We start from the raw sequence: 72,089 nt of genomic DNA, 5'->3' as shown, positions 1-72,089 counted from the left end.
CCTTCTTAGGTACGCATTGAACTGGGCTTACCCATGGACTATCAGAAATTGGATATATCAAACCTGCATCTAGCAGTTTAATAATCTCTTTCTTAACTACATCTTGCATATTAGGATTTAGTCTTCGTTGGCGTTGCACATACGTTTTATGACCTTCTTCCATAAGGATTTTATGTGTGCAATACGAAGGACTGATTCCTTTAATATCATGAATCTTCCATGCAATGGCTGGTTTATGAGCTTTCAACACAGAAATGAGTTGTGATTTCTCATTTTCAGTAAGAGAAGACGATATTATTACAGGTAATTCAGATTCACCATGTAAATAAGCGTATTCCAAATGGTTTGGAAGTGGCTTTAACTCTAATTTCGGAGGTTCTTCTATCGATGATTTATATCGATATCTGTCTTCTTCTTTTAGCATTTGAATTTCTTCTGTTGTTGGTTCATATCCATTAGCTATAAGTGTAGCTAACATGTCAGCTTCATCAATTGGTTCATTACCTTCTCCTAAAGAACATTCTCCTGTTCCTTGTAATTCTGGAAATTCTTCTAATAATTCTGCATGTGCATCTATAGTTTGAATATAATAACATGTATCATCTGCAGATTGTGGTTGTTGCATTGCTCTATCAACTGAAAAGGTAACACTCTCATCCTCTATACTTAGGGTCAGTTTCTTACCGAACACGTCTATCATTGCTTTAGCCGTGTTTAAGAATGGTCTTCCTAGTATGAGAGGAACTTGAGAATCTTCTTCCATGTCCAAAACAACAAAATCTACTGGAAATACTAAAGTACCAACTTTAACTAGCATGTTCTCCATTATCCCTCTAGGATATTTTATTGATCTATCGGCTAGTTGTATACTTATTCTGGTTGGTTTTAATTCTCCAAGGTCTAGTTTAGCGTATAGTGAATACGGCATTAGATTTATACTAGCACCTAAATCTGCTAATGCTTCTATTGAACTAAGACTACCCAGAAAACATGGAATTGTGAAACTTCCTGGATCAGATAGTTTTTCTGGTATCTTATTCAACAGCACTGCTGAACAATTGGCATTCATAGTAACAGCCGAGAGTTCTTCCATTTTCTTTCTATTCGTGATTAGATCTTTCAAGAATTTAGCATATCTTGGCATTCCTGAAATCACATCAATGAAAGGAAGATTTACATTTATCTGTTTAAACATATCCAAAAATTTGGATTGCTCGGCTTCAAGTTTCTCTTTCTTCATTTTACTCGGGTAAGGAAGTGGTGGTTGGTATGGTTTAACATAAGGTTTATCCTTAACTGTGTTATCTTCATTAACCTTTTCAACTACCGGTTCTTTTTCCTTTTCTTTATCAGGTTGTGGTTCTTGTGGAGTAGGAATAGTTTCATCAGAAGTTACAGGTATTTCAGGTGGTTTAAGTGTTGTACCACTTCTTGTGGTAATAGCTTTAGCTGTTTCATTCCGGGGGTTAGCATTTGTATCACTAGGTAAACTTCCCGGTTTTCTTTCACCTATTAACCTTGCTAGGTTACTTACTTCTTGTTCCAGATTTTGAATAGAAGCTTGTTGATTTCTAAATGCTTGAGCATTTTGTTCATTGGTTTGTTTCTGAGATGTGAAAAACTGCGTTTGAGTTTCAACTAGCTTCGTCATCATATCTTCTAAATTCGGCTTTTTATCATCGGTTTGTTGTGGTGGTTTGTTTTGAAAATTCGGTCTTTGCTGATTGTAAGTATTATTGGATACTTGTTGATTGCTAGGACCTTGTTGGTTGTTGTATGGAATATTTCGGTTATAATTCTGGTTTTGATTGTAAATCGGTCTTGGCGGTTGATAATTATTCTGATAATTATTTCCAGGCCTTTGGTTTATGTATGAAATATTCTCTCTTTGTTCCATTGTTAATTCAATACTTAGACAATCTTTTGTCAAATGTGGTCCTCCACACTGCTCACAACTAATTCGTATTGAGTGAATATCCTTAGTCATCTTTTCCATTCGTCTCTCGAAAGCATCTATCTTTGCGGAAATGGAATCTAAGTCATGGCTAGAATCAGCTCTAGCTGCTTTAGATGATCTAATGATATCTTTTTCTTGGTGCCACTCATGTGAGTGGGAAGCAGTATTATCAATAATTTTGTAAGCATCAGTTTCGGTCTTCTTCATAATAGAACCACCAGCTGCTATATCTATATCTTTCCTTGTAGTGATGTCGCATCCTTGGTAGAATATTTGTACTATTTGACAGGTGTCTAAACCATGTTGCGGACATCCTCTTAACAATTTTCCATATCTTGTCCACGCCTCATATAGAGTTTCATTTGGTTTCTGTGTGAACGTAACAATTTCTGCTTGAAGTCTTACGGCTTTAGATGCAGGAAAGAATTGTTTAAGAAATTTATCAATTAAAACGTCCCATGTATCAATCGCTCCTTCAGGTAACGATTCCAACCAATCTTTGGCTTCTCCCTTTAAAGTCCAGGGAAATAACATGAGATATATTTGTTCATCCTCCACTTCTCGGATTTTAAATAGTGTGCAGATCCTATTAAAGGTACGTAGATGTTCATTTGGATCTTCCTTCGGCGCACCACTAAATTGGCATTGATTAGTCACCATGTGTAAAATTTGTCCTTTGATTTCATAATCTGGCGCATTAATGTCTGGATGAGTAATTGCGTGACCTTGGCCAGTGCGTTTAGCTCTCATTCGGTCTTCCATACTTAAAGGTTCCAGATTCTCCATAATTGAATTTGTTGAATCGGTATCACTAGATGATTCTGATTTAATAGTTCGTTCCTCAACAATCTCTGTTTGAATGATTGGTGGTTCCGGAGGAAAGTTTAGTGGTTCAGGATCTACGAACCGTTCCTGAATATTTTCTGGATTCTCAATTGTGAGGTTTGTTTCAAAAACTGGATTATCGGAAATTTGAACTGAAGTACTTGGTTGACTGGATGACGATTCTAAAGAAAAATCAATGGCGGTTATATTTGTTAAACGATGTCTTGATCGTGTTACAGGTGGTGAACGTACAAAAGGTGATGAACGTCTTGCTCGGTGCATTCACAGAATATCCTATTAGTTTTTAAAAGGAAAGAAAAATTATAATAAGTTATCCAATCAATAGACTTTTCTGATTTTGCCCACGTTTCGAATAGCCAAAAGATGCAGCAGAGGGGCAGGATTCGTTTGGTCTCAATATAATTGAGGACTGTTTGGCTCCAATAACCCGGTCCACGTACAAATCCAACTATTACTACGAACCAGAAAATTTTGATGTCTATTAATTTAACCACTCAAAATAAATTTTCGTAATTTTAAGAAATTTAGATAAGAAGTAGAATAAAATTCTAAGTCCTAAAACTAGAATAGCGAGAAATAAGAAAGACAAAGAGTTCGTCGCAAAAGGTCGAAAAAGAAAAATGGTTGAAAAATAAAAGGTGACGGAAAAATAAAAGAAACTTATAAAAACTTAAAAATACTTAATTAATTTAACCTTATTACTACAACTAACTTAAAATTATAATCGCAAATTGAAATTACTAATTGGAATGATAATTGATACATAGTAAAAGGTCTAAAAATATTAAAGCTTACAAGGAAAAACTAAATCCCAAATGAAAATAACTTAAAAAGAAACTAAAACTTAAAAAGGCGTCGCAAAATTCTAAAGCACCTAAATCTTAGTCTAAAGAAAAAGCACTTAAGGAATTCTACGGCAAAGCCTAAAAATATAGGAGTAAAAATAACTATAGCAAAAACTAAGTTTAAAATTAATTATGAGCTAAAAATATAAATATTACGCTACAACGATTAAAAAGGGACAAAATATAAAAATATACAAAAAGTTGTAAAAAGTACAATTTTTATAAAAATATTATTTTTATATTATTATTTTATTAAACTACTAATTTTACAATTTTAATAAAAACTAATCAAAACTAAATACAACAAATTAAATAAAAAGTAAAATTAAAACTAAAACTAATAATAATAATAATAATAATTAAGTTTTAATAATAATAATAATAAATTAAAACCCGTAATCAATGCTTGATTATGGTTTTTGTCCGTGTGTCAGAAACCCTCCGCGAGTCGCGGCAAATAAAGAAGAAATCCCCGCGAGTCGCGGGGATCCAGAATTCAGTTGACAGGTTTTACTTTTTACGCGTTTTTCTTTATTTTTTTTTTTTTATTTTATGTTTTCTGTTTTTAATTTAAATAAACGATTTTAAAATAAAACTTATATTTTTATAAACTAAAATAGAAATAAAGAAACTTATAAAACTTAAATATTTATTAAATCTTAAAAATACATATATTTTTGTTTTTCTTTTTATATTATTGAATATTTAAAACGTATTTTTACAAAAACGACTTTTAATAAAAGTAACTAAAAATCTCTTTTTTTTTTATATATATTAGCGTTGCGCTTCCGGTTTTTAAGATAAATCCCCGGCAGCGGCGCCAAAAATACTTGATGTCGAACGAGGTGTATATAAAATAGTTTATATTTTACTAGAAAATACTATTAAATACGATACAATTTTACACAAGATATTTATTTATTTATAGAATGGATATACTTAAACCTTGCTACAACACTTATAGGCAGTGTACCTAATCGTACAGTAGTGTAGTTTTTAGTAAGTGTTGTTCGTTCCACAGGGAAATCTTTAAACAAAGCTCAACGCTATATTAGTTTAATTTTATAAAAATACAAATATATATATAAGTAATATTATTATTATAAAGGGGGGTTTTTACCGTTTAATGACCGGTTTGTCGATTTTAAAACTTTAGTCGCAGTTAAAACCTAATGTAAAATATAAAATAAATACAAGACTTTAAATTAAAGCGTAAAGTAAATAACGATAATGAAATTGCGAATAATAAAAATGCGATAAAATTAAATTGCGATAATTAAAAGTACGATAATTAAAAGTGCGATTAAATAACAATAAAAGTGCGATAATTAGAAGTGCAATTAAATATAAAATAAAAGAAATAAAATATGAAATAAAAGAATTATGCTTATTTAAACTTCCGTAATCATGATGTTTGACGTGTTGATTTTAGTTTTATGCCCATGGGTTAATTGTCCTTTGTCCTGGATTATTCAATATGTCCGTCTGGTTTTTGTCCATAACAGTCCATCAGTCATAAATATAAATTGCAAGTGTCCTTGTCAAATTATTATTATACCCGAAGATAAATATTCCAACTAATTGGGGATTCGAATTGTAACAAGGTTTTAATACTTTGTTTAATGAATACACCAGGTTATCGACTGCGTGTAAACCAAGGTTTTACTACTTTGTTAACAATTACACCAATTACCCTTGAATGTAATTTCACCCCTGTTTTAATTATTCTAGTGGCTATTAATCCATTCCCGTGTCCGGTTAAATGAACGATTATTCGTACATATAAATACCCCGCCCATCGTGTCCGATCGAGTGTATATGGTAATTTATAGGGACGCCCAATTGTAAATCTTTATATTAACATTAACAAACTTTCATTTAGTTAAACAAATATAAAGCCCATTAATAGCCCATAGTCTAGTTTCCACAAGTGTCGTTCTTTTGTCCAAACCCCAATTATGGTACAAAGCCCAATTACCCAATTTTAGTAATTAGCCCAACATCATGATTACTTCGTTTTAAATAAGCATAATAATAACTTAGCTACGAGACATTAATATAAAAAGGTTGAACATAACTTACAATGATTAAAAATAGCGTAGCGTTACACGGACAGAATTTCGACTTACACCCTTACAACATTCGCTAACATACCCTTATTATTAGAATTATAATTAAAATTAAAATATAAATTATAAATATAAATATATATTACTTATGAAGAGGAAGAAAAAAAAAGATGTGTGTTTTGATCAGAATTCGGTTTGCTTTATAGCCAGAAGTGAATTTTGGGGCTCCGCGACTCGCGGCAAAATGGCCTTAAAACTCCGCGAGTCGCGGAGAGATATTTACAGCTCACACCCTTGGAGTTTCTTGCTGCCGACGGTTTTTATTATATATATATAATATATATATAATTAATATAATTAATTATATATTATATTATATTTATATACATAGTTAACTTGTAATTTTTAGTCCGTTGCGTCGAGCGTTAAGAGTTGACTCTAGTCCCGGTTCCGGATTTTCGAACGTCCTCGCGTACAATTTAATATCTTGTACTTTGCGTTTTGAATCTTGTACTCTTGTGATTTCGAGACGTTTCTTATCAATAATTGGAACCTTTTTGATTGTCTTTTGTACTTTTGAGCTTTTTGGTCGTTTGCGTCTTCAATTCGTCGAATCTGTCTTTTGTCTTCACCTTTTATTATTTAAACGAATATCACTTGTAAATAGAACAATTGCAACTAAAAGCTTGTCTTTCTTGAGGAATAATGCTATGAAATATATGTTCGTTTTTAGCATTATCAGGTTTATAGTCAGAAATATAAGTTACAAGTCATTTTTGTAAGAGGTAGTCATTTCAGTCGAAAGAACGACGTCTTGATGACCATTTTGAAAAATATACATCCACTTTGAGTTTAACCATGATTTTTGGATATAGTTTCATGTTCATAAGAAAAATCATTTTCCCAGAGGAACAACTTTTAAATCAAAGTTTATCATAGTTTTTAATTATCAAACCCAAAACAGCCCGTGATGTTACTACGACGGCGCATGTCCGGTTTTACGGTGTTTTTCGTGTTTCCAGGTTTTAAATCATTAAGTTAGCATATCATATTGATATATAACATGTGTTTAGTTGATTTTAAAAGTCAAGTTAGAAGGATTAACTTTTGTTTGCGAACAAGTTTAGAATTAACTAAACTATGTTCTAGTGATTTCAAGTTTAAACCTTCGAATAAGGTAGTTTTATATATATGAATCGAATGATGTTATGAACATCATTACTACCTTAGGTTTTGTGGATAAACCTACTGTAAATGAGAAAAATAGATCTAGCTTCAAAGGATCCTTGGATGGCTTGAAAGTTCTTGAAGCAGAATCATGACACGAAAACAAGTTCAAGTAAGATTTCCACTCGAAATAAGATTGTTATAGTTATAGAAATTGATACAAAGTTTGAATATGAGTATTACCTTGTATTAGAAAGATATATTACTGTAAATAAGAAAGATTTCTTGAGATTGGATGATCACTTTACAAGATTGGAAGTAAGCTAGCAAGCTTGGAAGTATTCTTGATTTTATGAAACTAGAACTTATAGAATTTATGAAGAATACTTAGAACTTGAAGATAGAACTTGAGAGAGATTAATTAGATAAAGAAAATTAAAAAATGAAAGTGTTTGTAGGTGTTTTTGGTCGTTGGTATATGGATTAGATATAAAGTATGTGTAATTTTGTTTACATGTAAATAAGTCATGAATGATTACTAATATTTTTGTAATTTTATGAGATATTTCATGCTAGTTGCCAAATGATGGTTCCCACATGTGTTAGGTGACTCACATGGGCTGCTAATAGCTGATCATTAGAGTGTATATACAAATAGTACATACATCTAAAAGTTATGTATTGTACGAGTACGAGTACGGGTGCATACGAGTATAATTGTTGATGAAAATGAATGAGGATGTAATTGTAAGCATTTTTGTTAAGTAGAAGTACTTTTATAAGTATCTTGAAGTCTTTTAAAAGTGTATGAATACATATTAAAACACTACATGTAAATACATTTTAACGGAGTCGTTAAGTCATCGTTAGTCGTTACATGTAAATGTTGTTTTGAAACCTTTAGGTTAACGATCTTGTTAAATGTTGTTAACCCATTGTTTATTATATTTAAAGAGATGTTAAATTGTTACATTATCATGATATTATGATATATAATATATCTTAGTATGTTATATATGCAGTTAAATGTCGTTACAACGATAATCGTTACATATATGTCTCGATTCGAAATCATTAAGTTAGTAGTCTTGTTTTTACATATGTAGTTCAATGTTAATACACTTAATGTAATGTTTACTTATCATTTATCATGATTAAACATAGTGTATCAATATCTTAATATGATTCATATGTATTTAGTAAGACGTTGTTATAATGATAATCGTTATATATATCGTTTCGAGTTTCTTAATTCAATAAACTCAATTTTATGTATATAACTCATTGTTAAAATACCTAATGAGATACTTACTTATCATAATATCATGTTAACTATATATATAATCATATATATGTCATCATATAGTTTTTACAAGTTTTAACGTTCGTGAATCACCGGTCAACTTGGGTGGTCAAGTGTCTATATGAAACCTATTTCAATTAATCAAGTCTTAACAAGTTTGATTGGTTAACATGTTGGAAACACTTAATCATGTAAATAACAATTTCATTTAATATATATAAACATGGAAAAGTTTGGGTCACTACATATACCGATAGAAGACGTAATGATCTCGAGTTCCAAGTCGGTGATCGTATAATGTTAAAAGTCGCACCTTGGAAAGGTGTAATCTGTTTCGAAAAATGTGGGAAACTAAATCCGAGGTACATTGGTCCTTTTGAAATCTTGAAGCGTATTGGACCCGTTGCTTACCGATTAGATCTACCGACCCAATTGACCTCCGTTCATCCTACTTTCCATGTATCGAACTTGAAGAAGTGCCTCGCCAAACCCGAACTCGTCATCCCTCTCGAGGAGCTTACTATTGATGACAAACTTCATTTCGTGGAAGAACCTGTTGAATTTGTGGACCACTCCGTCAAGACGCTAAAACAAAGCAAAATCCCGATTGTCAAAGTCCGTTGGAATGCTAAAAGAGGACCCGAGTTTACTTGGGAGAGACAAGATCAAATGCAAAGAAAGTATCCTCACTTATTCGTTGAGTTGGAAACGCAAGATCCCGAGAATGAAGCTATGCCTACTACATCTACCTAAGTTTCGGGACGAAATTTCTTTTAAGGAGTAGGTAATGTAACATCCCGTCTTTTTCTGTTTAATTATTTTTAAAGTCCGTTATATAATTATAACATCTTCCGTTAATACGCGTTTTTAAAATATTTCGTTTAGGTAATTCACGCACCCACTTTTAAACTCGAAGGACTAATGTTGTCATTTGGGCAAAGTGGTAACTAGTGGAACTAGTCAACCTCCCCACCACCACCACTCATTCACTTCTCCTCTCATCTCATACTTTCACTTTATTCTCTCAAACACCAAATCAAAGAATCATCATCCATTTTGAATCTAGCAAGTGTTCATCAAAACAAATTGCATATTTGGAATCCTTGCATCTTCCTCTTCGAATTCATACCAACTTCATTACATTTGGGTAACTTTCTAAAAACACTAGATTTTATGTTCTTGATGTTTTTAAACTTAAAAGTGTGTTAATTAGTGTCTATGGCTCATGTCTAATATGAATATGTGATTTATATGCTTGTTCTTGTCATTTTGATGTAACTAGCTTAAACTTGAAAGATGACTTGCTTAATCTTGGGTTTTGGTTGATCATATGTTGTTAGATGTTAAAAGTGCATGTATTAAATGTGTTAATAGCATCACTAGCTTCATTTTGGTATGTAGGTTGACTTGGAAAAGCCTCATTAACATGATTAAGGATTTTATGATTTTTGGTTAGGGTTTGGTAGCTTTAAATGTGATTTTTGATGCATTAAAAGCCTTGCAATGTTGTTTGTAAGTGTTTAGTAGTATTGTATGCTGTAATTACCTACGAAACGGCGTATTATATGTGTGTATTAAGTTCCCGAATCATCGTATGCAATTTATGAACTTGAAACTTTGAAAATGAACCTTTAATGATCACTTGATGAGGATTCGATTATTGTAAATGATGTTTTTGTTTGATGAAATGTGTTTAGTTGTATTCCTCATTAAATTAACTTTCCAACGATATAAGATACGTGTCCTAATTGTTTACGGTTCATAAATTGTGATTGTTTGAAGTTAAATTCGTGCACTAGTCAAAATTCAGCAAACAGCATGGAAAACCAAAACCTCGCGATCGCATGATCTGGACTTCGCGATCGCGAGGTGCCCCTGACCAAAAATCACTTTGTTTTTCACAGTTTCGTTCCCGCTTAATCGCAACTCCGTTTAAAATGAAATTTTGCCAACATGCTTATATATGACTACATTTTTATGTGGAATGGTCGGAAACCCGACCCGACCCCGTTGACTTTGACTTCGACCAAGTTTGACTTTTAGTCAAACTTAACCAAACACTTATGCAATCGTTCTAACGTGCTTTTATACTTGAATCTTGCATGAAACTTGACAATGTGACTCACATGCTATATTAATCGAGTCGTAACGAGCCATAGGACTAATTGAACAACTTTGACCAATCGTGTTTACCGTTATTGATACGACCTACTTGTTTAGGTCAAGACTAGCATTCGTTCTTGCACACGTTTACTGTGAAGTACTTTTATACTCTTACACTCAAGGTGAGATCATAGTCTCACTTTTACTCTTTTATACTTATACTTGGGATGAGAAAACATAAATGTTTCGTTTTACAAAGTGAACACAAGTACCAAAACAAACATTTCACGTACGAGTTAGAACAAAAATCCTCAATTCAATTATCGTTAGTTACACTTGCAGGGTGTAAGCGAGTAATTATGTTGTGTGGCCATACGGGTTTGACGAACCCTCATTCGGACGGTTCGCTACCGTTAGCGAATGAAATATAATTTTATCGTGTATAGTGTAAGTTCTAACACTATAGATTCAGAGGTACTATTCAGTTAAGCTTTGATAATTGGGTGCTCATGATACAAATAACATCTTTTGGAATGTAAACGATTCGGATAATCAATTTATACTAAATCTTGTGGTTCAATGCAATATACTTACTAAACCTATGATTTCACCAACGTTTTCGTTGACAGATTTTCTATGTTTTTCTCAGGTCCTTGAATGCTAAATGATACATGCTTCCGCACTCTACTTTTTGATACTTGCTTGGATGTCGAGTATACATGCATACATGGAGCATCTTTTGACTTACTTTTAAATTGTGTCGCATAGGTTTCATTTGTACTTTAAACGTTGTAATGTAACTAGTCGTTGAACTACTTTTGTAAACTTTGAAACATCTTTACATTTGAAATGAATGCGACATATTTTGGTCAAACGTTGTTTTAAAGACTTATGACCACGTAACGGGACCTAAGTAGACGGCGCCGTCAATGACGATTTTGTCGGGTCGCTACACAAACCCCAACCCTTATATAAATTAAAGTAAGGAAATCAAAGTTAAGACATACCACTACAATCAAAACGTAGCTAGTGGATAGATGAACAACTTTAATACACGCACTTTGGCCCGAAATCAACTTCTTCTTCCTTGATTTAAGCTTTCTCTCTCTCAAATGGGTTTCTCACTCTAGAACATTAATTTAGGGGAGATGATGTGGTTGGTGATAAGGTTGAATGTGTTTCAACCACCACCCAACTGGCCATTACAGCCCCAAACTCGTCCTCATGTGAAAAGACAACAATGCCTTTCATTTAACTTTAATTTAAAAAACTAGAATCTGTGCACAGGGCCAGTGCGCGGCGCGCACACTTAACCCTGTGCGGCGCGCACAAGGTTCTGGGCAGGTTCTTGCTTCTGTTTAACTGCACAATGAAACCCACGCTCTATGTACCATATTTACACTGCTGTGCAATAATAATTTGGGTCTTACAACTCTCCCCCACTTGAATCGGAGCGCGTCCTCGCGATCCAAGCCGCATGACAAGATGGAAGATAAACTAGCACAAACTCTTCGGGCTCCCAAGTAAATTCGGAACCTTTACTACGACGCCATTGAACTTTAAAAGTTCTCACCTCTTTATTTCTCAACCTTTTGACCTTCTCATCGAGTATAGCAATCGGCTCCTCAATATACTCTAACTTATTGTTTAGCTCAATCTCGTCTAATGGCACCCATGAAGAATCATCCGCAAGACACTTACGGAGATGGGAAACATGAAATGTATTATGGATCCCCGCAATCTCTTCGGGTAATTCCAAACGATACGCAACTTCACCAATACGAGCTACAATTTTAAATGGACCAATAAACCGAGGAGCTAACTTTCCCCATTTTCAAAACCGAATAATCCCCTTCCATGGCGAAACCTTAAGCATCACCATGTCACCTTCTTGGAACTCAATCGGTCGCCTATGTTTGTCGGCATACGACTTTTGTCTATCTTGAGCCGCTTTCAAATGAGTCCGGATCATCTCAATCTTACTATTCGTCTCCAAAACTAAATCGGTACTCCCGGTTTCCCTTTATCCCACTTCACCACAACAAATCGGAGTTCGACACCTCCGCCCATAAAGCATCTTATAAGGTGGCATCCCGATACTAGTATGATAACTATTATTGTACGAAAATTCCACCAAAGGCAAGTGCTCATCCCAGCTTCCATCGAAATTGATAATACACACCCGTAACATATCCTCCAATGTTTGATTCGTACGTTCGGTTTGACCGTCCGTTTGAGGATGGTACGCCGTGCTCAATCTTAATTGTGTACCCATATCTTCATGAAACTTTTCCCAAAACCGAGATGTGAAACGAGTATCCCGATTCGAAACAATAGATATAGGAACCCCGTGTCTCGATATCACCCCCTTGATAAACAACCTCGACAAAGCCTCCGACGATATCGTTTCCCGAATGGTAAGAAACAAAGCACTTTTCGTCAACCGATCAACTATCACCCAAATCGTATCAAATTGGGTTCTCGCCGTCTTAGGTAACTTCGTAATGAAAGCCATGGTAATGTGCTCCTATTTCCATTTCAGAATTTTTAACGGTTGTAACATACCATACGATTTTTGATGCTCGGCCTTAACTTGCTCAACATACTTAACAACATCGCGTTTCATGCCCGGCCACCAATACACTTTCTTCAAATCAAGATACATTTTTGTCGCACCCGGATGAATGGAATACTTTGACTTATGTGCTTCATCAAGTAGCACTCATCGAAAATCTCCCATTCTAGGAACCTACACTCTTCCTTGAAAAGACAACAAACCATGCGGGCCTAAGGTAATGGACTCCGTTTGCCCCACGATTCGTTCTTCATGCTTGTTGTTAACAAAAGCTTCAATTTGAATCTCACCAAGCTTTACATGAAAATCGTTAGTAATAATCATGCGTAACGATCCTACTCGTATCGCCAGATGTTGACTCTTTCAACTCAACACATTCACGACCACATTCGCCTTACCCGGATGATAAAGTATTTCACAATCGTAATCCTTTACCACATCCATCCACCTACGTTGACGATAATTCAAATCTCGTTGGTTAAAGAGATGTTTCAAACTCTTATGATCCAAATAAATTGTACACTTGACATCATACAAGTAATGGCGCCAAATTTTCAGCGCATGTACCACTGCCGCCAATTCAAGATCATGAGTCGGATATCTCTTTTCGTGTTCCTTTAATTGTAGAGAGGCATAAGCGATGACTTTACCTCGTTGCATTAGAACACACCCGAGCCCATTTAAAGAAGCATCACAATAAACCATCATATCTTCTACATCCTCCGGTAACACCAAGACCGGAGCTTGACACAATTTCTCTTTTAACAATTGAAAAGCAATTTCTTGCTCGTTCTCCCAATTAAATCTCACATTCTTCCTCGTCAACTTCGTCAATGGAGAAGCGATTTTAGAAAAGTTTTGGATAAACCGACGATAATAACCGGCTAATCCGAGAAAACTTCGAATTTTCGTAGGCGTAGTCGGTCGTTCCCAAATCTTCACCGTCTCTATCTTCCCCGGATCCACTTGAATACCTTCTTTGTTTACAATATGGCCAAGGAATTGCACTTCCCTTAGCCAAAATTCACATTTGGAAAGTTTAGCATACAACTTCTCCTTCCGCAACGTCTTCAATACTTCACGCAAATGACGTTCATGTTCCTTCATACTTTTTGAATAGACAAGTATGTCGTCAAAGAACACAATTGCCGACTTGTCCAACATAGGTTGGCACACTCGATTCATAAGATCCATGAATGCCGCCGGTGCATTCGTAAGACCAAAAGGCATAACTACAAACTCAAAATGCCCGTAACGCGTTCGAAAAGTCATTTTCTCAATATCTTCCTCAAAGACCCGCATTTGGTGATAGCCGGACCGTAAGTCAATTTTAGAAAAATAAGTCGCGCCTTGGAGTTGATCAAACAAATCGTCAATCCGAGGAAATGGATAACGATTCTTGATCGTCACTTTATTCAACTCTCGATAATCGATGCACATCCGCATACTACCATCCTTCTTCTTCACGAATAAAACCGAAGCGCCCCATGGCGAAGCACTCGGTCGAATAAAATCCTTTTCAAGCAACTCTTGGGTTTGATTTAACAACTCTTGCATTTCCGTTGGCGCTAAACGATAAGGAGTTTTAGCAATGGGAGTAGCCCCCGGAACCAACTCAATGCGAAATTCAACTTGTCTTTCCACCGGAACACCCGGTAATTCATCCGGAAAAACGTCTTCGAATTCACTAACCACCGGAATTTCATGAATGGAAGGTGGCTCTTCACGAGTATCAACTACATGAGCAAGAAAAGCCATGCCACCACCACTAAGGAAACGACGTGCCCGTCCATAAGTGCATAATGGCACAAGTCTTCTACGTTGCTCGCCATGAATAATTAACTCTCCCCCACTTGGGGTCTTCACACGAATAGACTTTTCATGACATGCAATATCAACTCTATAACGATCGAGCCAATCCATGCCAACAACGATATCAAATTCACCCAAAGTCATCGGGATGAGATCAATTTTAAAAGTTTCAGAACCAAACACAACATTACAATCATTACACACATCAACCCCTAGCACCGTCTTACCATCCGCTATTTCGAATTCTACCGGACGACTTAACTTAGCTAGCGGTTTATTTAGTTTAGGCACAAATCTTGGAGACACAAACGACAAATTAGCACCGCTATCAAATAGTATCCTTGCCGGATTAGAGTTCACCATGAAAGTACCTGAGACAACTTCATTGGATTGCTTGGTTTCATTATTGGTCATCAAGTAGTTTCGTCCCCTAGCCGTACTCGCCGCTTTCTCTAACCTCTTCACTTGATCACCATACAAATCGGGACACTCCGTCTTTCGGTGCCCTTCTTTTTGACAATTGAAACACGTGATTTTGTTTGTAGGCGGCTTTGGGCATTCACGAGAGATGTGACCCTTTTGCCCACAATTATAGCAAGTAGGGAGAAAACTTCCAGAACCACCCTTCTTCACACTATTAACACTGATAATGCCAAAAATGAACACATATTTTATAGCATTATTCCCCAAGAAAGACAAGATTTTAGTTGGTATTGTTCGATTTACAAGCGATATTCGTTTAATTATTAAAAAGTGAAGATAAAAGGCAGATTCGACAAATTGAAGACGGAAAGGTCCAAAAAGCTAAAAAGTATAAGATTCAATCAAAAAGGTTCAAATTATTGATGAGGAACGTCTCAAAATAACAAGAGTACAAGTTACAAGATGCAAAGTACACGATATAAAATAGTACGCGAGGACGTCCGAAAATCCGGAACCGGGACCTGAGCCAAGAAGAAACGCCCGACGCAACGGACCAAAAATATCTAGTTTACTATGCACAAGAATATAATATAATATATATATAATTATATATAATTATATATTATATATTATTATTATATTACGTCGGCAAGAAGAAAACAAAGCAATTTGGCTGGATCCAGGGTGGCCATGCGACTCGCATGGCCAGAGGCACAAAATCCATGCGAGTCGCATGGAGTGAAAATGCTGGTCAGGTCCTATATAAAGCCAGTTTTCTGCCGAGTTTTAAACACAGAAAATATATCTCTCTCTCATATATACGATATATATATATATATATAATTTATATTTTAATTTTAATTTTAATTTTAATTCTAATAATAAGGGTATGTTAGCGAATGTTGTAAGGGTATAAGTCGAAATTCTGTCCGTGTAACGCTACGCTATTTTTAATCATTGTAAGTTATGTTCAACCTTTTTATATTAATGTCTCGTAGCTAAGTTATTATTATGCTTATTTAAAACGAAGTAATCATGATGTTGGGCTAATTACTAAAATTGGGTAATTGGGCTTTGTACCATAATTGGGGTTTGGACAAAAGAACGACACTTGTGGAAATTAGACTATGGGCTATTAATGGGCTTTATATTTGTTTAACTAAATGAAAGTTTGTTAATGTTGATATAAAGATTTACAATTGGGCGTCCCTATAAATTACCATATACACTCGATCGGACACGATGGGCGGGGTATTTATATGTACGAATAATTGTTCGTTTAACCGGACACGGGAATGGATTAATAGCCACTAGAATAATTAAAACAGGGGTGAAATTACATTCAAGGGTAATTGGTGTAATTGTTAACAAAGTAGTAAAACCTTGGTTTACACGCAGTCGATAACCTGGTGTATTCATTAAACAAAGTATTAAAACCTTGTTACAATTCGAATCCCTAATTAGTTGGAATATTTAACTTCGGGTATAAGAATAATTTGATGAGGACACTCGCACTTTATATTTATGACTGATGGACTGTTATGGACAAAAAACCAGACGGACATATTAAATAATCCAGGACAAAGGACAATTAACCCATGGGCATAAAACTAAAATCAACACGTCAAACATCATGATTATGGAAGTTTAAATAAGCATAATTCTTTTATTTCATATTTAATTTCCTTTATTTTATATTTAATTGCACTTCTAATTATCGCACTTTTATTTATTGTTGTTTAATCGCACTTTTAATTATCGTACTTTTTAATTATCGCAAGTTTATCGCACTTTTATTATTCGCAATTTCATTATTGTTATTTACTTTAAGTTTTAATTTAAGTCTTTTATTTATTTAATATTTTACATTAGGTTTTAACTGCGACTAAAGTTTTAAAATCGACAAACCGGTCATTAAACGGTAAAAACCCCCCTTTATAATAATAATATTACTTATATATATATTTGTATTTTTATAAAAGTAAACTAATATAGCGTTGAGCTTTGTTTAAAGATTTCCCTGTGGAACGAACCGGACTTACTAAAAACTACACTACTGTACGATTAGGTACACTGCCTATAAGTGTTGTAGCAAGGTTTAAGTATATCCATTCTATAAATAAATAAATATCTTGTGTAAAATTGTATCGTATTTAATAGTGTTTTCTGCTAAAATTAATAACTATTTTATATACACCTCGTACGACATCAAGTAATTTTGGCTCCGCTGCCGGGGAAAACGCCGAAGCAAAACGCCATATATTTTTTTTTTAGTTATAATTAGTTTTTGTAAAATTTATATTTTTGTTTAAAAATTAAAAATATAAAAAAAATATATATATATATATTTTAAAGTGTATTTTAAGTTTTTCTTTATTATTTACAAAATATTAAAGTATTTGTATTTTATTTTAGTATTTTATTAAGTTTTTATTTAAATTATATATTTATATCTTATATTATATATAAAACAGAAATTAAAAATAAATATTAAATAGTTACGTGACCTGTCATTTGAACCAGTCCAATTGAACCAGTTCAGAATGGCCATGCGACTCGCATGACCCACCCCCTTATTCCATGCGACTCGCATGAGGGGTTTGACCAGGCCACAAACAAACCCTAATTCCGCATTTATTACGGATATTATTTAATTATTATTATTTAAACCCTAAAACTATTATTATTATTATAATTAAGTTTTTAATTTATTTAGTTATTTTTACTTTTGTTTAGTTTTATTATTTATTTACTTAATACTATAATATAAAAATAATATTTTTATAAAATCTAATATTTTTATAACTTTTTATAACTTTTATATTTTTGTATCTTTTAATTGTTTTAGCGTAATTTTTATATTTTTATTATTCGTACTTAGTTTTTAGACATAGTATTTACCGTAGTAATCCTAGATTTTTAGGCTTTGCCGTAGAATTCCTTAAGTGATTTTTCTTTAAACTAAGATTTAGGTGCTTTAGAATTTTGCGACGCCTTTTTAAGTTTTAGTTTCTTTTTAAGTTATTTCCATTTGGGATTTAGTTTTTCCTGTAAGCTTTAATATTTTTAGACGATTTTTACTATGTACCAATTATCATTCCAATTAGTAATTTCAATTTGCGATTATAATTTTAAGTTAGTTGTAGTAATAAGGTTAGGTTAGTCAAGTATTTTTAAGTTTTTATAAGTTTCTTTTATTTTTCTGTCACCTTTTATTTTTCAACCATTTTTTCTTTTTCGACCTTTTGCGACGAACTCTTTTTCTCTCTTATTTCTCGCTATTCTAGTTTTTAGGACTTAGAATTTTTTCTACTTCTTATCTAAATTTCTTAAAATTACGAAAATTTATTTTTAGTGGTTAAATTAATAGACATCAAAATTTTCTGGTTCGTAGTAATAGTTGGATTTGTACGTGGACCGGGTTATTGGAGCCAAACAGTCCTCAATTATATTGAGACCAAACGAATCCTGCCCCTCTGCTGCATCTTTTGGCTATTCGAAACGTGGGCAAAATCAGAAAAGTCTATTGATTGGATAACTTATTATAATTTTTCTTTCCTTTTTAAAACTAATAGGATATTCAGTGAATGCACCGAGCAAGACGTTCATCACCTTTTGTACGTTCACCACCTGTAACTCGATCAAGACATCGTTTAACAAATATAACCGCCGTTGATTTTTCTTTAGAATCATCATCCAGTCGACCAAGTACTTCAGTTCAAATTTCCGATAATCCATTTTTTGAACCCGACCTCACAATTGAGAATCCAGAGAATATTCAGGAACGGTTCATAGATCCTGAACCATTAAACTTTCCTTCGGAACCACCAATCATTCAAACAGAGATTGTTGAGGAACGAACCATTAAATCAGAATCATCTAGTGATACCGATTCAACAAATTCAATTATGGAGAATCTGGAACCTTTAAGTATGGAAGACCGAATGAGAGCTAAACGCACTGGCCAAGGTCACGCAATTACTCATCCAGACATTAATGCGCCAGATTATGAAATCAAAGGACAAATTCTACACATGGTGACTAATCAATGCCAATTTAGTGGTGCGCCGAAGGAAGATCCAAATGAACATCTACGTACCTTTAATAGGATCTGCACACTATTTAAAATCCGAGAAGTGGAGGATGAACAGATATATCTCATGTTATTTCCCTGGACTTTAAAGGGAGAAGCCAAAGATTGGTTGGAATCGTTACCTGAAGGGCGATCGATACATGGGATGTTTTAGTTGACAAATTTCTTAAACAATTCTTTCTTGCATCTAAAGCCGTAAGACTTCAAGCAGAAATTGTTACGTTTACACAGAAACCAAATGAAACTCTATATGAGGCGTGGACAAGATATGGAAAGTTATTAAGAGGATGTCCGCAACATGGTTTAGACACCTGCCAAATAGTACAAATATTCTACCAAGGATGCGACATCACTACAAGAAAAGACATAGATATAGCAGCTGGTGGTTCTATTATGAAGAAAACCGAAACTGATGCTTACAAAATTATTGATAATACTGCTTCCCACTCACATGAGTGGCACCAAGAAAAAGATATCATTAGATCATCTAAAGCAGCTAGAGCCGATTCTAGCCATGACTTAGATTCCATTTCCGCAAAGATAGATGCTGTGGAGAGACGAATGGAAAAGATGACTAAGGATATTCACTCAATACGAATTAGTTGTGAGCAGTGTGGAGGACCACATTTGACAAAAGATTGTCTCAGTATTGAATTAACAATGGAACAAAGAGAGAATATTTCATACATAAACCAAAGGCCTGGAAATAATTATCAGAATAATTATCAACCGCCAAGACCGATTTACAATCAAAACCAGAATTATAACCGAAATATTCCATACAATAACCAACAAGGTCCTAGCAATCAACAAGTATCCAATAATACTTATAATCAGTAAAGACCAAATTTTCAAAACAAACCACCACAGCAAACCGATGATAAAAAGCCGAATTTAGAAGATATGATGACGAAGCTAGTTGAAACTCAAACGCAGTTTTTCACATCTCAGAAACAAACCAATGAACAAAATGCTCAAGCATTTAGAAATCAACAAGCTTCTATTCAAAATCTGGAACAAGAAGTAAGTAACCTAGCAAGGTTAATAGGTGAAAGAAAACCGGGAAGTCTACCTAGTGATACAAATGCTAACCCACGAAATGAAACAGCTAAAGCTATTACCACAAGAAGTGGTACAACACTTAAACCACCTGAAATACCTGTAACTTCTGATGAAACTATTCCTACTCCACAAGAACCACAACCTGATCAAGATAAGGAAAAAGAACCGGTAGTTGAAAAGATTAATGAAAATAACACAGTTAAGGATAAACCTTATGTTAAACCATACCAACCACCACTTCCTTATCCGAGTAAAATGAAGAAAGAGAAACTTGAAGCCGAGCAATCCAAATTTTTGGACATGTTTAAACAGATAAATGTAAATCTTCCTTTCATTGATGTGATTTCAGGAATGCCTAGATATGCTAAATTCTTGAAAGATCTAATCACAAATAGAAAGAAAATGGAAGAACTCTCGGCTGTCACTATGAATGCAAATTGTTCAGCAGTGCTGTTGAATAAGATACCAGAAAAATTATCTGATCCAGGAAGTTTCACAATTCCATGTTTTCTGGGTAGTCTTAGTTCAATAGAAGCATTGGCAGACTTAGGTGCTAGTATAAATCTAATGCCGTATTCACTATACGCTAAACTAGACCTTGGAGAATTAAAACCACCAAGAATAAGTATACAACTAGCCGACCGATCAGTAAAATATCCTAGAGGGATAATGGAGAACATGCTAGTTAAAGTTGGTACTTTAGTATTTCCAGTAGATTTTGTTGTTTTGGACATGGAAGAAGATTCTCAAGTTCCTCTCATATTAGGAAGACCATTCTTAAACACGGCTAAAGCAATGATAGACGTGTTCGGTAAGAAACTGACCCTAAGTATAGAGGATGAGAGTGTTACCTTTTCAGTTGATAGAGCAATGCAACAACCACAATCTGCAGATGATACATGTTATTATATTCAAACTATAGATGCACATGCAGAATTATTAGAAGAATTTCCAGAATTACAAGGAACAGGAGAATGTTCTTTAGGAGAAGGTAATGAACCAATTGATGAAGCTGAAATGTTAGCTACACTTATAGCTAATGGATATGAACCAACAACAGAAGAAATTCAAATGCTAAAAGAAGAAGACAGATATCGATATAAATCATCGATAGAAGAACCTCCGAAATTAGAGTTAAAGCCACTTCCAAACCATTTGGAATACGCTTATTTACATGGTGAATCTGAATTACCTGTAATAATATCGTCTTCTCTTACTGAAAATGAGAAATCACAACTCATTTCTGTGTTGAAAGCTCATAAACCAGCCATTGCATGGAAGATTCATGATATTAAAGGAATAAGTCCTTCGTATTGCACACATAAAATCCTTATGGAAGAAGGTCATAAAACGTATGTGCAACGCCAACGAAGACTAAATCCTAATATGCAAGATGTAGTTAAGAAAGAGATTATTAAACTGCTAGATGCAGGTTTAATTTATCCAATCTCTGATAGTCCATGGGTAAGCCCAGTTCAATGCGTACCTAAGAAGGGTGGCATGACTGTCATTACAAATGAGAAAAATGAGCTTATTCCTACTAGGACTGTAATAGGATGGCGTGTATGTATTGATTATAGAAAATTAAATGACGCCACCAGAAAAGATCACTTTCCCTTACCTTTCATAGATCAAATGTTGGAAAGATTAGCCGGAAATAGTTACTATTGTTTTCTAGATGGATTTTCCGGATATTTTCAAATTCCAATAGCACCCGAAGATCAAGAGAAAACCACATTCACGTGCCCTTATGGTACTTTTGCTTACAAAAGAATGCCATTTGGACTTTGCAACGCCCCTGCAACCTTTCAAAGGTGTATGATGGCGATTTTTCATGACATGATAGAAGAATGCATGGAAGTATTCATGGATGACTTTTCAGTCTTCGGTGATACATTTAAATCATGTCTAGTTAATCTGGAACGAATGCTAATTAGATGCGAAAAATCAAATCTAGTACTTAATTGGGAGAAATGCCATTTCATGGTTAAAGAAGGCATCGTTCTTGGACATAAAATTTCAAAAGAAGGAATTGAAGTGGATAGAGCTAAAGTAGATGTAATTGCTAAACTTCCACATCCCACCAATGTTAGAGGAGTTAGGAGTTTTCTAGGGCATGCCGGTTTTTACCGACGTTTCATAAAAGATTTTTCTAAAATTGCCACTCCTATGAATAAACTCCTAGAAAAGGATGCGCCATTCATCTTTTCAGATGAATGTATCAAATCTTTTAATATTCTTAAAGAAAAACTCACTAATGCGCCGATCATGATAACACCAAATTGGAATCTATCATTTGAACTAATGTGCGATGCAAGTGATTTTGCAATGGGAGCCGTTTTAGGATAAAGGATTGAAAAACGATTTCAACCTATATATTATGCTAGTAAGACATTACAAGGAGCACAAACGAACTATACAACTACTGAAAAAGAACTCCTTGCTATTGTCTTTGCTTTTGACAAATTTCGATCATATCTCGTTCTAGCAAAAACGGTGGTCTATACCGACCATTCTGCTCTTAGATACCTATTTTCAAAACAAGATGCTAAACCAAGATTAATCCGTTGGATCTTACTCTTACAAGAGTTTGATATTGAAATCCGAGATAAAAGAGGAGCAGAAAATCTCGTCGCTGATCATCTTTCTCGTCTTGAAAATCCCGAATTAGAAGTTCTAAATGAATCGGCCATACAAGACAACTTTCCTGATGAATATCTATTGAAGATAGATTATAAAGAAATCCCATGGTTTGCAGACTATGCAAACTACTTAGTTTGTGGATTCCTTGAAAAAGGATTATCGTACCAAAGACGAAAGAAATTCTTCAGTGATATAAAACACTATTTCTGGGAAGATCCACATCTGTTTAAAAGTTGTCCCGATGGAATAATACGCCGATGTGTATTTGGAGATGAAGCTAGTAAAATTTTAAACCATTGTCACACAGGACCAACAGGAGGGCATTATGGGCCTCAACTAACAGCAAGAAAAGTTTATGAAGCTGGATTCTATTGGCCTACAATTTACAAAGACGCACACCTTCTTTGCAAATCCTGTGATGCATGTCAAAGGGCCGGAAAAATAAGTCAACGTGATGAAATGCCACAAAATGCCATCCAAGTATGTGAAGTATTTGACATTTGGGGTATTGACTTTATGGGTCCATTTCCAAAATCTCATAATAATCTATATATACTCGTAGCCATTGATTATGTATCTAAATGGGCGGAAGCACAAGCTCTCCCAACTAACGATGCACGAGTTGTAGTCAACTTTTTAAAACGTCTTTTTGCAAGGTTTGGAACACCGAAAGCTTTAATAAGTGATCGGGGTACTCATTTCTGTAATAATCAACTTGAGAAAGTTCTTAAAAGATATGGAGTAACTCATAAAATCTCCACCGCATATCATCCACAAACAAGTGGACAAGTTGAAAATACCAACCGAGCTTTAAAACGTATTCTAGAGAAAACCGTAGGATCAAATCCGAAGGAATGGTCCATTAAATTGGAGGATGCACTCTGGGCTTTTAGAACAGCCTACAAAACTCCAATTGGAACCACACCTTTTAGACTTGTTTATGGAAAAGCATGTCATCTTCCAGTAGAAATTGAACACAAAGCATTTTGGGCTTTGAAGACATGTAATCTTGATTTACATGAAGCCGGACATCTACGATTAAGTCAACTAAACGAATTAGAAGAATTAAGACATGAAGCATACGAAAATTCGTTAATCTATAAAGAAAGAAGGAAGAAATGGCATGATAAAAGAATCAGAAGTTCAAAAGAATTTAAAGAAGGAGACAGAGTTCTTCTTTTCAATTCACGATTCAAGCTATTTCCTGGAAAATTGAAATCAAGATGGTCTGGACCATTCATAGTCAAAAGAGTTTTCCCATACGGAACGATAGAATTGATAAATTCAAATGGGATTGAATTTAAAGTTAATGGTCACAGAGTTAAACATTACATACATGGTCCGATGGAAGTCGACAACGAAGTTAATCACAATTTCGACACCACAGCTAACTAAGTGTGGGGAGAATCAAGTCTTTAAAGGATAATATGTATTTCTGTTAGAGTTAGATTGTCTGTTTTCGTGTAGTTCTCGAAAATGGAACCCGAATGGTCTTTCCCTAGCAGACCCTAAAGAACTAGTCTTCTCCCCCCATTCTGAATTTTTATTTTTTTTAGGTTTTTACGAAATGAAGACTGCCTGTGAACTAAACCATGGTCTAATGCTACACGCTTTGATCACTAAACGTAATAATGACATACTACCGAGTGAATTAGTATCAGTAATCAGAGAAAGAATGGACGGAGTTAGAAAAGAATCCAGATGCGAAGATAATAAGTTACAATTTGGTAAAGGAAAATCAAAATCCGCAGCGAAAAGAAGAGCACGACACTTAGAACGATGTCACAAATGCGGAAAATGGTCACATGGAGGTAAATGTTCCAATAATCAAACCTATTCAAATACCGAATTTGTTACTTTATGCAGAGACGGACCGTTCATATGTTTAGAAGAAAAGACACTGAATGCTCGAGGTTACGCCTATGTAGCCATGGAAAACCAATTAAACCGACTATCTTATGAATGGAATAGATCATATAACTAAGAAATCTATTTCACAGGTATGTCTGTACAGTTTTTATTTTTATTTTTATTTTTTTAACCTGTTGATAATAAACGCTAATTTGTTCGCTAAAAAGTATTAAATTGGTATTAAATAAAATTAGGTTTGGCGACCGAAATTATTGATATCATTCAAAAATTTATTACATCACTGCGAAATTTAACGTTTATTCTTAAGGTATAAATATCTTTAAACAATCAACCCAAAATATTTCAAAAATTCGTCATGAGTTAAATTAGGTCTTGGAACCGAAATTACTTTACCGAAAAGAGGGGCGCATATTTTTGATAATATTTGATTGATTAAAGTGGGATAAAAAGACAAAAAAAAAATTTTAATTTTATTTTTACCATATTTTTAAAATTAATATTTAAATCTTAAATTAATATTGTAAACTTTGTAAAAACAATATATTTAAAATTGTAAATATTTGAAAAATTAATATAAGTTTGGTGTGAATTTATAATATGAATTTTTAAATTAAGTCTGGTGTGAATTTTTAAAATATGAATTTTTAATTTTATGCATTTCAAATTTTAAGTTTGGTGTGAATTTTTAATATAAATTTTGAATTTTATATTTAAGTTGTGTGAATTTAAAAACAAAAATTTACTTTATCTCATTAAGTTAAAAATATGATTTTTAAAATTCGTCGTAAGTTGAAGACTAGGTCTTTGAACCGAAATTGCTTTACCCGAGGGAGGGACGAGAACTTTTATTATCATTATTTTTAATCTTATTGATTTAAAGTATGCTAAAAAAATTAAAAAATCCAAAAATCTAAGCTTTTAAAACAATTGCTTGAAATTGAAAAATTTTAAAATTTTGTCGAGGGACGGACTAGGGCATCGTCTCGAAACGACCTCGTCTTAAAAAGAAACAAAATTTTTAAAATTTTATTTAATTTATGTTTTAAAAGTTTAAGGTTTTATAGTTAAAAAAAAAAAAAATATTAAATATCCAGAAAATACACCCCATGCGAGTCGCATGGGGATAGGCACAAAGTCATGCGACTCGCATGGCTACAAAAAACTGGTCAGGATCATTTATCCAGCGAATCTGCTTCTTTCTCACAATACACACACATATACACGAACTTGCACCCAAATACTCTCAAAAATCCACCATTTTTTACCAAATTTCTTGCAAAACTTCACAACAATTATGCCTAGATTCAGTAGTCTCAACCCCTTCAGGAGAACGGTAAAGATTTCACCCCTAATCTCTTTAAATTCGAATTTTTGTGTTCTTGAGCTAGAAATTTTATATTTTGATTTTGTTAATTTTAGGTGTAATTAGAGCTAAATTGTTGTTATATTATGCATGTATATCCTAGATAGAAGCTATTTAACATGAATTGAAGCTAAAAACTTCAAATTTTTAAGAATCTAGGGTTTGTGTTCTTGAGCAATTTGGGGCTTTTTGATATAAACAGGTTATGGCCGATTTTTGTCATGAATTGTTGCTAAATTAAGTAGTGTAACATGTTTAGGTAGTTAATTGATCCAAACTTTGAGCCTAAACATGTTTTTGAGAATTAAAGTGGACTTTTTAAGTCTAAAAATTCATGAACTTGGATAATTTGATATAAAGGCTATTTGAAACTTGTTTCATTGCTAGTAGTGATTATTTTGGCATATTATTTGAGATAAATGCTTATGAACTTAATGTACATTTTTCGTATATGCTTATTTGACAAAGTGTAGACTTGACAAAAATATGAAAATGAGCACTAGTTTGATTTGAATCCATGTAACAAGTGTTTAATTGCTATAATGATTATTGTTGACATGTTTAAGAGTTTAAATGTGATAAAACATTGTACACATTTCCGTATGTAAAAGTGTAGAATTGATATTGTTAAGAAAATGTGTATAAAATGTGTTATGAATTGAACATGTCATCATAATTGTTTCAAGTTATTATTTTGCTAACACTAATGCATATTTGGATGCACAAATTTTGTGTTTAATGTGTTTTGCAGAGAAATACAGATACGGATGGTGCATCATCGTCCAGACAACCAGAGCCCGAACCGGAAATGTTTTATGAACAAGAACAACATATGCAACAAGAAGAAGAACAACATGAGGATCAACATATTCCATATCACGATCAAGATCAATTATTCATGAATCAGTTTCGTCAATTCGCTCCACATCAAATGATTCTGAGCTTAGACATTAATGAAGATCAGTTACACCCAAATCTGAGATTTGATCGATGTTGGATAGAGTATCCAGATTATCAAAAGAACATGCACATTCTCTACTTTAAGGTTGTTGAAATGCCAAGGACAATTGACTGGGTACCTTTGGAAACAGTTGACCTTGCCGAACCGATTCGGGAATTATTGGTGCAAAGGTATGGTAATTCTCAGTTTAACGATTGGATGCGCCTATTTTCCATTCGTAGAACCATATATAGGGAATGGTGTATAGAATTACTTAGTACTATTAAGTTAAACAGTGATGTTAGGAGGATAGATGATAGAAGCTTTATTAGATTTCTGTTAGGTGGACGCATGTACAGAATGTCCATGATAGATTTAGCCAGGGCCTTACAGATTTACACCCCTGCTGAACTTTTGAGCCCCGACTGTAATAGCCTGATTGCCCAAGGAGAAAGGATAGATAGGGAATTTGATATTAACGCCGTCTGGAGGCGTATGTCCCACTTTAATGAATTTCACGCCAGTGGAAATCATACATACTTAGATATAGATAGAGCTGAACTCCGGGTGATTCATAGATTCTTAGCAAACACAATTACACAAAGGGGTAAGAATAAGGAGAAATTGACCGTAAACGATTTGTTCTACCTCAAGTGTATTAGAGACCCGAGGAGTTTCGTTAACATTCCCTATTGTGTTGGTTATTATCTCGCTAATGTAGTTTCGGGGATGAAATCGGGGAGTATTATAGGTGGTGGTATTTTCATTACTCTCATTGGAGAGTATTTAGGTGTGGATAAGCACCAAGGGGGTCCAATGAACGAAATAGAGGACGAAGGTGAAACTATAAGTTCAAACCTTTATCACGGTGCAAGGGTATTATTGATGAGACGTGGTCGGGTATATCGATACGAGGGACCTCAGCGACAGGTAGAAAGAGGTTCGGATGACGAAATGGAAGAGGCGAACAACATTATAGGAGTTGTTCGGGAGACTGCTCTTGATTTAGGCGTTCGTATGGAGGATGAATACATGACGAACTATGATAGGCATATGCAGTACGAGGCATGGCAACGTCGGAATGACTACGAGCATTCCCGGCAACGAGAGCATGGCCGATGGGATTATCATCAGCGCCAAATTATAAGCCAGTTGCAGCCTGGCGAGATGTATTATCCAACCCGACCCGCATACTATCCCGCACATCAGCCAGAAATGAGACCGTCCTATGACATATATGATTATGACGCAGCATACCAGTTCACCTATCAACAGCCATGGAACCCTGATCCGAACATGAATTGGGATCCCTATCCTAATTATCCTCCTAACCCGCCTCCTGATGAGTAGAGATAAGTTGGTAATTTTTATTTTTATTTTAAACACTTAACATTTTATTACGTTTATGTAATGTTTGATATTCTTATTATTATTGTGTACTAATATTTTTCTTATAGTTTGAAAGTGGGATGCCAAAGTTCCATTTCAAATTACATGTATGATTATATTTGTATTGTATGTATTCTATTTTATGCACAAAACAGGGTAAAACAACGCGTTTTCAAAGACTGGCATTAAGTTCAGCAAAAGCAAGTAATTTTTTACGACAATGATGCAAAATATATGTGAAATAACAACAAGACGGAATGAACAAATGACGTGCACCATTTATTATTCAAACAATCAAACGACAATATGTTTGAAACTTTGGTAAAATTTAATCATTTTTCTGCGATAATCACCCTCAATAATTTAAATTATTTCTGATTTCTTGCAAATGAGGGCATTGCAAGATCTTAAGTGTGGGAAGGGGTTAAATTCTTTCGGATTTTAAAATTTTTTTTTTTAAACACTTGGTTACCATTAAAAATACTAGTAAAGCAGTAGTTGTATTAGAATCTAGTGTTCTCTGATAAAAAAGAACAGCCCTAGTCTTATATACTGACTACCCAATTCTAGTAAAATTTTTCAAAATTTTCAATTAAATGAATTCAAAATCATGTTTATACATATTTATGAACGATAAAACTAGGTTTTAACACCGAAATTATTGTTACCTCGGAAAGGACATAAATTAAGAAACAAACTAAAATGTTAAAATTCATTTAAAATGGAATAGAGGACGATAAAAATATAAATAAAAGCCAAGTGTGGGAAAAGTTTGCCAAGTTATTCAAAACATATCACATATTTTTGTACAAACAATTGAAAATACTTTTGTTTTGAACAATAATCAAATGTTTTACCCGATGAAAGAAAAGAAGAGATGGATCTACACGATGAATCAATTCCATCATTAGAAGGAAGTAAAGTCTTCCGAAAAAGACACGCGCTTCTTGATTTAGGTCATGAAGTTGTCGTCCAGACCAGCTGTAGGTTGACGAAAAATCTAGAAAAGTCATCACTAAAATCAGCAGGAAACCCACGGACCTCAGCATTAAACAGGGTCGCCAAGTGGTCAGATTTATCCTAACCATGAGAAGGATTTATCTCGTACAATGGGGAGGCACCGTGCAAATTAGCTGGATAAGACTAATGAATCAGATCCCCAGAAAGGATAATCTCCTTAAAGATTAAAAATCAGCTTTTAAGCCTGATATTACTCAATCCTTGAGATTGACCTTAAAGATTGAGAATTCAAACTCATGGAATTCAATGATATCTAAACTCGAGCTTGAACGAGAAAATATTTTGATCAAAACTACAAACCGATTTGTTTTCTGAAAATCCATTTTCAATGCGTTCATTACCATTGAACGTAAAATCCTAGGAATTCACCTGGAATTCATTAGGTCACCTGAACCAAATCGGGTGTCAACCGTAAGAACGGTGGTTGCATAGCATGGTCGGAGACAGGACCTTGTGCCAGACCGAAAAATTAAAGGATGATCTTTACTATTGCTCCTACCAAGGATAGTTCTAGCATCCGACACGTTAAAAAAACCATAATCATCTGCATGTCACTGGACATTGCCTTAACAGTTTCTTGTTCATCGCTTTCCTTTACAACCCGACGGTAGTTTGCCGAAAGGTAATATACGGAACAAGTAAACTGGATGTGTGCTTTCCGATACAGAGATAGCAGTGGATTACACGAGCCTAAAAGTTTTAGCCAAAATATTGATCCACAGATATATTTTGCAACACCGATGATGGATCAAATCAGAAAACTTGTCTAGGGTAAAATCCAGCTTGAATTTTCAAAAGATCAAATGTTTTCATAAAGATCCAATTTCCTTAAGGATCTAAATTTTTATAGTCATGTGGGACTGTAAACCACCTTTCAAATGTGCACTTTGTTTTGGAAACCGAAAGTAAATCGGCTATTTGATTGCAAGTGTCGTTGACCTAAACCCGAGGCAACTATAAAAGACATACCCACCTTTAAACCACATCGTTACTATCATTGTTTATACCGCTGTATTGAAGTCACTTATGTACAAAGTGTGAAGAATAAATAAGTGATTCAAGTGTTTCAAGACTATATTGCTTGAGGACAAGCAACGCTTAAGTGTGGGAATATTGATAATGCCAAAAATGAACACATATTTTATAGCATTATTCCCCAAGAAAGACAAGATTTTAGTTGGTATTGTTCGATTTACAAGCGATATTCGTTTAATTATTAAAAAGTGAAGATAAAAGGCAGATTCGACAAATTGAAGACGGAAAGGTCCAAAAAGCTAAAAAGTATAAGATTCAATCAAAAAGGTTCAAATTATTGATGAGGAACGTCTCAAAATAACAAGAGTACAAGTTACAAGACGCAAAGTACACGATATAAAATAGTACGCGAGGACGTCCGAAAATCCGGAACCGGGACCTGAGCCAAGAAGAAACGCCCGACGCAACGGACCAAAAATATCTAGTCTACTATGCACAAGAATATAATATAATATATATAATTATATATAATTATATATAATTATATATTATATATTATTATTATATTACGTCGGCAAGAAGAAAACAAAGCAATTTGGCTGGATCCAGGGTGGCCATGCGACTCGCATGGCCAGAGGCACAAAATCCATGCGAGTCGCATGGAGTGAAAATGCTGGTCAGGTCCTATATAAAGCCAGTTTTCTGCCGAGTTTTAAACACAGAAAATATATCTCTCTCTCATATATACGATATATATATATATATAATTTATATTTTAATTTTAATTTTAATTTTAATTCTAATAATAAGGGTATGTTAGCGAATGTTGTAAGGGTATAAGTCGAAATTCTGTCCGTGTAACGCTACGCTATTTTTAATCATTGTAAGTTATGTTCAACCTTTTTATATTAATGTCTCGTAGCTAAGTTATTATTATGCTTATTTAAAACGAAGTAATCATGATGTTGGGCTAATTACTAAAATTGGGTAATTGGGCTTTGTACCATAATTGGGGTTTGGACAAAAGAACGACACTTGTGGAAATTAGACTATGGGCTATTAATGGGCTTTATATTTGTTTAACTAAATGAAAGTTTGTTAATGTTGATATAAAGATTTACAATTGGGCGTCCCTATAAATTACCATATACACTCGATCGGACACGATGGGCGGGGTATTTATATGTACGAATAATCGTTCGTTTAACCGGACACGGGAATGGATTAATAGCCACTAGAATAATTAAAACAGGGGTGAAATTACATTCAAGGGTAATTGGTGTAATTGTTAACAAAGTAGTAAAACCTTGGTTTACACGCAGTCGATAACCTGGTGTATTCATTAAACAAAGTATTAAAACCTTGTTACAATTCGAATCCCTAATTAGTTGGAATATTTAACTTCGGGTATAAGAATAATTTGATGAGGACACTCGCACTTTATATTTATGACTGATGGACTGTTATGGACAAAAAACCAGACGGACATATTAAATAATCCAGGACAAAGGACAATTAACCCATGGGCATAAAACTAAAATCAACACGTCAAACATCATGATTATGGAAGTTTAAATAAGCATAATTCTTTTATTTCATATTTAATTTCCTTTATTTTATATTTAATTGCACTTCTAATTATCGCACTTTTATTTATTGTTGTTTAATCGCACTTTTAATTATCGCAAGTTTATCGCACTTTTATTATTCGCAATTTCATTATTGTTATTTACTTTAAGTTTTAATTTAAGTCTTTTATTTATTTAATATTTTACATTAGGTTTTAACTGCGACTAAAGTTTTAAAATCGACAAACCGGTCATTAAACGGTAAAAACCCCCCTTTATAATAATAATATTACTTATATATATATTTGTATTTTTATAAAAGTAAACTAATATAGCGTTGAGCTTTGTTTAAAGATTTCCCTGTGGAACGAACCGGACTTACTAAAAACTACACTACTGTACGATTAGGTACACTGCCTATAAGTGTTGTAGCAAGGTTTAAGTATATCCATTCTATAAATAAATAAATATCTTGTGTAAAATTGTATCGTATTTAATAGTGTTTTCTGCTAAAATTAATAACTATTTTATATACACCTCGTACGACATCAAACACTTTCGGACCCCTTCTTGTTTTTCTTGTTGGAAAAGTTCGAATGACTCGAACCTTCAAATTTTCTCTTAGAGAAGGAGAAATCGCTTCTTTTTGGAACCTCCGGTTCAAAACCCCGGGCCAACTCAAATAACTCTTCAAAAGACTTAGCCATTCCCCGACTAATCTTACGTTTCAATTCATCGTTTAAAGTGCGATAGAAATCTAACATCAACATTCGGTCATCACCAACGTACTCCGGACAAAAACGAGTCTTTGACAAGAATGTAGACTTGAGAGTAACCAAGTCCATCGAACCTTGTCGCAAATCGCGCAACTCGTCCCGGATTGTGTTTAGGTCGGCTTAAGTTCGATATTCATCAAAGAACGTCTTCTTAAACTCTTCCCATGACAAACCCATACATTGTTCTTCGCCATACAATTGGATCTTATCATCCCACCATAACTTAGCCTCTTCACGGAACATGCTAGAACCATACCTTGTTTTCATCTCGGGAGGGCATTCCGCGGTACGAAAAGCCTCCTCAATGTCGGAGATCCAACATGAACTTTTCAACGGATCCCTTACCCCATTAAACATAGGGGGTTGAGCATCCTTGAAGTTTTGGTAATGGAAGTCTCGCCTTCCATATCCACCATTACCATCACCCCCTTCGTCCTGAGGATAAATGTTTCTAGCTTCTAATGCCTCTTCAATTGCGGCATTCATTCGCTCATTGATTAACTCGGTTACTTGCCCATCAACCGATTCTTGAAAAACCTTTCGGACATCCTCAAGAAATTCCGCTATTTGCTTTTTAATGATGGCCTCAACCTTGGCCTTGAATTCAGAGTCCTCGCTCGGGCCTCTGTCATTAGTGTCATGTCTGTTTCTCATCTTCATTCTATAAAACAGAATAGGTTAAACAACGAACGAAAAGACATGCCACAAATATACATATACACTTCACCGCCACATCTTGCTCAACAATTGTCGTACATTGCTTGTTTGACACGATTTGAACCCGTAACAATGGTAGCTAATCATTGTTACGCGAGCACGTCGTATTAACTTGCTAGTACAACGTCTATCTCGCATGATAATTGCAATTACAACACAAAACAATTAGTGCAAGGTTAGTTCACATAAACCTAAGCACTAGCCAATCCCGGTCCGACCCGTCTCCTACAAGTCCTGCATATAACACATACACAATAAAGTCTAAGTCTAGGCACCTATCTCAAGTCGCCTAAATCCCTTAGACCATGCTCTGATACCACTTGTAACAACCCAACCCATTATCCAACCGTAAACAACAAACTAAATTTTTTTTTATACAGTGGGGTGCGCGGCGAGCAACACCCCTTGTGTGCGGCGCACACAAGCTGCTTCAGCTTCTGTCCGGTTTTTGTATTTTTCATTTAATGATCTCCCACTTCCCGACATATTTAGACGAAACCTTTTCACAACACATCGATATAAGTAAAACTAACACGTTTCAATAATAAAACTAGTTTTACGACACCGGGCCCACATATGGCCGTAATACAAGTTTCGTACAAAATATAAGTTTCGACCACAAAAGTTTAATTTCCAAACGACACTTCGAGCATGGTGTTTGGGGTTAAACTACCCATAACTTGGTTGAACTTCCAAAAGCTAAACATCCAAAAAGCTTCTCCTAACACAATAAAGCGGGATCACTAGTCCAAACGTATACCATTTCCCTTGTCCACGCCAGAGCCTAAAAAAAGGTAAACAACGAGAGGGTAATCAAAGCTTAGTGAATGCAATAATTATACACATACATATATAACTTACTTACTTGCAATTACTTACACAATTACCTCATACATGCTAGCATTTAAATTAGCATACCATCGCAAGGTATAACGCTAAAATCTCCGGTAACACAAGCTAGCACAACAATAGCATATAACACGAACAAATATAATATGTTACACTACATCTCTTAATCATGGTTAACCAAAACACAAGGGAACGATTCTTGCGAATGAACCGTTAGCCACGCAGACGCCACTAGTATGCATCACTAGTCCCTTAGGTGGTATCGACGCCCGAACTTTAAACCCACCCGTCACGTGAAATGTGGTATCGAACGCCCGAACTTTAAACCCACACTTCACGCCCGCACACATACATATGATATGGTATCGAACGCCCGAACTTTAACCCATATCACATGCCACACATGAAGATGAGGTATCGAGCGCCCGAACTTTAAACCCTCATCCCATGCCAACATGATGTGGTATCGCATACCCGGACTTAAAACCCACATCACATTTCGCACAAGTAAATACATTACATACACACATGTATAATTATTCCACTCACCTTAACGATTCGGTGACGGTTTTATACTTCCGCAAGCTTCAAAGCAAAGTACCTAATACAATAAGTACTCGATCAACACACAAACTAGTTGGACTAAACACCAACAACCTACTCATGTGCATTTAATGACTTAATGCATTAAATCACCCATTTACACCACAACCGTCCATTTAAGGTCAACACACCCATTTCGGGTCATCCACTAACCCAACTAACACCCATTCACTTAATAACTAGGTGTGCTAGTAATTAACTAACCAATTAAGACTCATAATCACCAATTAATACTTTGAAACCCTAGGTTAGTTACTATTGAGACTTCATGACTCAATCTTACCCAAGAACACCCAAAATCACCAATTATGGATTTGATGTTCACCATTTAACCAAACCCTAACCCTTATATAAATTAAAGTAAGGAAATCAAAGTTAAGACATGCCACTACAATCAAAACGTAGCTAGTGGATAGATGAACAACTTTAATACACGCACTTTGGCCCGAAATCAACTTCTTCTTCCTTGATTTAAGCTTTCTCTCTCTCAAATGAGTTTCTCACTCTAGAACATTAAGTTGGGAGAGATGATGTGATTGGTGATAAGGTTGAATGTGTTTCAACCACCACCCAACTGGCCATTACAGCCCCAAACTCGTCCTCATGTGAAAAGACAACAATGCTCTTCATTTAACTTTAATTTAAAAAACTGGAATCTATGCACAGGGCCAGTGCTCGGCGCGCACACTTAACCCTGCGCAGCGCGCACAAGGTTCTGGGCAGGTTCTGGCTTCTGTTTAACTGCACAATGAAACCCACGCTCTATGTACCATATTTACACTGCTGTACAATAATAATTTGGGTCTTACATATCGTGAATTGTTTTTGTGCGTTATCAACTAGGTTAGGCAAATAACTAAGGGGATTTAAAGACACTGGCAAAAATATTTAAAAGGATCCCGTGTGTGTGTGTGTGTGTGTGTGTGTGTGGGGGGGGGGGGGTTCCATTGACTACTTGCTATCTAAATAATAATTTCTATGTAACCTCATTAAGTATCGTTAACGAAAACCGTAATGTTAACCGAACGTTTTAATAATTTCTCGGCTTTTAAAAATGTAACATTATAACATGTAATAATAAGTAGATAATATCTTATATCTTAGTATAATTATGACTAATCACTTGGCATAGCCAAGTCCAGGTTTGAATTTTGATAACACTCAAGATTGAATTAAATATGGGCTCTTGAACGGAAGGAGAGCCAATGTGCCTAATTTATCCGGTTACGGGTCCCGTCGCTCGGAGGACTTATCACCCAAGGGTTTTACTCGCTAGTGAGGATCCAATGTGATTGTCGTTAGGAGCGTTTTCTTCTCAAACCAAAAAAGAAAAAAAAGAAAAATCATGACAAGAAAGGCTCGACACGCTAGTGTCTTATTGATTGACACATATTATGTTAATGGTATAGATCCATAAGTCATGTATATAATCATTTCTATTTACTTCAAGTTAGATTTATGTTAATGTTTGTACAATTACACTTCATCACAACCTTGCCCTCCCACTAACTAATGGTTTAAGACTATTCCTAACCCTGACTGTGACGTCAGCGGCAGATGGTATACTTTTTGGTGAAAAATGGGTTTTTGACTGTGATTGTATTTGACCTTCATTAACCCAAAATGTCAAGTTTTTGTGTCAAATATTTGTAAGGTAACTTGGTAAAATCTGATTGAAAATTGGGTGGATAAAAATAATTTAAATAATTAGGGATTGTTAGTTCTTTTGATCTAAAAAAATTTGGAGTTTATAAACTAAGAGAGTTTGTAGCATTTAACACAATACGATACGATTATCTTGTTATAATCTAACTCTTATTTTATTTATAAAAAAAAAGAAGGCCAAGTCTTCTAAATAATTCTATTACATTTATTTCACCTATCTAAATTCTAAATTTGGTATAAATTCACTCCGGTTTTAGATAAAGCACTCCATATATAAATTTATATATACATTTCCGCATTCAAAAGCAAACCCATTCCCCGGATAAAGTTCGACCCGACCCGATATCCAACATCTACTTTCTTCAAATATTAAATACCGTCTATAAAAAGTTAGCTTCCAAGTCCAAACAATAACAGATCACTCACAATCACACTTCACACTCATATTTAAATCACCACCAAAAATTTAAATTAATTAAATAAAAAAAATGGACAGTTTATGGCAAGAACAAAACTTTCAGTTACCCGAAAGTCCAAGAAAACCAATGGAGTTTTTATCAAGATCATGGACTGATGCAACTAAACCTACTCTGCATTCTCCCCCTTCTCCTCTGTTTTCTAAACCCACTTTTTACAATAATAAACCCAACTCTAATTCTACTGTTACGCCCGAAACAACTTCTGAGGTTGTTTCGGGCGTTGAGGTGCCCGAGGAGGCCGTTATGGTAACCAGTTCAGCGGCGTCATTAGCCGGTCACACTTTCTCGTTCGCTTCCTCCGCTACTTCACAACTTGTGTTGGAACGGATCATGTCTCAATCTGTAAGTTACATAATTTTAATTTATACAGAATATTTATATTTATTTAGGCTAATGTTTAGCCTCACTTTCATTAGCATACATAAAATAATTGTATATTAAGTTAAATTTTAATTATTTATTTAGGCTAATGTTTAGCCTTAAGACTAGGAATAATGTTTAGCCTCACTTTCATTAGCATACATAAAATGTTTAGCCTCACTTTCATTAGCATGCATAGGAATAATTGTACAGTGATTAATTATTAAGTTTACAGTATAATAAATTGTTTTTTTGCGTGTTAACGCATAAACTTCTGTTGAAAATTCTTTATTTATATTAAATTAAATATTAACATTAACATTAATATTAAATGTAATGAGACAGGATATATCACCGTTAGCATCAGGAAGGTTGTCACACAGTAGTGGACCACTGAATCCTTTGCATATGGAAGAAATAGACAGTCCACATATTTCACCTTCCGATGAGTACGACGACGTCGTTAAGGTATATTTATTATATTGATAAATCCAATAAATTGTTCATTATCTATGTGTGGAGTATGAATTGATAATTCAAGATTTTATAAAATCTATCAAAAAAATTTATCATTACCTCACCTATTATGGTTAATATACATAAAAGTATTTTGCATAACTATAATTATTAATTTATCAATGATGGTTTTACGTTGAGTTCATTTTAAAACTCATATACTTACTCATATATGTTAAATGAAAGTGCTGTTGATTTAAGTGTTGAAGACTATGATTAAAGGTTAGAAACTTGTACGGCGTACTTTAGATTATGTTATTATAGTTCAATCAGTTATCATTAGCCACTTAGCAGAAAGTGATAAAACATTTCTAAAGCAATTAAATAGTGTTTTTTTTTAGCTTTTGCCATTTTACCCGGAACTTTGATACGGAGTACTATTGATGCACAGTTTTATTACGCTCGTCACTATTTGAATTTACTATACAAAACTACAAATACTATTTGCAAGGTGTGATTTACAAAGCTGTGAAATTTATGAACACTAGTTAAAATTTCTTTTTCATAAAGTTTTATTCAAATTTATTTTGTAAAATACTTTCAGTTATAGTTAGTATTTAATAATTGAAAAAGATAAGTACATTTGTCAATTTTTGATTTGGTAGGTTAAATGTTAAGTTGATTTAGTAGATCAAAAAATCATTTTTCTTCAATATTTTGTAGTGTATCATTCGTGCTAACGTACCATTACGACAAATGTATAAAAAATGTCACTATAAATCCACCATTATATTTACTACGTCCACAACAATTATACAATAAGTATTTATACTAGCACATAAATGGTTGCACTATCAAATATTGTAGTGGATATATCATTGACCTATAAAAAAATGATTGTGAATATACCCCGTTGGGTTCTTGAGAATTTTTTGAGCTGAACGGTGGTTTCGGAAAAATTTAACTCGCACCGAGCGGGAAGATATGCGTATTCGAAAAATCGGGTGGAGTTTGTTAAATAAAATAATGATTTAACATTTTGTACCCCTGTTTAGAGGGGTAAAGTTGCATATTGTTAAAACTTTGGGGGTGGAAGATATTCTTAAAATAATATTATGTAAATAAATCAGATTTACTCTTTAATACTCCGTGTGTACTAAAGTGTATATAAAATACAAATAAATACCAATATTTATATTTATATTATGAATATCAGATGTGGAATATTTTTTAGATTTTATCACAAATAAAAGTAAATTAAAGTCAAAATATATATGTTATACATATTACTTGTAATGGTTTTAAAGATGACAATGGGTCGGAAAAAATCTGTGACTCGCAGGTATTCGTGCTTTTGAGGGGTGAAAAATGGTAGTCGGGTAAAATTTGTAACGTTAACAAGTCGTGGTTATAATAAATTCCTTGCGGGTAAGATCTGGCCTGTGATACTTATTTAAGCAACTCACGGGCATATCTATTAACCCGCGTACATATATTCAATTACACATTATATACTTATACTTATACTAATATATTTTTTTAGAACGACAATTTTGTCATCGAATCCACTCATTTGTCACTCACACACCCGTTAGAACGAAACTCTTTGCATCCATCGCGCAAAGCGTACCCAGAATGCTTTAGGTTTATCTTCTCATTATACTTATACTTATAATACAAATCCTTAATTAATTGCGAGTTTATCCGCAAGTTATTGGTATCCGTGAGCACATAGTTTTTAATATGTATAGTTTTTAAACTCGCGGGTTTGTTTGTGGGTTGTGAGTACGGGCGAAAAAAATTCCTCATTGACGTGTAGACGGGCCTTGACGGCTAAAGAGTTTGACGGTTCGCGGATATAATATACTCGTTGTGGATAAAAATCGAACCGTGATACCATTTGAGCAACTCATAGGTGTGCCTGTTAATCCGCTTATATATATATTTAATTACACATTAAATACTTATAATTTAATATAAATTCTTATTTATTTGCGGGTTTATGAGCGAGTCATGGGTATTCGTGAGCAAATAATTTTTAATATGTATAGTTACCAAACCAGGTGGTTTGTGTGCCGGTCACGAGTACTGGTGAAAAATTACTCGTTGACGTCTAGACGGACGTCGACGGCTAAAAAAGTGTGTTATCCGCATGTAGAAATTGTTTTTACGATATTTAAAGTTAAACAAATATACCCGTTAACTATTTTTACTTTTCTAATTTCCCTTTAAAATTTCACGCTCACGATTCCAAATGAAGTTTCCAGATTCGCGATTTGAAAACGCGAAGCGAAAACTCCCGTCCAAAACGCGCTTCGAAAACGCGCTGCAAAAACGCAAAGCGAAAACGCGCGTAAAAAAGTTTAGCGAAAACGCGCGTCGAAAACGCACGAAGATAACGCGTTAGGAAAACGCGCTTCCAAAACATGTTTCGAGAACGCAATTCGAGAAGGTGCTGAGAAAACATGATGCGAAATGGGATTCGAAAACGCGCGCAAAAATACGCTGTGAAAACGTGATGCAAAAACACGCGTCCAAAATGCTAAAATGCTAGGGAGTACTACTTATCTTTTTATAAATATGAATTGGAGGATGAATTATGAATAAATAATACTCCGTAGTAATAAGATACTCCAAAGACAAATAATGGATTATGTGATCTGTTTTTTTCTTAGAATCTGAACGGAAAGAAAAAAAAGTGCGAACCTATCACTTTAACTTTATTATCCATCCACACGACAATATTTCTTTTTGTCTTTGTGCAGCCTTTTCTTTTTGGCTTTAATTTGACCGTCAAACTATTTGTCATTATCAAATTATTTCCCATACCCACTTTTTTATTGTAGCATCAAATGCACAATTTTAAACTTCTAACAATCTACTATGTAACTTTTATAAAATCACTTGGTATTTAGCGTTGTTACATTCTAATAAGCGGTGTCAGGTTTAAACGACACAAGCATTTCATCTTGTGATGTTCATAAAAAGTGTCAAAAATGTTTACATGATAATTCGGCTAGGCCTAAAAATACTTGTTCATTTCGGGTAATTTGAACATGAAACCTCTCACATTTTCTGTTTACCAATGTACTTTGTAATTGAGAACTAAATTAACAATAATTATAATTATCATAAGTACAATACAAGTATACGAATTGTGTTTGGATTTATGTAATATATGTAATATGTATATTACATATTAAAAGTTAAGCGGGTCGGATAATTGGGTTTGAATTTAAAACCACCCCCATACATGAACCGCCTTAAAAATCTAAAACATACCTATACCCGGCCCTAGACCCTTAGACCCGACCCGAACCGGACTCAAAAGTATCAGGTTTCGGGTTTCCAAATTAGGTACGGGTATATTTGCCATCTCTACGCGTGAGGTAAATAGGACGCCAACCATTGGGCTATATTGAGATGGTTAAAAAAACAAGATATTATGTAATATTATCCGTTTAAATACTTTATAATGTCGAATTACTTGTTGAGTTTGTAATTATATTTAACTTTAAATACTGTAAAAACAGTTTCTACGTGCGAACAACACACTACAACCACTATTCGCTAATGGTCGAAGTGGATATGGGGCGAACGGGTGTAGCACTACCCCAGCCGGAAAAACAGTTGGAAGGTGGTTAAAGGAGAGGCGGGAGAAAAAAAAGGAAGAGACCCGGGCCCACAATGCGCAACTCCATGCAGCAGTTTCAGTTGCCGGAGTAGCAGCAGCTGTGGCCACCATTGCCGCTGCTACTGCCGCCGCATCAGCATCTAATAAGGATGAACAAATGGCTAAAACCAATATGGCGGTTGCCTCGGCGGCTACTTTGGTTGCTGCACAATGTGTTGAGGCGGCAGAGGCGATGGGTGCTGAACGTGAACACCTAATTGCGGCGGTTAGCTCGGCGGTTAATGTTAAGTCCCATGGTGATATATTGACTCTTACTGCTGCTGCTGCAACAGGTAAAGGGTAAAATGTTGTATTGTACTGTATTACATTGGTCAAATGGGTTGTATTAACTCTCCAGGGAAAACGGGTGAAACTTACACTATCGGATAATGATCGCGGTTCAATGTGGTCAAACGGGTTAACATGGTTAAAAGTGTCTAAACGTTGAACTTACAGTTTATGGGTCAAAATTACACTTTATGGGTCAAAAGTGATAACGGGTCTACATGGTCAAAGTGTCTGTACGTTAAACTTACACTTTATGGGTTGAACTTACAATTTATGCGTAAACCTTACACTTTATGGGTCAAAAGTGATAACGGGTCAACGTGGTCAAATGGGTCAAAAGTCATAAAAAATGTCTATGCTAATTATAAAACATCATCGTGAAAGAATTCGACTATGGTTTTTAACAAAATAGTGCATTAGTAAAAGATCATCTAAGCTAGTACGTTATTAATCCAATGCGCCTTTTGAATCTAATTGTTTGGTCCAATAATGCTAATTTTATAACCTTGATGGTAACCGTGTGTTTCTAGCACTACGTGGTGCAGCGACGTTAAAGGCAAGGGCATTAAAGGAAGTTTGGAATATTGCGGCGGTGATCCCAGTTGACCGAGGGCTTAAAGAAAGCAAAAGTCAAGGAAAAAGCAGTGGGTACAGTGAACAACCTTCGCCCGAAGAGAATTTTTTGGGCATATGTAACCAAGAACTTTTAGCCAGGGGGAGTGAGCTTCTTAAACGTACTCGTAACGGTAAGAGAAACCAACTTATATTTTCGATCATACCGTTCGATGAAGGATTTAGTAAACTTTTGTTGGGAAATTAAAACGCAGGTGATCTTCATTGGAAAATAGTGTCGGTTTATATCCATCGAACGGGTCAAGTGATGTTAAAGATGAAGAGCAAACATGTTGGTTCTACTATAACTAAAAAGAAGAAAAGTAAGTAATACTCAATACTTCCTATGTCACAAGACAAAAATCGCGCAATTTAAGAAAATATCATTTTTGTACTTTTACTGCAACTAAGTTTGTAGTTTTTGATACTTGAGAATGAACTTTTGACGTTTATAAATTAACATGTAAGTTGGAAACACGAAAAATGTGACATCAAAATGACATTTTTAAGTGTCACTTTTTTTTTTTTTACGCTTTTAAGTGTTAAAAATTTTGTGACAGATAAGTGTCAGAAACATGTTAAATTATTCACGATGTAAAGCGTCAAAAATAATGGAAGCGTCTAAAAATGAAATATTTTTTTGTAGTGTTTTTGTTTACTTTATAGTTTTAGCGTTAGTTGTCAAAGGTTCATCTAATAACTAGTTCATGGTTGCAGATGTGGTGTTGGAGGTATGCAAGAACATGGCGGCATGGCCAGGTAGGCATCTGTTTGATGGTGGTGAGGAACGGCGGTACTTTGGGCTGAGGACGATGGGCCGTGGATTAGTAGAGTTCGAGTGCAGAACGCAACGAGAATACGATATGTGGACTCAAGGAGTGTCTAGACTTCTTGCCATTGTAGATGAGAGGAGGTTCACCAAGTAATACAAAGATGGACGAAGAAGAAGGTGGGGTATATTGTAATAAGTAGTAACTAATAACCAATGTGTGCTTGGTAAACTTTTAAGCATCTGTTTTTTGAGTGCCAAAACTTAGCTTTGTATTCCTAATTCTTGTAATATAATGCTAGCTCACAATATTATGGTTGGATGGTATTGTTCTTTCTCAAGTCCTAGAACAACATTTTTCCTCCATGATTCATATTTATTATTTTTTAAAGAAATGCATGATTTGAGATAATTAGGAATATTTTGGAAGGTAATTGAAAAATGTAAGAAAATGATCACGGGATAACTCCGCTTGCTTTCGTATTTCTATTTTTCTGTTTACATCAACATCAACAAAGTGATCTTGTTTTCTGAACTTGTGTACATGATGTATATATGCCTAATCCTTAGTACTTGAAAATTTCTTTACTAGTTGTGTCTTATCATTCTTTGACACTTGGTTGCATAATATCACAATATCATCAGATCAAAGAAATTTAACAAAGATACGATTTTATTTCAAACATAATAACAGTAAATTATCAAGAAAGCGCGTAAATTTCATGCCTTTCTAATCAAATAAAACGCGTAAATAACATTTAACATTACATAATATTTCAGACCTAAACAAGACTTCCTTTCTCCTTGTTGCAACTTGCAACTGAGATTTTATTTCAGAAATAATAACAGTACATTATCAGGGAAACGGTTAAATATCATGCCTTTTTAATCAAAGATACAGAGTGCGAAGCAAGACCCCCTTTCTCCTTGTTGCTACGGAGAATTTTTGCATACCTCATAAAAGCGTCATCGACAATTGCTTCACCAAAGTGATTAGCAACCAACGACTCTGATGCAGCTCTGACGCTGTTAGCCATAGTATGTACTACACCACGATCCTCATATAAATTGACGTCGTTGTATTTATCTGTTTTTAAAGGATCAACTTCTATAAAATATGTGTCTAGGTGATTAATTGTGAAGTAACCTTGTGTGTCTACCAAGTTCTTAATCTCTGTAGTGGATGGTTCAAAAAGAGGAAGGTTGAATGAATCCAATTTCTCTTCATCTACTAGGCCCTGTTTTTGCAAGTGCAATTGATAAGTAATCAATTCATATCAAAGAATTAACACATGTCTAGTTTACTTATAATGAAATAAATTTGTACTTTGAGAAAAAGAATTTTTTTTAAAGTGTTTTGATTTTTAACAACAAAGCTATGTAATTAACAAGTTAAATTTAAGATGTTAGCTACAATGGTAGTGATAATGCGAATTCATTTTAAGTAGACAATGTGAAGGTCATAGTATATACTATTTAAAATTGTCTGTTGTCTTTGTAAAGGAATAATACGATTATGGATTGGCCTATTCGCATGACCTAGAAAGTAAAAAAAAGAAAGTATGTCTATAAGCTCCTCCCTCAGGGCACTGTTACATTGCCTTGGGGATGCGTTGGGCTAACCGTGACTGGTAACTATTGAAGAAACAATAATTAAACTACTGTTACCTCAATTACCATTTCCTGGAGAGCCATAGCCAATGGCTTCCAAGAATAGTAAGTTTCATCATGAGGCTCATCAGTCGTCCTACCAAACATTGTCAAAATCATTCGTCCTCCGGCCACCAACTCCTCTGAACGACACTTCAAGAATCCCAAGAAATCTTTTCGGAATTGTTCATAGTAAGCCTTAATTACACTTTTCGGAGTCGTAGTTGTTAAGTATATGGTCCCTTTGTTGATCTCTTCTAGTTTGGGAAACTGCTTGAACAAATCAACATATATATACTATTAAGTTACAAGTTCATGAATGCATAGAATAATCAAGTCTCATTATAAATATGCACTATTATTTCTTTATCAACTTTGACTATAAACATTATTGTTTCTGTTGTATAATTTTTGATGAAAATTTTATTAACGAATTGAGTTTTAAATGTATTTTCATTCATATAACTTTCTTTAGATATTACACAACACAAATGAAAATATTTAGAGTCAGTGTTTACAATTTGAAAGGACAATTATAGTGGGACGAAGGGAGTATTGAACTGTCGGGTTCCTTCTAAAAACAGTCTCTCTGCAATTGTATGATTGTCAACATCTTACCTCTTGTACTCTGCCTTAACGGAATTGAGTAATATTGTTGTTCAACAATAATACTGAACTATTTTCATATAACAAAAGGACATATATACCTACCTTTGATAACCAATTGAGACTATAGGAAGAGTGGATGAAATTAATACTTTTTGCAGGAAACAATCTGTTGTAAAATGATCCAGGAACACCAGTAAAGTAGCACAACGGTTGATGTTCGTTAATTAAGTTTTCGTTATGTTCAGGTAATGAAGTGAAAATGGTGTTAAAATCATTTGTTGGCAGATCATTGAGATTAATTTGAACTTCAGGAGATTTTAGACCCAATTCAAGGCTTGTCCTAGCGGCTACATTGAGAACAAATGATGATACTAAAAGTGTATTGGTTCCCACTGAACATCCAAGATCAGCAATTATTAGCTTTTTACGGCACTCGGGATTGTTGTAATACAGTTCGCGGATCGCTTCTTCTATTATGCCTTGCGTTTTCATCAGGCCTACTCTCTATAAGGAAACAAGAACATTCATGAGTTCGTATATTCATTAGTAATAATGTATGCATCGTTTATGCATAAAAATGAACCAAAATTGATTTTGACAACTTTTAATGACGAAATAAACAGTGTTTCCTTCATATCTTGAGAAAATAGGACTTAATATCCAGAGAAAATTTATTAGTCTACATATATATATACTGTGTATGATTAGATATATTCTATTTATTGTATTATGAACCAAAGAGCCAATGGCTTGATGGTATCGAGGTCACCCTTACAACCTTGAGGTTGAGGGTTCGAGTCCTGCTTAGGACAATTCGTGATGTATATATTCGAGTTAGATTTAGGTGGGTGTGTGAGTTGCCTTTCAAAAAAAAAAAAAAAAAAAAAAAAAAAAATTTATTGTATTATGAGGAGATCATCTATAATTAGAATATAATTTGTATTCGTATTATATTGCACAAGTTACTTAGAGGTAGGCATTCGCTTTGTGTATATATGCCAATGTATGTATAATGAATGAATGAGAAGACATGCAATTTTTATAATCTTATATGGTATCACTCTAAATCTGTTGATCCTATTAGGACTAAAATCACATCTCGTTGATCAGCCATGTAAACTGATAACTCAAAAATCCCATAGCCCAACCCATCAATTACATCGTTCATTCATTCCCCATCAAGCTTGACAAGTTCATATGTATCGTGGTGTGAACTTTTTAAGATCCATTGTCGTTGTTCTCATTGATCACCTTTATCCTCCTCTCGTACTTAAAAATGTGTTGCATGCCTTACATCTTATTAAAATTCTTATATTCGTTGATCGTTTATCTACTACGGAGTAATAATTACTTGGAGATTGCCTATTATGTGTGTATTATTATTATTAGCGTTTTCCTTGGGGCCAACACATATAGGGTAACATTAAAAAAAAATCATTATAGTAATATTAATAATAATAATTTATCATTATCATTATCATTATCATAATTATATTATAATTATAATATAACATAATAATAGGGGATGATTCTCACACACACTTTTTTGATCCTCACACACCAATTGAGTATTATTAGAAGAGTAAAAGGTTAAAATAGGTGTGTGAGGATCAAAAAAGTGTGTGTGAGAATCATCCCCCATAATAATAATATAATAATAATCATAATATAAATATAAATATAAATATAATTATAATATTTATATTTATTTATATTTATCAATCTTTTGGAAGTATTATCATCTCTAAAATACTAATGTATATACTATAGTGGAGTATCTTTCTAAAAATTTTGTATTGTGTATCAACAGTCGATCAACATAAATACATATATTTTTTTTGGCAAAATTTAACAACTATATTATCATTTTGGGCATCACGAAGGATCATATAACGTTTATTGATAGTTTAGGTTACTTACGTTACTTTTTTATCATATATGAAAAATATCATAACATGAAATTATATTATAATACTACATTCGTTACAATTTAATTGTACAATTTATAAATAAAAAACTATAATAAAGTAATATTTTTATACCATTTAATATATAAATTGTGAAACAAAAAGGTATAAATTGTACTAAAGAAATGATATTTAAATCACTGAAATTATCATATGTACCTGAAGGCCAGAGTTATGTGCGTAACTCTCATCTCCAATTCCACCATTCATGTGAAAGAACTTTACCAAGTCCATTTTTTAAACTCTCTTTAGCACAACGACAGAGAGTTTTACGTGTAAGAAGTTTAATGGAAGCTAATTAGGACCGTCTTTTATAGATAGAGAACTCGTGAGAATACCTTATGTACTGTGAGTGTTTGAATTAAAATAACAAACTTAGACTTTGACTATTACGAAATCATAAATAATTATAAGAGGTTAGGTAACATATTGAAACTACAATTCAATTTTTAAAAAGTGAACTCATACTTTTATTATCTCTCTCTCTCTCTCTCTATATATATATATATATATATATATATATATATATATATATATATATATATATATAGGAGAGAACCCAGCGAACCAGTACGTGATTTTAACGGACATCACAAACAATTAATTTGAAAGTTAAAATCGATTGAAACAAGATCTTAAGGCAGCGATTATCAACTTCCTTGAAAGATTATACTCCAAATCATCAGCGAATTCTTCAATTCTTGATGAACAGTGAACCGTGAACGAATGATGAAGATGAAATGCAACTTTGATTTTTACGATTCAGTTGTTTTCAGACCTTGATTCCTTCACAAAATCTTCTAGTCGCTGCTATTTGAACAAGGTAACATCAATTTCAAACATTAATTCGATTGATTTAAGAATCTGTACATTCGATTGAGTAGGTGCATTTGGTAGATGAACTCAATCTGTGTACAGATTGAGTTCAATCTGTACACAGATTGAAGATGAGTATGAAGGTTAGCCTGCTGGTTCTCTTGGTTGTCTATCACCTTTGGTTCTCTATGGATCCTCACTATATATATATATATATATATATATATATATATATATATATATATATATATATATATATATATATATATATATATATATATATATATATATATATATATATATATATATATATATATATATTTTGCAAAGATTGCAAGAAAATCCCGAGAACTCCCTAGTCGAACAAATTATCAGACAGGTGAACATTTCTGGTCAAACAATTTTGAAAGATGCAAGAAATCACTTTTCATTTTACAATCTTGTACTACATGATGTTCTACATGACGTTCTACATGTTGTTCTACATGACGTTCTACATGTTGTTTTACATTTTTCAGTATGTTATAATAATTTTTGTGTGATTTTAGGGTTTAGATTTAGGATTTAAGGTTTTGATTGTAGGGTTTAGGGTTTAGATTTAGCGTTTAACACGAATGATTTAGAGTTTAGTATTTAACACGAACGGTTTAGAGTTTAGACCAATTCGAAAAAAATGCCCTTTTTGAACAATTTTGTGTTCTACACTTTTGTGTTATAATTCTAAATTCGAACAATAGAAGCCGAGGTCGAACAAACAATGCCCAATTCGAACAAAAATTATAGAACGAAAGTAAATTATATGCATCTACACTTTTGTTCGACCAAAGTCATTTTTGTCGCCTGCCTTCAATTTCGTTCGAAATGCTAGTTCTTAGAGTTCTCTAGCAATTAGAGTTCTCATGGGATCTGTAACACCGTACTTTTTACATACAAATATTTTTTAAAGACACTCACAGCGGAAGACTTACTAACTTACACATCATATATTAAATACATAAATATATGATTACAGACAATCACAGGTGTTACGTTATTACTACAAACCATTTCAAATATTTTATTTATTACAAAAATCATAAGAGTGTTACTGTGTCAGACATCTGCAGCTGCCCGACAATACCCACCAAAAGCTATTATTACACACCTGCAGGACAAAACACTGTGGGAGAATTAGCATAACGCTAGGTGAATGGCAATATCTAGGTGGACATCACTACAAGCATCAAGAACAACTTAAAGGCACGAATCACTAATCACTTAAAGCCATACATAAGAGGACCGACAACTCATAGCCGATCAAGCTAGAATACCGATAGCCCCTACTACTGAATCACTGGTATAGTCCTCCAGACGTGACGCACTCGTCATCCACACTATATCACCAATCAGTAATCACGGACCCAACACTATTACCTGACACTAAGGTAAATAAAGTTGACCTCCTACGTCGGAATTACACCATCGACGTTAGCGCTCGGTGCGCACATAATCACACATAGTCACTGCACTGGTCCCAGACTCATAAACAGTCTAATCATAAGCATGTCACTGATCACTACACTTGTCACTGTATAATCATATCCATAAAGATAATCCCACTCACCTGGAAGCACAAGTACTCAGTGGTCTTATATCATTGAGCCTTACCTTTCAGTTTCTCACTTGAGAATATCATTTTTCTAGTTAGTACACTTTTCAATCAGGTTACACATCAGAATAAATAAACACAGTAACATAGTAAATGGGTCAGAATTACACTTGGCCCAAACATACAAGCACTGTCACTCGCACGGATGAGGTCTCACTCGCGCGACTGACTAGCTCACTCGTACGGGTGAGTATCTTGATAGGTGTCGTAGGTCCAACCAAAAATGATCTAATTACACTAACTTAGCTAGGGTAAGTAGGATTCGTTCCAAGAGAGGTTGTGGTCAAAAGCAAGCAATTCTTAGAGTTGATTTTGCAATTAAAAATAATTAAAAGACTTTTAATGAAAATGACTAAAACTTTATGAAGTTTAAGCAACGAGAATGAAATTAGTAATTAAAAGTGATGTGTTGTGATCAATAGGTAAAAAACTTTATCCCTTCCAAATCCCAATTAGGTATCATTCATTCAAACAAACATGTGTGCTTATCAAGTTATTATCTAAATCACATATACATGAATTCTTAAATTCGTTAAAACAATTATCTTGGGCACGATTATGTAACCTAAACACTTGTCTTCCTCCCTAATCTAAATTAACACTAAGTGGATCAAGCACAATTGTTAAATCACAATAATACGTCTTGCAATAATCAAAATCAACAAACTTGCATTAAATAATCACTTGAAAAATTTACAAAATTATTAATCAACGAACTTTATCATTGTAAAATTACAAACCACACACATACTTGAATGAATAAACAATACACTACATGTTCATTGGAAGGAATAAAGAAAGGAACTTAGCCGAGCATGATGATGATGATGAAGAACATGATGGATTGTTAATGAATCATGATGAACTCGCCTTTGATCCTTGATGGATTGTTGGAGAAAAAAGGTCCTCATTCGTGGCTAAGGGTTTCCCTTATATAGGGAATGAATAACTTGTTCCCAAAGCAAAAATCTCTCAAAATCCGGCATTAGCAAAATTGCATTGGCGTAATTTACGCCGGGCTGACATAAATTACGCCCATATTTGTACTAGCGTAAAAACTTGGCGTAATTATACGCCAAAAAGTGCCTTTTTTCCTGATCTTGAAACTTGTCTGGCGTAATTTACGCCGGGCTGGCATAAACTACGCCCATATTTGTACTGGCGTAAAAGCTAGCGTAATTTACTCTGATGTGGCGTAAATTACTCCAGTGTTAAAATTCTGATTTTTCCAACTTTTTCCTCAACTCGACTTCAAATGTCGTTTTTCGTACCTTTTTGCAGTAACTACTTTTCACACCTACAATACACGAAATTTTATCAAAGTACCTTGTTTTTCACTTAAATGTAATCACTTTTATCATGTTTAAGTACAAACGATCGCGTCAAACAATGACTGATCATATCCTCACTCGCACGACTGACCTATCACTTGTACTAGTGATCTTCAAACCCACTCACATAGTTTAGAGTCTCATTCGCACAAATGGACACTTCACTCGTACGGTGAGTGCCTTAATCGCACGGTTGAGCATGAATAGCAGTAGATCTGCAATTCGAGCTTTTTACAAACAACACAAAGTTTAATTTAGTGTTTTAAAAACTTATCATTGAAGAGTAGACCTCAAGACGATTCCAACGATAGTTTATTTCTCAAAAACGAAGTTACGGTTTGAAAGTTGGGGCATTTTCAATTTTACCAAAAGCTGACCACTACTCAACCGCGTGGTTGAGCCCTTAACAGTACGGTTGAGCCCTCAACCGCGTGGTTGAGCCCTCAAAAGTGTGCTCAACAGGTTGGTTGAGCTGTCACTAGTACGGATGCTGAAGAACATCATCATGTTGATGTTTTTGAGTTTTTGAGTTTTTGACACCTAAAACTCAATTTCTGCTTGTTTTGATCAATCCAAAGGCTCAAGAATAACACATAATACATAAATAACTTATTTCTAGCCTCAATCAAGCATAACAAACACATTCAAAGCAAGAATCAAGCATCAAACTAACTTTAATAAAATCCCACTTAAAACCCATTTTGAATTCATCATAATCTGAGACTTTTACCTTGTTTTGATGCTTGAAATCACTACAATATGTTACACAAAATCACCAAGCTTGAATTCACAATTCTTGATTTTAGAATTTAGAGAGCGAGGTGTGTTTAGGGTTTTAGAATTACCAAAAGTGGTAAGTTAAGAAACGTACAGGGTATATATATATCATATTTTAGGTTTCTTCACAAATAGGTTACACTTCCGTTTAACACGAGTATTTATCAGTTATCTAAAACCCAAAATCTTTAATAACTTATTCACTCTAAGTCCAATTCACAAAAGGAAAAATGTTATGTGACCCTTGTCACAAAATGCACATTATCTCATACACAATAATTATAAAACACATAATTAATAAAATAACTATATTAGCACAGAAGGGTAAATAGGTCATTACCACTAGGCCCAAAGCTAGGCTGTTATAGAATCCCTTCCTGTTAATAGAAAACATACGTACATCAACGATATAAAAATAAAGTATAATTAATAACTCAATGATGTTTTCTTTCTCACCTATTTTTAATCGAGCTTCTAAGAAACATCCATATAATATAAACTAAATATTTAATAAATACTTTCTTAAAAAGTGAAACTTGATTACCCCAACAATCACGCACTTAATCAGTTTTATTCATACTACTCGATTCTTCATCATAACATAGCTGGTTCTTACTCTTCAATCCTTCATTATCTTTATTATTTCACTCTGTACCCTCTATTGAAAACTATCCAAAAGATCCACACTCATAGCACCTAAAACCTCTCTTGTCACCTTAATCCAAGCCTCTTCCACGTCCTCTTTCTCTTCAATCGAATCCTCTTCCATAACCTATTCCTTGTCCACCTTGCTTACCATCATGTTCCCCCCACTTGCAAACAAAAGTTGCCCATGCTCTTCACCTCTTTCAACATGGATTTTGAGTCTTTCTTCCTCGCTGAGTCTTTACACAGCCTCTTCGAAGGACATGCTTTTAAGATCCGAGTATTGCTCGATTGAGGCAATAATTGGTAGATTCCTTGTTCGGGGCTGATTTAGAAACTTTCTTACAACCACTTATTCTTCAAGATTTGAACCGAGACTTTTAAATTTTACAATTATGCCACTTATCCTTCCCGAAAAGTCATTCATAGTCTCGTTCTCTTTCATCTTTAGCATATCCAGATCACTCCCAAGAGTTTGTAGAAGCCTCTTTTGGACTCGATCGACTCTTAAATAGCGAACCTGAATTGCTTCCCAACCATCTTTTGCGTAGTTATGCTTAGTAACTTGCAATGAAATATCTTCAGGTAGTGTTTGGAAGATAATGCCTTTCGTGGTGTGATTCTTTGTTCCTTCAGCCATTCCTCCGGTTACGAGATCCACCGCCTCCCATAAACCGAATGCCTTTAACACCGCTTCAACCATAATCGACCATGAAGTATAGTTCGATCCGGTTAACATGCTACTAATCACATATTTGCGACTACTTGCTTCTAGTCAAATCTTTCAACTAGCTAACCTGCTAATTTGTTTCTTGCTTCTTGCTACTTTCTAAGATCACAAATCGTTCAGAAAGAGAGTATGATAAGAGGGTACGCATAATGCGCAAACTCGGCGTCAGGTCTGGCGCTCAGGGCGCTTGATTATCCGAGGTTTACCATTTATGGGGGAGTCAATGTACTCGTTCATAGGCGAGTTTCCTTGCTAATAAAAAATTGTGATCAATCTTGCTAGTTGTTTCGATATCTTACTTTGATTACATAAGGTTGCAATCAGTCCTTCCTATGAACCAAGCTTTGATACCAAGTGTTTGAACTTCAAATACGGATAATAATCTTGACTTGAACTATTACGAAATCACAAATAATAACAAGAGGTTACGTAACACAATGATACTACAATTCAATATTAAAAAGAAAACTCTGACTTTTATTATCATCCAATGACTTTTGTTATCATCCAATATGGACTATATATATAGTCAATAGGATATCTATGTACATCAACAATATAAAAACAAAATAATATGAGTAAATTAATGATCTTTTCTTTCTCATCAATTTTGATCATACGAACTTCCTAGAAACTTATTTATAATATAAACTAAATATTTGATGAATACTTTCTTAAAATGTAAAATCTAATTAACCCAACAAATTTCAAGCTTGATAGCCTCAAAAGTAGTCATTCTCATAATTTAATAATAAAGCAAAAAATATTAATTTTTTTGAAAAGATTATCGCATTTAAAATAAGTGTCTGATGACAAATTTGTCGGTTAATTTAATAAGAAATGGAAGTTAGCACACATGACTCGCCAACAAAAAAGAAACGGTCCTACATAACGAGTCATCCATTATATCAAACAAACCTTTTACTTATTTGGTAACTTTACAAAGGGCTATAGTCAAGCGGCTCCAATTATTTCATTATTGGCATCAAACCAATAGAGATTCATACAAGCTAAATCTTCTAATCGATAATTAGGCCAAAAGAAGAACTTTTAATTATTTGATTCATTAGTTTTAGTTAGACCGGTGCAGGGGCGGATCTAATATAGAAACAATGGTTGCACGAGACACCATTGAATACGCGAAGTAGTGGAAAGTTTTTTGGATTTTTAACTAGTAACACTACTAAATAATGTTAATTTTTGTGAGTGACACCATTAAAATAGGTCATTTAGTAGATTTTTTTTTTAATTTTTAACCAGTGATACCACTGACTCTCATTCTTAGATCCGCCACTGGCCCGGTGTGTGTTCTTTTTTCCCCAGTTTATCTCGTGCTTAGTTAGTTGTTTGGTTAGCTAAGTTGGTTATAGGTTTTTATTCTCTCTTTTTGTAACGAGGAACTCCCCTATAAATGAGCACGTTGGCTCCCCCATAACATGTAAACCTCGAACATCGAGAATCCATGCGTCACTTTGGTGCTAGGTAGCACCTTCCATTGTAATCTATAATTAGTTTTAAGCGGATATTGCTAAGGATTGAATCTGAGACCTACAACTTCACTAGGGATTCTGATGGCTACTTGAGAAAATGTCAAGTAGTTCAATAAGAGAGTAGTAAAGAGGTTGGTCATATGTTAGCACTTTTTAGTTGATGTATATTTGACATGTACTTTCATCATTCGATGAAAGTTCTGATTATATGCATTCTTTGTTTTTTTGTCAAGGAGAAAAAAATCTTATGTCACATCACCGTTTAATATATTTGAATAAACTACATCACTTCACAATAATTTAGCACAATAATTTAACATTCCTCACTTCGCGCTAGGGGTTCCGTTTTGAATGCGAGTTAAAAAAAAAGACTAGATCTATTTTGTAAAAAATAATTTTTTTTCGACATCTAACATTGAAGGGTTGTTCCTTTTGTGAAAATTGCTTCTTTTAGCGTTCGTTTTTTTTTAAAGTTAGTTGATCTATTTTGTAAAAAATAATGTTTTTCGACATCTTTTGGTAGCATTGAAGGGTTGTTCATTTTATGAAAGTTGTCTCCTTTATCGTTGAGGAAAAAAAAAAGTTAGTTGATTTTTTTGGTAAAAAAGAATTTTTTTCGACATCTTTTGGTAACATTGAAGGGTTGGTTCTTTTATGAGAGGTGCTTCTTTTATCGTTGGAGACCAAAAAAAATTGTGAAATGACGAAAATACCTCTGATTATTATTGATGAATAGTGCTACAGGGTTTTGTCTATTAGATATATAGATATTGACCTATGTGTTAATTTTTTTTTTTTTTTTTGTAAAGCTAGCAAAATGTATTAATATTCTCCTCCGGCCACCGGCAGCCGCCGGTGGTTCGGCTTCCTTTTTTACTCCTTTTTGTTCTCTCCTTCGGCTTGTTCTGCTACGTTCTTCTTCGGGTTTCTGGCTCACGACGGCAGGCTCCATCTTCCGCCATCTGCAGGCGGCGATTACCATGATACTCTCCGGTAGTCTGTGGATCCGGTGGTATGGATGGTTGTTTGAGCAGTTGCGGGGTTGGTACTCGTCGGAGATGGGCTGAACGAACGATTTTTTATCCTTGATTTTGGCCGTCATCACTAACTATGGTTTTCCGGCGGTCATTTCCGGTGAGTTTTCACGTGGTGGATCCTTGTGCTTCTGCCGTGCTTCTCCGGCTCTTTTCCTTACAGACCTTCCTTCTCTGCTTCCTGTTTTCTACCTTGGTACATGTTTGTGTGGCTCAAAGATGCGTGGCATCCCTACTTTTGTGGGTTTCCTGTCTCCGACGCTGGCACATTTCTCTTCAACTCGGTTGGTCACGATGTGGAGTTTGATTGCTTGTTTTTATGAGATGATTGTGTGATTCCGTGCTGTGTTTTAGTTTCGGTTTGGGGTGGATCTAACGCGGGTTTCATGGTTTCTCCTGGTTTTGGTTGTTCGTGGGAAATGGTGTTCGTGGTTTGTTTGATGTTTTAGTATTTGTGTGTTTTGGTTTGGTTCTCCGGCGATGGGGTCGTCGGAGTGGTGTTTATTCGGGGTTTGATGGTCCCGGTTGGCGAATCTGTTGATTGCAGGTTCATTGTTTGTCCCCTTTCGCTTCTCCTTCGATGCCTTTCGCGTCTCGTTTTCATTTTTCTCCGGACATTTATCCCTGTGCCGCTGCTCTCCCGCTCGTTCACCACTTGTTCGTGAGTTGAATACGTGGTTTGGGTGATTCCGTGTTCGGGTTGAGGTGGTTTGCGGTGAATTTTGGTGCTCTTGGTTTCGATTTCGGGTCATCAGATTGGCCTTCGAAGTGAGTTTGGTGAACCTCATTGGAGCGTTTCATATTCTCCGCCGCCGACAGGTTCGATTTTTGTGGGTTTCGTGGTTGTGGGTTTCGATTCGTGGATTTGTGGTAATTTTCGTGGGATCATGGTATTCGGCAATCATGAGTGTGAGTTGATTCGTGGTTGCCAATATGTGATTGTCGATTGGTTTCGTTTGTGGATCGTGGTCATTGGTGGTTGATTCGTGGTGGTTGCCGAGAAGACTTGAAGTCGTGATTGTTGATTCGTGGTTTCCGATTTGTGATTGTCGATTGGTTTCGTTTGTGGATCATGGTTATCGGTTGTTGATTCGAGTGTATTGTTTTAGTCGTGTGTTTCGAGTGTATTGAAGTCGTGAGTTTTAGAATCGTGATGGTGTAGGTTGCCAATTAATCGTGTATTGTTTTAGTCGTTTCGTGTTACATTGTAGAATGATAGTCGGAGGTCGTGTTATGGAGGTTGTGTTATGTATTCGAGTTATGTAATCCCTAGCATCTTGCTAGTTTTATAATTTTAATAATATAATTATTGCCTTTCGAAAAAAAAATGTATTAATATTAATAAGTAAAGAAGTACATTAGGAAAGGAAGTAAAGAAGTACATTAGGATGTTTTAACATCCATACCGTGCTCGAAGGAAATATACAGCGGAACCTAACACAAAAAACTACAAATGATCGAATACATGCATCTATTAGTCTAATACAAAGTACTAGTGAAATGACCCGTGAAACTACGGGTTTGTTTAAACGAAACAATTTAATGATATGTTTTAGACATTAAGTTAACGTAAATGCTAAATTCATTTAATTTAATGTCCCGTGAAACCACCGAGTCCGACTAAGAAAGTCCTCAGCTGAACATTTCTTCAAACACCTAAAATGCATATTAAACACTCTACATCCAATCATAAAAGATAATATTAGTTGACATTTTATTTTAAAAGTGTAAATTAAAATATAAATTTAGAATTGGTTTCCTTCTCCTCGCTTTTACACCTTCTTGTACCAAATTCAAAATAATTAATTAAAATAATTTAAAATTATCTAATTTTAATAATTAAAATAATTGTTAATAAGATTTAAAAATAATAATTAATTAATAAAATTTAATTTTAATACAAAATTATTAGATTAATGACATCATCCACCTTGCTTTGATTTTTTTTTTTTTGATTTTTTCTTAACAAAAAAATTAACCTAATAATGAAATCATCGTTATAGCATTTTAATAGAAACTATAGATAAACTATAACTCAGAATATATGGCAAAGATGTTGTAGGGAAAAAGTCTTTCATCTTCACATACTAACATTGGAGGGGGACAACATGTAATTACAAGCTGGGATAGAATCATAGAAGTAGGAACATAGTGTTGAGAAGACAACGACAAAATGTTCTATCCTATCCCACTTAGGGTGCGTTTGATAAAGCTAAATGATTTAGTGCTAAATGGTTCAGAATCTAAATGATTCAAAGTCTCTGAATAAAGTTTGTTCTGAATGAAAATAAACTGTTTGATAATCATTTAGAATGAACGATATAAACTGAGTAAAGTTACCTTATCAAAGTGTAACATGAATAAAATATTCAATATACTTGTTATTTAAGCGTTCATGATAGGATTTGAAGTGAAAATTACAGAAAATTTAGGATCTTAATGATTAAGAGAGTGTTTCATCTCTGAATGGTTCAGCACTGAAATTCTTAACCATTCAGCACCATACGTCATTCAGAGGTCAGAAACAAACGCACCGAATTCTGAATGGTTCAGCATTCAGCACTGAACTATTCCATTAAGAGGCAAACAAACGCACCCTTAGACTCGGAACCATAAATGTTCTACCCTATGTGTTAATGAAATATTATAAAGAGACAACACATCATTTTCACGAGTTATAACTAGCTATCTCCATGTCGAGTTTTTATTATGCATTTAATAATAATAATAATAATAATAATAATAATAATAATAATAATAATAATAATAATAATAATAATAATAACAACTAGTAAAATGACCTGTGGAATCACGGGTTTGTTTAAGTAAAACAATTTAATGATATATCTTAGGTATTAAGTGAATGTGAATGCTAAAGTCATTTAGTTTAATGACTCGTGTAACCACAGATTCCGACTAAGAAACTTTTTGTTGTTTTTAGAAACATATTGATATATTTAACTTGATCATAATAAATGAACTACATTTATTCTCCCAAGACCTTCTTTCGATTTTCATCACAATTACTATTTTCTTTGTCATAAAAGCCTACATTATAACATTTTATTGAGACATATATTTCGTATACATATGTAACGTAACTATTCCATAAAGAAAATCCATATATGAATAACAATAAATTTTTCTCTAAAATTGAGTATTTATATTTTTAATAATAATTATCATCAATAACAAATGCCTCTTTATTTAAAAAAAAAAATTTAAAATACAATTATTATATAAAGGTTGTACAATATCCTTTAAAGTTTGTACATGTGTTCATGAGATGTTTTGTAAAAGATTTGTACAATTTGTTTTAAAGTTTGTACATATGATCATGGAGATGTTTTATCATAAGTTTGTACATAATGTTTCAAATATTGTACATATGGTTATAGAGGTGTTTTACCATAAGGTTGTACATAATGCTTCAAATATTGTACATATGATAATGAGGGTGTTTTATCATAAGGTTGTAATAACGCTTCATATATTATACAATGAATATGTTAATATTTTTATTAAATATAATTAATTATTTTAATGACATCATCATGAGGGCCTTAAATTTTTTATTTTTTTTTTTGAATTTTTTTAAAGTTTGGATAATCCTTATTTATAACAGCATCATTGTAGTGACCCGAACTTTTTCATGTTTATATATATTAAATGAAATTATTATTTACATGATTTAGCGTTTCCAACATGTTAAGCAATCAAACTTGTTAAGATTTGATTAAGTGAAATAGATTTCATATAGACAATTGACTACCCAAGTTGACCGGTGATTCACGAACGTTAAAACTTGTAAAAACTATATGATGTTATATATATGGATATATATATAGTTAACATGGTATTATGATAAGTAAACATATCATTAAGTATATTAACAATGAACTACATGTGTAAAAAAACAAGACTACTAACTTAAGGATTTCGAAACGAGGCATATATGTAACGATTATCGTTGTAACGATATTTAATTGTATATATATCATATTAAGATATATTAATACATCATAATATCATGATAATGTAATAATTTAACATCTCATTTGATATAATAAACAATGGGTTAACAACACTTAACAGGATCGTTAACCTAAAGGCTTCAAAACAACATTTACATGTAACGACTAACGATGATTTAACGACTCAGTTAAAATGTATATACATGTAGTGTTTTAATATGTATTCATACACTTTTGAAAGACTTCAAGACACTTATCAAAATACTTCTACTTAACAAAAATGCTTACAATTACATCCTCGTTCAGTTTCATCAACAATTCTACTCGTATACACCCGTATTCGTACTCGTACAATACACAGATTTTAGATGTATGTACTGATAATGCTAAAAATGAACATATATTTCATAGCATTATTCCTCAATAAAGACAAGCTTTTAGTTGCAATTTTTCTATTTACAAGTGATATTCGTTTAAATAATAAAAGGTGAAGACAAAAGACAGATTCGACGAATTGAAGACGCAAACGACCAAAAAGCTCAAAAATACAAAATACAATCAAAGAGGTTCCAATTATTGATAAGAAACGTCTCGAAATTACAAGAGTACAAGATTCAAAACGCAAAGTACAAGATATTAAATTGTACGCAAGGACGTTCGAAAATCCGGAACCGGGACCGGAGTCAACTCTCAACGCTCGACGCAACGGACTAAAAATTACAAGTCAACTATGCACATAAATATAATATAATATTTAAATAATTCTTATAATTATTTAATATATTATATTATTTATAAAACCGTCGGCAGAAGAAAACAACCAAAAATGAGCCTCCCCAGCAGGCCATGCGATCGCATGGCCTGGAAGGCATAAATCCATGCGATCGCATGAGCCCCAGTTCCAGCCCACATGCCTATAAAAATCGAGCTTTGGTGCACCAAAAACCATCCATCTTTCTCTTTTCTCATACGTAAAACATATATATATATTTATAATTTATATTTTAATTTTAATTATAATTCTAATAATAAGGGTATGTTAGCGAATGTTGTAAGGGTGTAAGTCGAAATTCTGTCCGTGTAACGCTACGCTATTTTTAATCATTGTAAGTTATGTTCAACCTTTTTACATTAATGTCTCGTAGCTAAGTTATTATTATGCTTATTTAATCCGAAGTAATCATGATGTTGGGCTAATTACTAAAATTGGGTAATTGGGCTTTGTACCATAATTGGGGTTTGGACAAAAGAACGACACTTGTGGAAATTAGACTATGAGCTATTAATGGGCTTTATATTTGTTTAACTAAATGATAGTTTGTTAATGTTAATATAAAGATTTACAAATGGGCGTCCCTATAAATTACCATATACACTCGATCGGACACGATGGGCGGGGTATTTATATGTACGAATAATCGTTCATTTAACCGGACACGGAAATGGATTAATAGCCACTAGAATAATTAAAACAGGGGTGAAATTATGTAAAAGGACACTTGGTATAATTGATAACAAAATATTAAAACCTTGGGTTACACTCAGTCGACATCCTGGTGTAATTATTAAACAAAGTATTAAAATCTTGTTACAGTTTAAGTCCTCAATTAGTTGGAATATTTAACTTCGGGTATAAGGATAATTTGACGAGGACACTCGCACTTTATATTTATGACTGATGGACTGTTATGGACAAAAACCAGACGGACATATTAAATAATCCAGGACAAAGGACAATTAACCCATGGGCATAAAACAAAAATCAACACGTCAAACATCATGATTACGGAAGTTTAAATAAGCATAATTCTTTTATTTCATATTTAATTTCCTTTATTTTATATTTAATTGCACTTCTAATTATCGCATTTTTATTGTTATTGTATTGCACTTTTAATTATCGTACTTTTTAATTATCGCAAGTTTATTTTATCACACTTTTATTATTCGCAATTTCATTATCGTTATTTACTTTATGCTTTAATTTAAGTCTTGTATTTATTTTTAATATTTTACATTTGGTTTTAACTGCACTAAAGTTTTAAAATCGACAAACCGGTCATTAAACGGTAAAAATCCCCCTTTATAATAATAATATTACTTATATATATATATATTTGTATTTTTATAAAAGTAAACTCATATAGCGTTAAGCTTTGTTTAAAAAGATTCCCCGTGGAACGAACCGGACTTACTAAAAACTACACTACTGTACGATTAGGTACACTGCCTATAAGTGTTGTAGCAAGGTTTAAGTATATCCATTCTATAAATAAATAAATATCTTGTGTAAAATTGTATCGTATTTAATAGTATTTCCTTGTAAAAATTAATAGTATTTTATACCCCTCTGCTTTGACATCAAGTATTTTTGGCGCCGCTGCCGGGGATCATCTTAAAAGCCGGAAGCGCAACGCTATAAAAAAAAAGATTTTTACTTTTAATACGCTTTTGTAAAAATACGTTTTAAATATTCAAAAATAAGAAAAAAAAGAAAAACAAAAATATAAATATTTTTTCTTAGAGTTTGGTAAATATTTAAGTTTTATAAAGTTTCTTTATTTCTATTTTTTTTTATTTTATAAAAATATAAGTTTTATTTAATTAATAAATATATTTTATATTTTACAGCAAAAACAGAAAAAAAAAAAAAAAAAATTTTAATCGGCCTGTACTGTAGCAGCCTAACTCTGGCCCGAAACCCTAGCCCATGCGATCGCATGGCTGGGTAACTTAGAACTCATGCGATCGCATGAGCGTATCTGACAGGCCATCATCGTACAGCAATTAATGCGATTAGGGTTTTAATTAATTATTAATTTTATTATTAACCCTAATTAAGTTTTATTATTTAATTAGTTATTAGTTTAAGTTTAATTTGTATTTTTAGTTTAATTAGTTTATTTAAATTGTAAAATTAATAGTTTTATAAAATAAATAATATAAAAATAATATTTTTATAAAAATTGTACTTTTTACAACTTTTTATATATTTTTATATTTTTTTCCTTTTTAATCGTTTTAGCGTAACTTTTGTATTTTTAGCTCATATTTAGTTTTAATTCATAGTTTTTGCCATAGTTATTTTTACTTCTAGATTTTTAGGCTTTGCCGTAAAATCTCTTAAGTGCTTTTTCTTTAGACTAAGATTTAGGTACTCTAGAATTTTACGACGCCTTTTTAAGTTTTAGTTTCTTTTTAAGATATTTCCATTTGGGATTTAGTTTTTCCTGTAAGCTTTAATATTTTTAGACGACTTTTACCTATGTATCAATTATCATTCCAATTAGTAATTTCAATTTGCGATTATAATTTTAAGTTAGTTGTAGTAATAAGGTTAGGTCAGTCAAGTATTTTTAAGTTTTATAAGTTTCTTTTATTTTTCCGTCACCTTTTATTTTTCAACCATTTTTCTTTTTCGACCTTTTTCGAAGAACTCTTTTTCTTTCTTATTTCTCGCTATTCTAGTTTTAGGACATAGATTTTTATTCTACTTCTTATCTAAATTTCTTAAAATTACGAAAATTTATTTTGAGTGGTTAAATTGATAGACATCAAAATTTTATGGTTCGTAGTAATAGTTGGATTTGTACGTGGACCGGGTTATTGGAGCCAAACAGTCATCAATTATATTGAGACCAAACGAATCCTGCCCCTCTGCTGCATCTTTTGGCTATTCGAAACGTGGGCAAAATCAGAAAAGTCTATTAATTGGATAACTTATTATAATTTTTCTTTCCTTTTTAAAACTAATAGGCTATTCAGTGAATGCACCGAGCAAGACGTTCACCACCTTTTGTACGTTCACCACCTGTAACTAGATCAAGACATTTAGCAAATATAACCGCCGTTGATTTTTCTTTAGAATCGTCATCCAGTCGACCAAGTACTTCAGTTCAAATTTCCGATAATCCATTTTTTGAACCCGACCTCACAATTGAGAATCCGGAAAATATTCAGGAACGGTTCGTAGATCCTGAACCACTAAACTTTCCCCCGGAACCACCAATCATTCAAACAGAGATTGTTGAGGAACGAACCATTAAATCAGAATCCTCTAGTGATTCCGATTCAACAAATTCAATTATGGAGAATCTGGAACCTTTAAGTATGGAAGACCGAATGAGAGCTAAACGCACTGGCCAAGGTCACGCAATTACTCATCCAGACATTAATGCTCCAGATTATGAAATCAAAGGACAAATTCTACACATGGTGACTAATCAATGCCAATTTAGTGGTGCGCCGAAGGAAGATCCAAATGAACATCTACGTACCTTTAATAGGATCTGCACACTATTTAAAATCCGAGAAGTGGAGGATGAACAAATATATCTCATGTTATTTCCCTGGACTTTAAAGGGAGAAGCCAAAGATTGGTTGGAATCATTACCTGAAGGGGCGATTGATACATGGGATGTTTTAGTTGACAAATTTCTTAAACAATTCTTTCCTGCATCTAAAGCCGTAAGACTTCAAGCAGAAATTGTTACGTTTACACAGAAGCCAAATGAAACTCTATATGAGGCATGGACAAGATATGAAAAGTTGTTAAGAGGATGTCCGCAACATGGTTTAGACACCTGTCAAATAGTACAAATATTCTACCAAGGATGCGACATCACTACAAGGAAAGACATAGATATAGCAGCTGGTGGTTCTATTATGAAGAAAACCGAAACTGATGCTTACAAAATTATTGATAACACTGCTTCCCACTCACATGAGTGGCACCAAGAAAAAGATATCATTAGATCATATAAAGCAGCTAGAGCCGATTCTAGCCATGACTTAGATTCCATTTCCGCAAAGATAGATGCTGTGGAGAGACGAATGGAAAAGATGACTAAAGATATTCACTCAATACGAATTAGTTGTGAGCAGTGTGGAGGACCACATTTGACAAAAGATTGTCTCAGTATTGAATTAACAATGGAACAAAGAGAGAATATTTCATACATAAACCAAAGGCCTGGAAATAATTATCAGAATAATTATCAACCGCCAAGACCGATTTACAATCAAAACCAGAATTATAACCGAAATATTCCATACAACAACCAACAAGGTCCTACCAATCAACAAGTATCTAATAACAATTACAATCAGCAAAGACCTAATTTTCAAAACAAACCACCACAACAAACCGATGATAAAAAGCCGAATTTAGAAGATATGATGACGAAGCTAGTTGAAACTCAAACGCAGTTTTTCACATCTCAGAAACAAACTAATGAACAAAATGCTCAAGCATTTAGAAATCAACAAGCTTCTATTCAAAATCTGGAACAAGAAGTAAGTAACCTAGCAAGGTTAATAGGTGAAAGAAAACCGGGAAGTCTACCTAGTGATACAAATGCTAACCCCCGGAATGAAACAGCTAAAGCCATTACCACAAGAAGTGGTACAACACTTAAACCACCTGAAATACCTGTAACTTCTGATAAAGCTATTCCTACTCCACAAGAACCACAACCTAATCAAGATAAGGAAAAAGAACCGGTAGTTGAAAAGGTTAATGAAGATAACATAGTTAAGGATAAACCTTATGTTAAACCATACCAACCACCACTTCCTTACCCGAGTAAAATGAAGAAAGAGAAACTTGAAGCCGAGCAATCCAAATTCTTGGATATGTTTAAACAGATAAATGTAAATCTTCCTTTCATTGATGTGATTTCAGGAATGCCTAGATATGCTAAATTCTTGAAAGATCTAATTTCAAATAGAAAGAAAATGGAAGAACTCTCGGCTGTTACTATGAATGCTAATTGTTCAGCAGTGCTGTTGAATAAGATACCAGAAAAATTATCTGATCCAGGAAGTTTCACAATTCCATGTTTTCTGGGTAGTCTTAGTTCAATAGAAGCATTGGCAGACTTAGGTGCTAGTATAAATCTAATGCCGTATTCACTATACACTAAACTAGACCTTGGAGAATTGAAACCAACCAGAATAAGCATACAACTAGCCGATAGATCAATAAAATATCCTAGAGGGATAATGGAGAACATGCTAGTTAAAGTTGGTACTTTAGTATTTCCAGTAGATTTTGTTGTTTTGGACATGGAAGAAGATTCTCAAGTTCCTCTCATATTAGGAAGACCATTCTTAAACACGGCTAAAGCAATGATAGACGTGTTCGATAAGAAACTGACCCTAAGTATAGAGGATGAGAGTGTTACCTTTTCAGTTGATAGAGCAATGCAACAACCACAATCTGCAGATGATACATGTTATTATATTCAAACTATAGATGCACATGCAGAATTATTAGAAGAATTTCCAAAATTACAAGGAACAGGAGAATGTTCTTTAGGAGAAGGTAATGAACCAATTGATGAAGCTGAAATGTTAGCTACACTTATAGCTAATGGATATGAACCAACAACAGAAGAAATTCAAATGCTAAAAGAAGAAGACAGATATCGATATAAATCATCGATAGAAGAACCACCGAAATTAGAGTTAAAGCCACTTCCAAACCATTTGGAATACGCTTATTTACATGGTGAATCTGAATTACCTGTAATAATATCGTCTTCTCTTACTGAAAATGAGAAATCACAACTCATTTCTGTGTTGAAAGCCCATAAACCAGCCATTGCATGGAAGATTCATGATATTAAAGGAATAAGTCCTTCGTATTGCACACATAAAATCCTTATGGAAGAAGGTCATAAAACGTATGTGCAACGCCAACGAAGACTAAATCCTAATATGCAAGATGTAGTTAAGAAAGAGATTATTAAACTGCTAGATGCAGGTCTAATTTATCCAATCTCTGATAGTCCATGGGTAAGCCCAGTTCAATGCGTACCTAGAAGGGTGGCATGACTGTCATTACAAATGAGAAAAATGAGCTTATTCCTACTAGGACTGTAACAGGATGGCGTGTATGTATTGATTATAGAAAATTAAATGACGCCACCAGAAAAGATCACTTTTCCCTTACCTTTCATAGATCAAATGTTGGAAAGATTAGCCGGAAATAGTTACTATTGTTTTCTAGATGGATTTTCCGGATATTTTCAAATTCCAATAGCACCCGAGGACCAAGAGAAAACCACATTCACGTGCCCTTATGGTACTTTTGCTTACAAACGCATGCCATTTGGACTTTGCAACGCCCCTGCAACCTTTCAAAGGTGTATGATGGCGATTTTTCATGACATGATAGAAGAATGCATGGAAGTTTTCATGGATGACTTTTCAGTCTTCGGTGATACATTTGAATCATGTCTAGTTAATCTGGAACGAATGCTTCTTAGATGCGAACAATCAAATCTAGTACTTAATTGGGAGAAATGCCATTTCATGGTTAAAGAAGGCATCGTTCTTGGACATAAAATTTCAAAAGAAGGAATTGAAGTGGATAAAGCTAAAGTAGATGTAATTGCTAAACTTCCACATCCCACCAATGTTAGAGGAGTTAGGAGTTTTCTAGGGCATGCCGGTTTTTACCGACGTTTCATAAAAGATTTTTCTAAAATTGCCACTCCTATGAATAAACTCCTAGAAAAGGATGCGCCATTCATCTTTTCAGATGAGTGTATCAAATCTTTTAATATTCTTAAAGAGAAACTCACTAATGCGCCGATCATAATAACACCAAATTGGAATCTACCATTTGAACTAATGTGCGATGCAAGTGATTTTGCAATGGGAGCCGTTTTAGGACAAAGGATTGAAAAACGATTTCAACCTATATATTATGCTAGTAAGACATTACAAGGAGCACAAACGAACTATACAACTACTGAAAAAGAACTCCTTGCTATTGTCTTTGCTTTTGATAAATTTCGATCATATCTCGTTCTAGCAAAAACGGTGGTCTATACCGACCATTCTGCTCTTAGATACCTATTTTCAAAACAAGATGCTAAACCAAGATTAATCCGTTGGATCTTACTCTTACAAGAGTTTGATATTGAAATCCGAGATAAAAGAGGAGCAGAAAATCTCGCCGCTGATCATCTTTCTCGTCTTGAAAATCCCGAATTAGAAGTTCTAAATAAATCAGCCATACAAGACAACTTTCCTGATGAATATCTATTGAAGATAGATTATAAAGAAATCCCATGGTTTGCAGACTATGCAAACTATTTAGTATGTGGATTCCTTGAAAAAGGATTATCGTACCAAAGACGAAAGAAATTCTTCAGTGATATAAAACACTATTTTTGGGAAGATCCACATCTGTTTAAAAGTTGTCCCGATGGAATAATACGCCGATGTGTATTTGGAGATGAAGCTAGTAAAATATTAAACCATTGTCACACAGGACCAACAGGAGGGCATTATGGGCCTCAACTAACAGCAAGAAAAGTTTATGATGCTGGATTCTATTGGCCTACAATTTACAAAGATGCACACCTTCTTTGCAAATCCTGTGATGCTTGTCAAAGGGCCAGAAAAATAAGTCAACGTGATGAAATGCCACAAAATGTCATCCAAGTATGTGAAGTATTTGACATTTGGGGTATTGACTTTATGGGTCCATTTCCAAAATCTCATAATAATCTATATATACTCGTAGCCATTGATTATGTACCTAAATCGGCGGAAGCACAAGCTCTCCCAACTAACGATGCACGAGTTGTAGTCAACTTTTTAAAACGTCTTTTTGCAAGGTTTGGAACACCGAAAGCTTTAATAAGTGATCGGGGTACTCATTTCTGTAATAATCAACTTGAGAAAGTTCTTAAAAGATATGGAGTAACTCATAAAATCTCCACCGCATATGATCCACAAACAAGTGGACAAGTTGAAAATACCAACCGAGCTTTAAAACGTATTCTAGAGAAAACCGTAGGATCAAATCCAAAGGAATGGTCTATTAAATTGGAGGATGCACTCTGGGCTTTTAGAACAGCCTACAAAACTCCAATTGGAACCACACCTTTTAGACTTGTTTATGGAAAAGCATGTCATCTTCCAGTAGAAATTGAACACAAAGCATTTTGGGCTTTGAAAACATGTAATCTTGATTTACATGAAGCTGGACGTCTACGATTAAGTCAACTAAACGAATTAGAAGAATTAAGACATGTAGCATACGAAAATTCGTTAATCTATAAGGAAAGAACGAAGAAATGGCATGATAAAAGAATCAGAAGTTCAAAAGAATTTAAAGAAGGAGACAGAGTTCTTCTTTTCAATTCAAGATTCAAGCTATTTCCTGGAAAATTGAAATCAAGATGGTCTGGACCATTCATAGTCAAAAGATTTTTCCCATACGGAACGATAGAATTAATAAATTCAAATGGGATGGAATTTAAAGTTAATGGTCACAGAGTTAAACATTACATACATGGTCCGATGGAAGTCGACAACGAAGTTAATCACAATTTCGACACCACAGCTAACTAAGTGTGGGGAGAATCAAGTCTTTAAAGGATAATATGTATTTCTGTTAGAGTTAGATTGTCTGTTTTCGTGTAGTTCTCAAAAATGGAACCCGAATGGTCTTTCCCTAGCAGACCCTAAAGAACTAGTCTTCTCCCCCCATTCTGAATTTTTATTTTTTTTAGGTTTTTACGAAATGAAGACTGCCTGTGAACTAAACCATGGTCCAATGCTACACGCTTTGATCACTAAACGTAATAATGACATACTACCGAGTGAATTAGTATCAGTAATCAGAGAAAGAATGGACGGAGTTAGAAAAGAATCCAGATGCGAAGATAATAAATTACAATTTGGTAAAGGAAAATCAAAATCCGCAGCGAAAAGAAGAGCACGACACCTAGAAAGATGTCACAAATGTGGAAAATGGTCACATGGAGGTAAATGTTCAAATAATCAAACCTATTCAAATACCGAATTTGTTACTTTATGCAGAGACGGACCGTTCATATGTTTAGAAGAAAAGACACTGAATGCTCGAGGTTACGCCTATGTAGGCATGGAAAACCAATTAAACCGACTATCTTATGAATGTGATAGATCATATAACTAAGAAATCTATTTCACAGGTATGTCTGTACAGTTTTTATTTTTATTTTTAACCTTTTGATAATAAACGCTAATTTGTTCGCTAAAAAGTATTAAATTGGTATTGAATAAAATTAGGTTTGGCGACCCAAATTATTGATATCATTCAAAAATTTATTACATCACTGCGAAATTTAACGTTTATTCTTAAGGTATAAATATCTTTAATCAATCAACCCAAAATATTTCAAAAATTCGTCATGAGTTAAATTAGGTCTTGGAACCGAAATTACTTTACCGAAAAGAGGGGCGCATATTTTTGATAATATTTGATTGATTAAAGTGGGATAAAAAGCCAAAAAGATTTTTAATTTTATTTTTACCATGTTTTTTAAAATTAATATTTAAATCTTAAATTAATATTGTAAACTTTGTAAAAACAATATTTTAAAAAAAAATGTAAATATTTGAAAAATTAATATAAGTTTGGTGTGAATTTATAATGTGAATTTTTAAAATTAAGTTTGGTGTGAATTTATAATGTGAATTTTTAAAATTAAGTTTGGTGTGAATTTTTAATTTTTAAAATATGAATTTTTAATTTTATGCATTTCAAATTTTAAGTTTGGTGTGAATTTTTAATATTAATTTTGAATTTTATATTTATGTTGTGTGAATTTAAAAACAAAAATTTACTTTATCTCATTAAGTTAAAAATATGATTTTTAAAATTCGTCGTAAGTTGAAGACTAGGTCTTTGAACCGAAATTGCTTTACCCGAGGGAGGGACGAGAACTTTTATTATTATTATTTTTAATCTTATTGAATTAAAGTATGCCAAAAACATTAAAAAACCCAAAAATCTTTACTTTTAAAAACCGCGCTTTGATTTGACAAATTTTAAAATTTTGTCGAGAGACAGACTAGGACAACGATTCGAAACGCCCTCGATCCTAAAGGAAAATTTTTTTTTTAAAATTTAATTAATTATAAGTTTTATAAAGCATAAGGTTTTTTTTAAAAAAAAAAAAAAAAAACCTGAAAACACTGTAGCCGGCACCCCATGCGATCGCATGGGGTTTGCACTTGGAACCCATGCGATCGCATGGGGACCAAATGCAGGTCAGAAACAAATAACAGCAGCGGGTCTGTTCTTCACCACAACACACACACATACACCCGAAACTCACCCAAAAATTCACCAATTTTCGCCATTTTTCCACCGTAATTCGTCATTTTTCTTGCTCTAATCATGCCTAGATTCTCATTCTTCAGCAAATTGGTAAAAATTACACCCCTAAACTCTATAAATTCCTAGTTTTTGTGATAATTACCAATTTTTTTTACCTAATGCAATTTTGTTATTTTCTAGTGTAATTAGTGATAAATTGTTAGTATTTTATGCATGTATAACCTAGATTGATGCTATTTAACATGATTTGAAGCCAAAAACTTCAAAATTTTTAGAAATCTAGGGTTTGTGTTCTTGAGCAATTTGGGGCTTTTTGATATAAACAGGTTATGGCCGATTTTTGTCATGAATTATTGCTAAATTGAGTAGTGTAACATGTTTAGATAGTTAAATGATCCAAACAATGATCCTAAACATGATTTTTGGAGATTAAAGTGGACTTTTTAAGTCCAAAATTCATGAACTTGATTAATTTGATATATTTGCCATTTGAGACTTGTTTAATTATTAATAATGAATATTTTGACATGTTATTTGAGTTAAATGCTTATGAATTTTGTATACATTTTCATATGTGCTTATTTGAAAAGTGTAGAATTGTGAAAAATTGTGAAAATGTGTATAAGTTTAATTTTGATTTAACATGTTATAGTGATTGTTTTAAGTTGTTATTTTGCTAACACTAATGCATATTTGGATGCACAATTTTTGTGTTTAATGTGTTTTACAGAGAGCCGATACTGGAGGTTCAGGAGCATCATCATCTAGACGACCAGCACCAGCACAAGAACTACAGCCAGAAATGCAACACGAACAAGAACCACAACAGGAACAACAACAGCCTGATCAGCACATATCTTATTATGATCCAGTACAGTTTGTTGATGAATTCATAGTATTCCCAATGAGGCCGCCAGTAGAATTCCCAACGATTCCAGAGCACACTCTACATCCTAATCTGAGATTTGATAGAAGATGGAGAGATTACGAGACATATCAAAGGAACAAATTCAAATTG

The 72,089-nt window shown here is 33.8% G+C and overlaps 2 protein-coding genes across 3 annotated transcripts; one reads left to right on the top strand and one right to left on the bottom strand.

The window, feature by feature from the left end:
* Positions 1-37,058: 37,058 nt before the first annotated feature.
* LOC139876557 (VAN3-binding protein-like) lies at positions 37,059-43,594 on the top strand. Of its 2 annotated transcripts, none has more exons than XM_071863894.1 (6): positions 37,059-37,456; positions 37,820-37,942; positions 41,464-41,896; positions 42,437-42,637; positions 42,719-42,826; positions 43,221-43,594. In XM_071863894.1, exons 1-6 carry the CDS (start codon positions 37,124-37,126, stop codon positions 43,427-43,429), a joined length of 1,407 nt encoding a protein of 468 aa, XP_071719995.1. In that variant the 5' UTR covers positions 37,059-37,123; the 3' UTR covers positions 43,430-43,594. The 2 variants fall into 2 exon arrangements, with proteins under 2 accessions (XP_071719995.1, XP_071719993.1); XM_071863892.1 differs by having other exon boundaries at positions 42,422-42,637.
* Positions 43,595-43,927: 333 nt separating this feature from the next.
* LOC139877093 (S-adenosyl-L-methionine:benzoic acid/salicylic acid carboxyl methyltransferase 3-like) lies at positions 43,928-47,831 on the bottom strand. Its single transcript, XM_071864507.1, has 4 exons — positions 47,658-47,831; positions 45,634-46,035; positions 44,941-45,192; positions 43,928-44,510 (listed from the first exon to the last, which is right to left on the bottom strand). The coding sequence occupies exons 1-4, from the start codon at positions 47,730-47,732 to the stop codon at positions 44,148-44,150; spliced, it is 1,092 nt and encodes a 363-aa protein (XP_071720608.1). The 5' UTR covers positions 47,733-47,831; the 3' UTR covers positions 43,928-44,147.
* Between the last annotated feature and the right edge of the window lie 24,258 nt (positions 47,832-72,089).

Source organism: Rutidosis leptorrhynchoides, chromosome 11 (genome assembly GCF_046630445.1).
Source record: "Rutidosis leptorrhynchoides isolate AG116_Rl617_1_P2 chromosome 11, CSIRO_AGI_Rlap_v1, whole genome shotgun sequence".
NCBI classification, from domain to species: Eukaryota; Viridiplantae; Streptophyta; class Magnoliopsida; order Asterales; family Asteraceae; genus Rutidosis; species Rutidosis leptorrhynchoides.
The sequence above is the reverse complement of the archived record's forward strand: the minus strand, read 5'-3'. Positions and strand labels throughout refer to the sequence as shown.

What these genes read in the sequence shown, in the direction of transcription:
- LOC139876557 (XM_071863892.1), top strand. Translation starts at nt 37,124, where the DNA reads ATGGACAGTTTATGGCAAGAACAAAACTTTCAGTTACCCGAAAGTCCA. An exon ending in AGTACGACGACGTCGTTAAG is followed by an intron (nt 37,943 to 41,463) that starts GTATATTTATTA and finishes CTGTAAAAACAG; the next exon opens with TTTCTACGTGCGAACAACAC. An exon ending in TACTGCTGCTGCTGCAACAG is followed by an intron (nt 41,897 to 42,421) that starts GTAAAGGGTAAA and finishes GTGTGTTTCTAG; the next exon opens with CACTACGTGGTGCAGCGACG.
- LOC139877093 (XM_071864507.1), bottom strand. Translation starts at nt 47,732, where the DNA reads ATGGACTTGGTAAAGTTCTTTCACATGAATGGTGGAATTGGAGATGAG. An exon ending in CACATAACTCTGGCCTTCAG is followed by an intron (nt 46,036 to 47,657) that starts GTACATATGATA and finishes GTTTCCTTATAG; the next exon opens with AGAGTAGGCCTGATGAAAAC. An exon ending in TCCAGGAAATGGTAATTGAG is followed by an intron (nt 44,511 to 44,940) that starts GTAACAGTAGTT and finishes TTGCAAAAACAG; the next exon opens with GGCCTAGTAGATGAAGAGAA.